This window comes from Loxodonta africana, chromosome 1 (assembly GCF_030014295.1).
Source record: "Loxodonta africana isolate mLoxAfr1 chromosome 1, mLoxAfr1.hap2, whole genome shotgun sequence".
In the NCBI taxonomy this organism is placed as follows: domain Eukaryota; kingdom Metazoa; phylum Chordata; class Mammalia; order Proboscidea; family Elephantidae; genus Loxodonta; species Loxodonta africana.
Genome location: NC_087342.1, coordinates 141,105,206 through 141,177,294, shown reverse-complemented (window position 1 = coordinate 141,177,294; position 72,089 = coordinate 141,105,206). Strand labels below are relative to the sequence as shown.

General features: G+C 36.2%; 1 protein-coding gene and 1 pseudogene across 1 annotated transcript; one reads left to right on the top strand and one right to left on the bottom strand.

Annotated features, from left to right (window-relative positions):
• Nucleotides 1-5,106, bottom strand: part of LOC100659770 (Fanconi anemia core complex-associated protein 24-like) — an 8,068-nt pseudogene extending 2,962 nt beyond the window's left edge.
• A 13,083-nt stretch (nt 5,107-18,189) lies between these two features.
• Nucleotides 18,190-62,467, top strand: LCA5 (lebercilin LCA5). The gene is made up of 8 exons (XM_003404382.4): nt 18,190-18,497; nt 28,331-28,723; nt 35,473-36,002; nt 53,401-53,538; nt 54,620-54,716; nt 55,441-55,583; nt 57,795-57,921; nt 59,813-62,467. Exons 2-8 carry the CDS (start codon nt 28,525-28,527, stop codon nt 60,673-60,675), a joined length of 2,097 nt encoding a protein of 698 aa, XP_003404430.1. The 5' UTR covers nt 18,190-18,497; nt 28,331-28,524; the 3' UTR covers nt 60,676-62,467.
• Nucleotides 62,468-72,089: the final 9,622 nt, after the last annotated feature.

Genomic DNA, 72,089 nt, shown 5'->3' with positions numbered 1-72,089 from the left:
CTCTTATTTCTCTAGGATATATTCCAAGGAGTGGGATTGCTGGATTATATGGTACTTCTATTTCTCGCTTTTTAAGGAAGCGCCAAATTGATTTCCGAAGTGGTTGTACCATTTTACATTCCCACCAGCAGTATATAAGTGTACCAGTCTCTCCACAGCTTTGCCAACATTTATTATTTTGTGTTTTTGAGTTAATGTTAGCCTTGTTGGAGTGAGATGGTATCTCATTGTACTTTTGATTTGCATTTCTCTAATGGCTAATGATTGTGAGCGTTGCTTCATGTATCTGTTAGCTGCCTGAAGGTGTTCTTTGGTGAGGTGCTGTTCATATCCTTTGCCCAGTTTTTAATTGGGTTATTCGTCTTTTTGTGGTCGAAGTTTTGCCGTATCTTATAGATTTTAGAGACTAGACCCTGACGGGGTATGTGATAGCTAAATTTTTTTTTCCCAGTCTGTGGGTTGTCTTTTTACTCTTTTGGTAAAGTCTTTGGATGAGCATAAGTGATTGATCTTTAGGAGCTTCCAGTTATCTAGTTTCTCTTCTGGTGTTTGTGCATTGTTAGTTACATTTTGTATTCTGTTTATGCCCTGTATTAGGACTCCTAGGGTTGTCTCTACTTTTTCTTCCATGATCTTCATTGTTTTAAATTTTGTGTTTAGGTCTTTGATCCATTTTGAGCTAGTTTTTGTGTGTGGTGTGAGGTATGGGTCTTGTTTGATTTGTCAGTGGATATCCAGTTATGACAGTACCATTTGTTAAAGAGACTGTCTTTTCCCCATTTAACAGATTTGGGCCTTTGTCAAATATCAGCTGCTCATAAGTGGATTCTCAACTCTGTTCCATTGGTCTATGTATCTGTTGTTGTACCAGTATCAGGATGTTGACTACCGTGGTGGTATAATAGGTTCTAAAATCAGGTAGCGTAAACCCTCCCACTCCATTCTTCTTCAGTAACGCTTTACTTATCCAGGGCCACTTCCCTTTCTATATGAAGTTGGTGATTTGTTTCTCCATCTCGCTGAAAAATGTCTTTGGAATTTGGATTACATTGCGTTGTATCTGTAGATTGCCCTAGGTAGAATTGACATTTTCACAATGTTGTCTTTCTGTCCATGAGCAAGGTAAGTTTTTCTGCTTATGTAGGTCTCTTTTGGTTTCTTGCAGTAGTGTCTTATAGTTTTCTTTGTATAGGTCTTTTATGTCCCTGGTTAGATTTCTTCCTAAGTATTTTACCTTCTTGGGGGCTATTGTAAATGGTATTGATTTGGTGATTTCCTCTTTGAAGTTCTTTTTGTTGGTGTAGAGGAATCCAACTGATTTTTGTATGTTTATTTTGTATCTTGATACTTTGCTGAAGTCTTCTATTAGTTCCAGTAGTTTTCTTGTGGATTCTTTGGGGTTTTCTGTGTATAAGATCATATCATCTGCAAATAGGGATACTTTTACTTCTTCCTTACTGATTCGGATGCCTTTTATTTTCTTTTTCTAGCCTAGTTTCTCTGGCTGGACCTCCAACACAATGTTGAATAAGAGTGGTGATAAAGGGCATCCTTGTCTGGTTCTCATTCTCAAGGGGAATGCTTTTAGACTCTCTCTCTCAGTTTAGGATGACGTTGGCTATCGGCTTTGTATAAATGCCCTTTATTATTTTGGGGAATTTCCCTTCTATTCCTATTTTTCTGAGAGCTTTTATCATGAAAGTGTGTTGGACTTTGTCAAATACCTTTTCTGCATCAATTGATATGGTCATATGGTTCTTATTTTTTGTTTTATTGATGTGATGGATTACATTGATTGTTTTTCTAATGGTAAACCTACCCTACATACCTGTTATCAATCCCACTTGGTCATGATGCATTATTTTTTTGATATGTTGTTGAATTCTATTGGCTAGAATTTTATTGAGGATTTTTGCATCTAAGCTCAGACAGACATTGGTCTGTAATTTTCTTTTTTTGTGACGTCTTTACCTGGTTTAGGAAACCCTGGCGGTGTAGTGATTAAGTGCTACAGCTGCTAACCAAAAGATCAGCAGTTTGAATCCACCAGGCGCTTCTTGGAAATCTTATGAGGCAGTTCTACTCTGTCCTATAGGGTCGCTATGAGTCGGAATCAACTCGATAGCAATGTTTTTTTTTTTTACTTTGTTTTGGTATCAAGGTTATGCTAGCTTTATAGAGTGAGTTTTTTTTCTGTGCTCTGAAATACCTTTATTAGTAGTGAAAGTTTGGTAGAATTCTTCAGCAAAACTGTCAGGGCCAGGGTTTTTTTTGTTGCTGTTGGGAGATTTTTAAGTACCTTTTCAATCTCTTCTTTTCTTGTAGGTTTATTTAGTTGTTTTACCTCTGTTTGTGTTAGTTTAGGTTTCCAGAAATTTGTCCATTTCCTCCAGGTTTTCAAATTTATTGGAGTATAATTTTTCATAGTATTCTGTTATGATTCTTTTAATTTCAGTTTAGCCTGTTGTGATATTGCCCACCTTATTTCTTATTCAGGTTATTTGCTTCCTCTCCTGTTTTTCTTTTGTCAGTTTGGCCAATGGTTTATTGATTTTGTTGATCTTTTCAAAGAACCAGCTTTTGGTCTTGTTAATTCTTTCAACTGTTTTTCTATTTCATTTAATTCTGCTGTAATTTTTATTATTTGCTCTCTTCTTGTGTCCGAGGGCTCCTTTTGCTGCTCTCTTTCTATTTGTTCGAGTTGTAGGGATAATTCTTTGATTTTTGCCCTCTCTTCTTTTTGGATGTGTGCATTTATTGATATAAATTCACCTCGGAGCACTGCTTTTGCTGTGTCCCAATGGTTCTGGTAGGAAGTGTTTTCATTCTCATTTGATTATGTGAATTTCTTTATTCTGTCCTTAATTTCTTCTATAACCCAGTAGTTTTTGAGCAAGGTGTTGTTCGGTTTCCATATGTTTGGTTTTTTTTTTTTTTTTCTCCCTTGCTTTTTCCATTATTGATGTCTACTTTTATGGCTTTATGGTCAGAAAAGATGCTTTATAATATTTCAAAGTTTTGGATTCTGTTAAGGTTTGCTTTATGGTCTAATATGTGTTCTATTCTGTAGAATAGTCCATGTGCACTGAGAAAAAATGTGTACGTGGCTGCTATTGGATGGAGTGTTCTGTATATACCTATGAGGTCAAGTTGGTTGATTGTGGCATTTAGATCTTCTGTGTCTTTATTGAGGTTCTTTCTGGATATTCTGTTCTTCACCAAGAGTGGTGTGTTGAAGTCTCCTACAATTATTGCAGAGCTGTCTCTCTTTTCAATGCTGTTAGAGTTTGTTTTATGTATTTTGGAGCCCTGCCATTGCGTGTATAAATATTTATTATGGTTATGTCCTCCTGGCGTACCAACCCTTTAATCATGATATAGTGTCTTTCCTTATTTATGGTGGTGGATATTACTTTAAAGTCTATTTTGCCAGAAATTAATATTGCCATTCCTGCTGTTTTTTGAGTGTTGGTTGCTTGATGTATTTTTTCCCATCCTTTGAGTTTTTGTTTGTTTGTGTCTTTAAGTCTAAGGTGTGTCTCTTATAGGCAGCATATAGAGGAATCGTGTTTTTTAATCCATTCTGCCACTCTCTGTCTCTTTATTGGTATGTTTAGTCCAGTTACACTCCAGCATAATTATTGATAGATTAAAAAAAAAAAAAATTTAGTGCTGTCATTTTGGTGTATTTTTGTGTGTGTGTGTGTGTTTGACAGTTTCTTTGTCCCAATTAATTTTCTGTGCTGAGTCATTTTTCTTCATGTATTTTCTTTTACCTTTTTCCTTGTTGTTGATTTTGTATTTGATGAGTCTTTATGTTTTTCTCGTTTTTTATTTTGATGTGGAGGATTGTTAGTTTACTTTGTGGTTACCTTAATATTTACACCTATTTTTCCAAGTTTAAAACAATCTTTTATTTCTTTACATTCCCTTGACTTCCTCTCCATATGAAAGATCTATGTTTACATTTTTTAGTCCTTTTTTGTTTCAATGTTTTCATCTTTTACATACTGATGTCTCTGTTTCCCTATTTTCAGTGTTTTAGCTTTGATTTATTTTTATGACTTCCCTGGGTAGGTATCTGGTTGCTCTGTCCTGTCTTCTAGTCTTGGGTTGTTATCTGATGTTATTGGCTTTCTAACCGGATGACTCCCTTTAGTATTTCCTGTAATTTTGGTTTGGTTTTTACAAATTTTCTAACCTTCTGTTTTTCTGGAAATGCCCTAATTTCTCCATCATATTTGAGAGACAGTATGCTGGATATATATTTTATGCTGGATATATAATTCTTGGCTAGCAATTTTTTTCCTTCTAGGCTTTATACGTGTCATGCCATTGCCTTCTTGCCTAAATGGTTTCTGCTGAGTAGTCCAAGCTTAGTCTTATTGACTCTCCTTTGTAGGTAACTTTTCATTTATCCCTAACCACACTTAAAATTCTCTCTTTATCTTTGGTTTTGGCACATTTGATTATAATATGTCCTGGTGACTTTCTTTTGGGATCTACCTTGTGTGGAGTTAGATGGCCTTCTTGGATAGATATCTTCTCATCTTTCACGATATCAGGGATGTTTTCTGCCAACAAATCTTCAACAATTATCTCTGTATTCTTTGATATTCCCTTCTGTTCTGGTACTTCAATCACTCGTAGGTTATTCCTCTTGATAGAGTCCCACATAATTCTTAGCATTTCTTCATTTTTTTTTTAATTATTTTATCTGAATTTTCCTCAAATAAGTTAGTGTCAAGTGCTTTATCTTCAATGTCACTAATTCTGACTTCCATTGCCTCAATTCTCCTCCTATGACTTTCTATTGACTTGTCTAATTCTGTTATTATTCATTGTTTGGATTTCTGTTTGTTGTCTCTCTATGGATTCTTGCAGCCTGTTAAATTTGTCATTATGCTCTTGAATAACCTTCTTAAGTTCCTTTGTTCCTTTGTCTGTGTGTTCCTTGGCTTGTTCCGCATTTTACCTGATCTCCTTCCTGATTTCTTGAAAAGTTCTGTATATTAGTCTTTCGAATTCTACCTCCAGTAATTCCAAGAAGTCCTCTTCTTCCAGAAGGTTTTTTGATTCTTTGTTTTGGTGGCTTGCTGAAGCCATCATGGTCTGCCTGTTTATGTGATTTGATACTGACTGTTGTCTCTGAGCCACCAATATGTTATTGTATTTATTTATTTTATGTTTGCTTACTGTGTCCAAGCTTCTTGCTTTTGTTTTCTTTTTATGCCCCAATAGGCTGGTCTTGTGAGCTAGTTTGATTATTGGTGTCTTCAAAGCCCTCACATCCTGTCTTTAGGTGGCTAGAGCTATTACTAGATACGTGAGCCAAGGAGTTCTTTCACTTTTCTTGTGTGGATTCAGTTCAGGTATCCAGGTCATTGGCCATCAAGTGTGTGGTGCAGGCTCTCACCTACAGTCCTAGATGGGCAGGGGTAATTGGAGAAGACGCACATATCTGGATGCAGTAAGGAGTTCATGTGCTGATGAAGGCAGGGGGCTGACTGTCGCCCCTGAGTGTCTTGGTGGAAGGCGTGTCCCTGTTCCCTAGAGTGCATGGGTTTTGCAGCCGGACTATGGGCACCCAATGCTGTTGGCTATAAGAACTGGGAGTCACCACTTATTCCTGGACCCCTGTCACAGGTGGCTCGGTGGAGTGAGTGGAGTGACCAGTCCTCAGGCCCCTGATGTGGGTAGGTGAGGTGTCAAATGTCATGAATCTGCCACTCCTCTTTATAGTAGATACAGATGAAAATAGACTTCAGGTATATACCCTGGTGTACTGTGCTAATGAGGGCCTACACTGTTGAAATGGGCCCACATAGGTCTGCACAGGGGTGAAAGGCATTCAAAGTCTGTGGACCCCTTATGCCCGTGCCTAGGAAAATGGCCTGTGTCTGCTCTGAGTTCCCGGCTTAGGGGAGTTGGCAGATTATTTTTTCCCGTTTGTTAATTTGTTCCCTTTCCCAAGCTGAGAGAATGGCTCAGGGAGCGATGGGTCCTACGTCAGGCCCAGGAAGCACAGCAATCTCTGAAGCCAGACCAGACCCAGAGCAGAGTGAGGAGGAAGCATGTAAATGGGAGAGAGTGTTTCTGAAAAGGAGGGTTTTTTTTTTTTGGATCCATACAGTATGTTAGATGCTTTTACTTATCTTTTGCCTATCGAGCAATGTTTCTAGCTGGTTCTGGAGGGTTGAGCAGAGTCTCCGCCACTCAGTCTCTCCCGATGTGGAGAATGTATCCCAAGTGCCACTGCTTGCCTCTCTGCTCATGCCAGCTGATCCATTCTGCAGGGTGCCATTACCAACCAGGTTAGGTTTGGCAACTTCTTACTGCTCCTGAACCATCTCTCCCTCCGCCTGCCACTCAGTCCAGTTTCTCAACTTTGTCTTTGATGTTCAGGGCTCCTAGATTGTCATATATAATTGACTCACTTGTTTTTTCATGTCTTAATTGTAAAGTGGACCACAGGAAGTGTCCGACTACTCCAGCGTCTTGGTCCCACCTCTGGTGTATATCTCTTCATAAATACTATTTTCATTTTTTAAACATATTTTGCCTGTTTATTCCTCTAAATATATTTTAAGATAATTTTGAAAGTTAAAAAAGAGTGGTTTTTGGAATGCCAATAGGCCTATAAATCATTAATTTGGGACGATTTGACATCTTTAAATTATTTAGTTTTCCTCGCCAGGGATGTGGTATATTTTTAGTTTTTTTCTTTATGTAGGTCAGAGGATGTGACTATTGTGAGTGAAATGTCTTGTCTTTTATAAATGTCTTGTTTTTTACATTATCCAGTTATATATTTCTGGATATATAATAATAACATCTGTAATAATAGTATTTATCTGCAACATCTATCTCTTATATTATCTAGCTAGATATTATATATTAAGCATACAATAACAATCCCTACATTCATTGACCTTGGGTTTACTAAGCCATTATCTAATTTAATCTTCAAAGCAACAGGAGGTTGTGGACTTTTTCTCATTTCCATTTTACAAATAAGGAAACTGAGGCTTAGAGAGCTTGAGTAACTTTTCCCTATTTGCAGCTCCCAAGTGAGACCTCTGACTTCAGTCTGTGCCTTTAACCACACCACCCTGGAAAATGAAAGTTATTGAATTTTGTGTTTAACTTATATTCCATACGGGGAAACCATATGGGGCAGTTCTGCTCTGTCCTATAGGGTCGCTATGAGTTGGAATCGACTCAATGGCAGCGGGTTTTTTTTTTTTAACTTATATTCAGATTGACTGAATTTTAGGGTTTATTGAAAAGTTAATTTGAATTACAAATTTCAAGCAGCATTCTTTATTCCCTGTTGCAGACTTCTCAACAAATCCTCTATTGAATTTCAAAGAATACTCCAGAAACAAGAACTCTCAAGTGACTGTCAGCAGAATTTGCCAAAAGAAGATTAGAAAGCCTCTATTAATATTTTTGCATACGTTATACCACTTAGCACAAACTGTGATTTAAAGATCATGCGTCTCAGAATTTCTTATATAAAAAAGTTTCTAGAAATTCCTACTTCATTTTAAAAAATATATTAGACAGATATCAAAATGATATAATATTAATATACTTAATGTAGTCACACCTGGAAAAATAAGAGAAAAAGATGGCTCATTTGCCTCTCCCAAAGCCACTGAGAATTATACTCATGAGCTGGAGTTTCTCAAGAACACAGCTCAGCTGACTATATAATAAAAGAATAATCACTAAAAAATGGATGATGGCATATCAAATAATAGCTTATGAATAATTCTGTAGCATTTCTTCAGAATGAAGAAGAGTCCTTAAGACATGGGACCAGACCATGAAATGTTCTCAGAAAACTACATTATCTGAGATATTTAATTGAAGAAGAAAAATGTCTTCGTCTTACAAAACAATGCCCTAAGTATTGTTTATTTTTAGAAGATCAAATAATTATCCAAACAGGCAAGAATGATCAACTCTGTTAGTTTTTTCTGTACACAAGTCAGGTCAACCCCAAGATATCCAGTGTTCTGCTGGTTTCTTTCCATCATGGCTGCCAGAGTTTCTCTCCTTGTTTTGCTGTATTATGTTTACATGTGTGTGCAAGTGTCAAAAACCAAGAAAAAAAACATAAAAAAAAAAAACAAAAAACACAGAATTTTTGGATCCATGCTTTCACCGGGGCCACAAACATAGATCATTTTAATTGGAATTACGAGCTCTTTCTTCTGTGCTCAGTTCAGCTGGATATGTGTATAATTGGTCTAAAGCTGAGATTTTGCTAAGATTTTGAAAAGGCTTAGTGGTATCCACTTTTGCAAAGTATTTCTATATGTGACAAATACAAATACCATCTCTCTTAACATTCTGCATTTTTTATCAGAATAACACTGGGACTGGCAGATACAAGCTCAGAGGACATGGCAGATGAGATGGTGTGAAACGGGGTTAGAAGTAGTAGTGGTAGCATCTGAACATGTCTAACTTCAGGGGGGATAAAGAGAATCAAGGTCAGCCCAAGGCTGATTCCCATGAGGTAGAGGTCAGACATACCTCCACTCTCCACCTTTTTTTTTTTTTTTTTACCAATTCTGATACCAACCATCTCTCCCATAGCACTTTCTACTTTTCTTCTAGGTTCAATTATCCATTGCAATGGCCACAGAGAACTCATAGGCTGTACTTACAGTTAAGTGGTTTATTAAGGAATAGGGTACAACTAAAGATCAGGATCAACTGGTCACAACTCAGGATCAAGATCAGGAAGTATGTAGGCAAAGTCTCCCTTTCTTCAGTGCAGGACAACTGTCTCAGCTCCTCTGGGTCATGCAGGCCTCCTCTCAGCCCTCTCAGGACAGGCTTCCTCTTGGGCCCTTAAGACAGGCTTCTCTCAGCCCTGCCATCTGTAACCACTAACTCTTCTGCTGGGCCCCTTCCAGGTCTCTCACTGTCTTCAGCGTTATAGCCCTTTACCAGTGTTACAGGTCTTTTAGGAGATTCCTGGCCCCCTCTCTTTTTCCTTCTTCTCTCTCCTCCTTTTTCCTGCTACTTCTCCTCCTGCTTCTTTCTATTTGCTAAACCTCCGGGGTCAGCTGCTTATACATACAACTCCTTGTCAATTTCAAGCGATGCCTCCCGACAACCACCAGTGGGACCATGAACTAACCAAAGACCTCTTGATAGGCCACAGAAAATTCATTTGCATAGAAAGCAATAGTCACCTCGTGTACACAGTCCATAGTGCAGTGGTTAACAGACCGGCTGCTAATGGAAAGGTCAGCATTTCAAATCCACCAGTTGCTCCTCGGATACCCTATGGGGCAGTTCTACTCTGTCCTATAGGGTTGCTATGAGGTGGAATCAACTTGATGGCAATGGATTTGGTTATAGTCACTTTATTTGCATGGTCTATTGACCAATCCTGGCAAGGTGCATATCAATCACTGGGCAGGGTCAGGCAAAAACTATCAAACTATCCTGTTTATAGCTTACCCAGGAAATATAACAAACCCTCTGGGGTAGAAAACTAGGACAAAGATAATGCCCCAGGATTTAGGGGAAAAGTCTCTCAAGCTGTTTTTCCAAAGAACCAAGGCAAAAGGCCATGTAAATGAACTCAAGTCACCACAGATAGCAAGAACTTTGTCCCTTGGCATGCATGGGTGGGTTTCTCTGGGAACTCTCTGGGAGTGGTCATTAGAGTAGTGACTTGTTATAGTACTCTGTCGTTTCTTTCTGCATTTGGTGGTATAGATTATGTAAATGATCCTCATAAGAAAATTCCAGCAATGACTGCAAAGCAACTTCCATACTAAAAATTGAACAGTCTTTGGAGATGGAATCCTCTCTGGTCTACTGTAATCATAGTTAAAATGGTCTGAAACACCAAGGCAATGAAGGGGTTGATTTCAAATTCTAGGGCACAGCACCCAATGCTTAGAGTTACTGCAGTCTGAAATACTGCTTTCTTTATAAGACACATCTAACCTAACTTGAATATCAAATAACCAGTGTAGCATGACCAGAAGTTAGTCTTAAAATACATGAGATATAGAGTTCTGTGTTAACAACTAAAAAGTTCCCCAGAACAACCTTGGATTCTCCTAAGCCAGCGCTTACCAAAGTTCACAGTGCATATTAATCACGGGGACAAACGTTTGCTTTAAGCAGGTCTAGAGTGGTCCTGAGATTCAGGGTGATTTGCAGTGACGCTGATGCTTCTTGTCTCTGGGCTCCACTTTGAGAAGTAAGACCTTGGCCAGAAAGATACCAGATGGCTTTTAGATAGCTCACTGCGAAGTCAGCTATGGCTCCCTTAATGCTGCAATACCTTCTATTGCCCCATTATGTAGGAAAGAATTTGGAGATGAAGCTTTTAAATTCCAAATAATTTATATGTTGTTTAAAATGCCCTTATAGCCTGCAATGGGAAAAGCCCACAAAAGGAACCAGTGAAAAAAGCCTTTCAAAAAGTAACATTCCTTCAAATCTTGGAATCATTGCACAAAAATTCTCAAATGGCCTTGATTCAGGCTCTCTGAAATGGTGGTTATTTCCGAAGGGGTTCTTTCCTTGTGGCCTCTTGAGGTCCAACTAACCCCGCATCCTTGTCCAATGAGTTTTCAAGAAATTCTTTGCTGGATTTTGCATTAAAGAACATGCTCTTGCAGGGCATTGACAGAGAAGGTACGAAAATAAAGGCTCAGAGACAGACACCACGGTTATGACATTGAAGTAAACAAACATAAGACAGGCGACACTAATAGCTGTGCCTGTGCTTTTCTGTCTTTTAAATTATTAGCCAGTGTTACTAAGGGGCTAAAGACTACCACCAGCCTGGGATTTTCTTCTTCCTGAATTCAGAAAGATTAGAAGCCAATGTTATTTTTAATACTGTACCGATAATAAAAAACCAACAAGCAATAGACCACTAAAATAATTTCAAGTGCCACCAGTGGTAAGTGGCCAACATTTTGGGCAACGTTACTTTGTAAATATTTTACTTCTTGTCATGTTTTCCCTTGCGTTGTGTAGAACTTTGCCTGGTGCAGGCTGCTTATGTGCATATAAATGAGAAAGAACTTTAAATAATATCTTTTATAATTTCTTTTCCTTTGAAATCATATTTCTGAAATTATTTTCCTACTGATTCAATTACCAAGAACAATTTCTCAGGTGCTGTTTTAAAGAATATTACTTGAATTTATCAAGGCATATTTACCCAAATCCACTGCCATCGAGTTGATTCCGACTCATAGCAACCCCATAGGGTTTCCAAGACTGTAAGTCTCTATGGAAGCAGACCGCCACATCCTTTTCCCGCAGAGCTGCTGGTGTTTTTGAACCACCGACCTTTCGGTTACCGGTCGATTGCTTTAACCACTGTGCCATCAGGGCTCCTTTATCAACGCATAAGAGGTTAACCAAAAATAGGATAAAGGAAAAAAAAGTAAGCATATTAACTCCTCTTTAATAATTTAAGATTTCAGTGATGTGAAAGTATTCGGGAAAAAAATCCCCCGGGCAATAAAGCATGCATCATTTGAATGGATTAAAGTTCAAATCACTGCAAAGCAGCTTAATTTTTCATCCATCACCATGGATACAAAAGGACAGCTGAAGTGCAAGCATCTGACATCACAGGCATGCCCAAACAGGCCTGGAAGGAGAGCATGCAGTCCCACAAAGGACAAGGAGAAAAGCAGCAAAGGGGAGGAATTGGCAAAGGGAATGGTCATTGTTAAGATGATGAGTCACAAGTTCAGTTGCGGAGGATTAAATACAAGGAGTTATAAGGCCAACTGAGAAGCTTGAAGACTTCCGCAGTTTATTTACATGACCTTTTAATGCCTTCTTATTCAGAAATAGAACTCAGAGGGAGGCTAAGCGAGAAGGTATATCAGATTATCCAATACTCAAAGGATAGTTTCAGTAGCTTCTTCTATTTTCTCCTCAAGCTTGAATTTTAAATAAGGTTTTAAAGTTTTGACTTGCTTGGCTCACCTAATATTAAAAATTAATCCATCCTCAAATTTGCTGAAGACTCCAATCACAATTTGAAAGAATCACAGGAACCAGTATCCCCTAAAAAAAAAAAAAAAAAAACCTAGACAATAGCAAATGGTAAATTTTGAGGAAAAAAAAAATGCTGTTTTAGATATTATTATTCATGCAGAGACACAACTTTTACTCTGGTTTATTTTTAGTTTGTTGTTAAATCAAAATGTTATTTCCTATCAAAAGGCAGTGCCTTTATTCTCAGGTGGCTGTGTAGTGTATAAAGGCCTGGACTTGGGAACATTGAACCGAGCGTGCTGGTGAAGATTTACAACCAACTCTCTCAGGAAAGCCTGGATTTGTAGGGTTTGCTGATTTCCATTGTGTACTCCCCACAATGGAGAATTTCAAGCTACCAGCATGATTTCAACTGGATTACAACATTTCTCGAAATGTAACAATCAGCTCTTATAAACCAGTATGAGTGAGCTGCAGCAGTTACTAACTGGGTTCAATACTAGCCCTGATACCAACTTTTGGTGGAACTTTGAGCACCTCATTAGGCCTTGATTTCCACATCTGATAAAGGGGTGGAAGCTGGCTGAGTATTTGGTTGTTAAAATTGTATATTAGGTTGAGGGGTTGAGAGAAGAGTCTGGGGGGCCACTGGCCAACTGTGGGTATTTGGGAGATGCTGAGCTGTTAGAATTCTCACCTCCGCTTCAACTTTGCGGAGCTGATTTTAACTATTATGGAGCATTTGAGGTCTCTGTGTAAGGTACCACTTGAATAGAAAGGCCTATTACTAGGGGTAAATTGGAAAACCACTTGAATAATCTAGCTTAAAGGCCCCCTTTCATTTATAGAAGTTAATAATCCTATGAAACTAAAAATGTGAATGAAACACCAGTATACTGATATACTGACTGTACTTATAATATTTTTTTCTCTTTTTTGGTGAAATTTTAAACTAGGAACACTGGCTGAAAGTGAAATTGTATCCATAGAAACACAGACTTTTTAAAAATGCTAAAGATCTTAGAAATGATTTACTCCAAGTGTTCATGAGAACCCCCTCAGAGAATGCCTGGGGGTGGGGGGGACCAGTGAGTAAACAGGTTGTAATCCACTGTGTCGCTTCCCTTCTCCACAGAGAAGCAGCTCTGCTTCCAATGTTTTGAACATGCAGCTTCCATATAAGATTTCATTTGAAGAAGGGATTCTGCTGCATTTTTTTTAAATGCTATTTTATTCACACAAATCTTGAAACCAAACTTTAAAGAAAAATATCTAATAGGGCCTCTGTGAGTTGGAATTGACTCAGTGGAATTGGGTTTTTGTTTTTTAATACCACAACCAAGAAGAGGCAGAGTTATATCTGGAATTGGGTCTCTAGATTTCCGACCCACTGTATTTTCCTGTTCAGAAGCTGGTTATCTGGATCCACTACTCCCTGCCATAAGTCTCTGGTAAACGATTTAACCCTGCACTGTCCAATAGGTCAGCCATAAGCCACATGTCACTACTGAGCATTGGAAATGTGGCTGATCTGAACTGAGATGCGTTGTAAGAGTAAAATGTACAGTAGGTTTTAAAATCTTAGTAGAAAAAAAGGAATGTGAAATAGCTCATTGATAATTTTAAAATATTGATTAGATGTTGAAATGATAGCAGTTTGGATATATTGTGGCAAATAAAATGTATTATAAAAATTAATTTCACCTATTTCTTCTTTTTACTTATTTTAACATGGCTTTGAGAAAATTTAAAAGTAAATATGTGGCTCACATTATATTTCTATTGGACACCTCTCACCTAACTTCAGGGTCAGTCTTTCTACTAAAAGTGGAAAAATGTCTACTCTTCCTATTTCTGAGCGTTGTTTTCAAATCAAATGAGGTAATCTTTGCGAAAGTGCTCTGCAAAATGCTACACAAACATAAGATCATATCCAAGACTATTCTGATGCTTGTTTGGTCACCAACTGTATTAGCTGCTCCCTGGAAGGTGGTAAGGGTTTTGTGGAGTTTTTTCTTTTGCTGTTGTTTGTATATTTTTTTGGCGGTGTAACAGTGTAGGGTACAAATATAATAACAAATTCATTTAATCTCCTCATATATATTCTGTGTGTGCCCTGAGTCTACAGTGCATTAGTCTTAGCACTGGGCCATATAGACTGTAGATCCTACTTACATGCAGTGAGGATCTCAGCTTGAACCGTAAACCTGAGGATCCTCCTGGGACAGAACTATTCCAAGGGGAAAGAAGCCAAGCACAGCTATCTTGATCAAGAGCTGTCAGAGAAGGCAGTATCTTTGATTATGCACCATAGTGACTATTGCTCAAATCCATCCCAGGCTGGTCCTCGTGTGACAGAATAGAACTGCTCCATAGGGTTTTCCAGGCTGTAACCTTTAAAGGAACAGATCACCAGGTCCTTCTCCCTCTGAGCCACTGCTGGAGTTTGAACCTACAACCTTTCAGTTAGCAGCCAAGTGCTTAACTGTTACACCATCAGGGCTCCTTATCTGTTTATTATTAGTTTAATGAAATTGTCATAATCTCTGCTGTGGACATCTATGGTTTTGCCCAGTATTCTTTCTTCTATTAAAAACATTCCAGATTCTCTTTGGAGAATCACCTTTCACAGTTCTTGATTGATGAAATTCAGGTAACTTCATCATACCCGACCCAATTCCCTAGTCCAAGCAACCACTTGGCAACAATAGTTGGTTCAGGTTCAAGTATGGGCAACCAAAATCAATACCACGACTTCTGCTGGACCAATCAGAGAATGAGCTGTTCTCTTTCCAACGGGGTTGCTAGGTGAACAGAATCTAAGTTTGGAGCTTTCTGGCTATACCTGGCAGGGTAAGCCTGCTTGAAATAAAACGAGCACACATATTTTTGAATGTGAAACTAATTTGTGCTGTAAACTTTCACCTGAAATACAATGAAACTAAAAACAACAACAAAAAACCAGGACACAAGAAAGAACATTTGAGTTTAAGAGAGGACACATTTTTAACGACCTTGAACGCTGGGATCCAGCCATACCTGGAGCTAGACGTACTTCTAGACTTTTCAATTATATAGGCCAATGCATTCTCTTTTTTGACTAAGCCATTTTTTAATTGAAGTAAAATTCATATATCTTAAGTGTACATTTTAATGCATTTTGATAAAGGTAATAACCTTGTAACTACCACTTCAGTAAAGAGATAGCATACTTACATCAAAAATCCCTCGCATTCCTTTCCTGTCAAACCCTGCCCCCATCCCCATAGTCGACGATGGTTCTGATTTTTGCCATCATAAATTAATTTTGCCTATTTTCGAACTACTCATTAATGGAGACGTACAGAACATGTTCTTTTGTGTCTGGCTTCTTTTGTTCGACATGATGTCTTTGGAATTCATCTATGTTGATCTGTCTATCGGTAGTTCATTCTATTGTTGACTAGCATTACTTCGTAAAGCTATACTAGTGAAACCTGTGAGAGGTGGTACTCAGTGATGGTTTCAGTGAATCAGCGAAGGCAAGTAACAACATCATCTTATATTTAGGTAAAACATACAAAACTGTGACAGAATTGTTTTATTAGGATGGTATTAAATGGACAACTGAACTTTAACTTGTTGTTGATGGGTGCTGCCGAGTTGATTCTGATTCTAAGAGACCCTACAGGACTGGGTAGAACTTGTTCCATAGGGTTTCCTAGGCTGTGATCTTTAGGGCACTAGATCACCAGGTCTTTTTTCCTGCAGAGCAGCTGGTGGGTTCAAATCACATTTCAGTTAGCAGCCAAGCCCTTAACCATTGTGCCAGTAGGGTGTGTCTTCCCAGATAGGATTGTTTATAGTATGACCTCCCCCTTTTAAAATTACGGCTACTGTAATTACTGAACTACTATTACTGTATCTATTAATTTTTATGAAACTTCCAACAAATCATTCAAGCTGTTTACACCAGTAAAGAAAAATGAGAGTAATCCTATTGGTATTTACAGAAAGATTTAAATTAATCTTTAATTTAAATCATCCATCATCCCTACATAGTATTAAACAAGACAACCAAAGTCTTGCAGAAAATCATCAGTTAGCAACACAGCAAATCTAGAGATATTATAACGTCAAAATAAGTTCAAGAATATTAAAAAGTCCCAAAGTGCTTAATGCTTCTTAGTACAGTTTATTTCACAAATATAATCTTTAAAACAATGAGGTCTGAATCTTGTATTTCAAGTGACAGATACATAAAAATGTGGTATTGTTATCTTTGTTTTTTCTGAAAAGCAAAATTTTATGTAGTGTATAATGACATGAAATGGCAAATTGTATAATCTTATAAAATTTTAGTCCTGTCAAAAATGATTATATGAAAACCATGTAAAATTATATAAAAACTTTTGAAATTATCTTATTTTGGGCTTTTAAAAAATTAATTCAATAAACTGATATTTACATCTGTAGGCTTATACGTTCTTTTGGTTTTGTTTTCAAAGTCAAACAAACTGATAATCACTATTATTTGAAAAAAAATTTTTTTTTATTATTTGGAATATGGTATGCACACTTTAGGGATCTTGGAAATGTCAGACACCATTAGACAATTGTTTGAAAAATCCCGACCTTTTAATTATTTTTTTAACCTGTAGGTAAAACACAACGAAAACGTTAAATCTGAAACTTTAATTTGGAGTTTAGCAGACCTATAGGGTCGTTATGAGTTGGAATAGACTGGAAGGCAATGGCTTTTTTTTAAGGCTTGAATCCTAGTGGTACTTTAGTATCTGCTGGTAAATTCTTTAACCTCTCTAAATTTGTTTCCTCAAGTACAAACCATGAATAACAATTCCTTTCTAGGGTCATGAATGAAGATGTAACGCACTCACTACCTTGCTCATTGTGAGGGCTGAAAAAATGTTGATTTCATTCTCAGCTGTCGCTGAGTGCCAGCAAACCTGATTTGACTGCGGAGAGACCTTTGTTTTTCTACGTAAATACAATATGTTTCTTGACCCTTTCTACTTCCTCTAAAAGTAAATTGTTAGCTCTAACGAAGTCAGTAAAAACCATTGAGCTATTTTAACGAAAAATATAAGCATAGACAGATTAATAGGTGAAAAAATATTTTAATGTAGTTTTAGTGGTTACTCATCTTAATTTATTTTCATTAACAGATGACTGCTGTTCTCCACAGCTATATTGTGTATACAGAAAATTACGTTTAATTACAATACTTTTTAGATGGATTAGTCTGACAATTGAAGTATAATACATTGACAGAGTAAAACGAAAACATTCGAAATAGCGCAAAATTGGGAAACCGATGTCAAGCAAGGAAGAGGAATTGTACAGTATTCTACGGTCAGAAACCTGGTTAGCATGATTTGGCTTCAAGAATTGGATTCTCTGCCCAATGGAGTTAAAACGCAGCTTTCTAGAAATTAACAATGGCGAGAACAGCGGAGTACAATGTTAAGCCATTTTGACTATCAGTAGGTTTAGAGACACTTAACCTTCATCCAAGAGAGGATTTTCTTTTTGCCGCACCCGCGCCTGCAATTCATGCAGGTCAATTTTTAAATGAGAAAATAGGTCACACAGCAGCGCTTACTGCGTTACCGACATGCACCACTGGACGTTTTTTCTTAGTGTGAAAATGTCCCATTCCACTCAAAACTCTGGCGATTCAATACCCGTTCCAACACCTAAAAACCACTTTCAAACCAAATTCATGGAGCATTAGTGATTCGCGAACGCTAAGACTAGGATGCAAGCACATTAGCGCACGAATCCACCCCACATTCACCAGAAAATCGGCGATTTCAGTAAGACAGAGAGGTAACGAGCTATTTGTCTAAAACCGATTTATAATTAAAAACCGAACTAAACAATTCCAAAAGGAATTCGAGACAACGAAATTTCAATTATGCTGTCGCCAAATTCTACAATTAATGCCGTTTCGCCTCCGCCCGTATCCCTCGTATCCCTCCTCTCCCTCCACACTAAGGCCGAGGCTGCTCCGCGGTCGCGTATCCCTAAGCGAAGCCCGCAGGCGCCTGGCGAGGTCCGAGGACCTCGTCGCGGACGATTTTCTTTCTCTTGGCCGGCGCTCTCCCTAGAGCAGAGCACCAATGACCACTTTCTCTCGCACTCATCGTCCCGCCTTCTAGTACCAGTGGAACCAATAGAAAGGGCGATCTGGAGACAGAGACCAATGAGAGCTGGGGAGAGACATCGCGGTGGTGCCGCAGAGCAGTCTGGGCCTCCGCCTCCGTTACCCTGGAGCCGAAGCCGCCGCGCCAACGCCTCCTTGGAGCCGCCTCCCCCACCCTTGCTTCTCGTTTAAACTTTCCGAATCCCGGCAACCTCGGCTCCCGCCCCGCAGGATCGCAGCATCCGCAGAAGCACACGGTCTTTGGTTGGCAGACGTCGAGGTCTGGGCGAGGGGTTCGGCCGGATGAGGGACAGGAAGGAGGCGGGACGCCGCGTCGGCTCTGGTGAGGGCCGGGGCGGGTTGGGGGTGGTCTTTGCGGTGGGCGTGGAGACTGAGGGAGAGTTAGGGGTGCTAGGAGAGGCTGAGATCGGAGCGTAGGGGAGCTGCCCATGGGGCGTTCGAGGCTGGGGAGCTTGTGAGTGGAGATGTTAAAGTGGGAGGATGAAAGGATTAGGGATTGGGGACGATTTGAGGACAGGGGAGGAAAGGTGTTGGTGAGACGAGTCCTAGGAAAGTAATTCTAGATCCTAGTTGGGAAGGGGCCGGGAGGAAGGAGGCTGACCGAAGAGAAGGAGCCTGGGGAAGGTTGGTCTTCTGATGGGACCGGGAAGAGAAAGGAGTGCAGTGTAGGCCAACCTAGAGAAGGGATTAGAAGTTATTGAAAAGCTTGGAAGCCTGTGGCGACTGAGGATGGGAAGGGCCAAAGAAGGTGAAGGAGGCTCTGGGATAATAGGCGATTAAGACTGTGATTAGAATGGAAAGGCACATCTGCTCAGGCTGTAAATTTTTTTACACATTCATCAAGGATGGGATAAGAGGAGGAAAAATGGTTGGTAAAAAATGTGGCTTCTTGGCATAGGTGAAGTCGGAGTGTATGCTCAGATACTCGGTGTTTTACCTTGGGAGGCCCAAGGGACAGTGTTTAACAGTGACTAAGAGTACTGGCGGCCCAGTTCATCTAAATTTAAATTCTTTTGTTCACTTTGTGGTCTTGGACAAATTACTGATTTACTTTACCTAGTGTCAGTTTTTATTTTCTTTTGGGAATGGGAATAATAGATTTATTTTTGTGAGGGTTAATTTTATTAATATGTTCCTTTTTTACATATACATATACTAGAAGAGATCAATAAAAATATTGGATGATTTGTTAAAGTGAATGAGGATGTGGTTGCGTGAGCTGTTCATTGGGCTGCGTTGAAGTGGTTTGAATGGGGTTAAAATTAATTGCTGATTTCTTATATTTTAAGTCATAGACTCTGAAAGTGTCAAGAAAGTTTTGGCTTTTCTCTCTAGGAAAGTACGATTAAACACATACATATATTTTTGCCCATCCTTTAACTTTAGGCTAAGAATCTTGGATTATATGTCTCTTTGGGGTAAAAGTCATTTAATGATTCTTCTAGGTAGTGGGGTGGGCTATATGCAGTCTAGAAAAAGGTAAAATTGGAAAAAAGGTTAAGGTTCTGGAGAGTCTTTACATTCTTCTTCTTTTTTTTTCTTTCAGTTTTGTTTTTAAGGAAGCATGGTTGTTACTTTAATCCATATTTTCTCTAGTTATAGTTCTGCATTTAAATTTTATATTACTATTTTAAATATTTCACGTCTGATTTTATTGCATACTGACTGTTAACACCTAATAGGAGATAATAGTTTGTTTTGATTCTCAAAATTGACACAGAGACATTTCAAATATTAAAAGTAATTGATGACCTTGGAAAAGAAATTTTTCTTCTTTTGTTAAAGGCATATCCCTATGTTGAACAAACCATGGAACCAAATTCTGTAAGACATAGTAAAAGCTGGTTATAATACAAATGCTACCCTCTCTCCAAGGAGTCCTGGTTGCAAAGCGGTTAAGAGCTAGGCTGCTAACCAAAAGATTGGCAGTTCCAATCCACCAGGCGCTACTTGGAAACCCTGTGGGCTACTTCTACTGTCTAATGGGGCGCTATGAGTCAGAATTGACTCACCTGCACATAACACAACCTCTCCTGGTTCTTCTGCCTGTCATTCTTCATCTCCTTTTGGAGTCTTCCTCCTCTGTCCACCATTTAATTGTTGCTTCAGTCTTCAGGCTTCTTTTCACTTTATGTTCTTTTCTTGGCTGAGTTCATTCTCTACCATGGCTTCTACCTCATACTTTATTAATCCAAACTCAAGTTTTTATCTCTGTCTTGAAAATCTTGAGTTAGCTCCAAACACATAGATAATTTTTGGTATTTCCTCATGGATTTCCCACAGACATCCCAAACTAGTGTGTCCAATATTATGCCCATTCGCTTTCCCCATTAAGCCTGTCTGGTTGAATAGTACCATATCCACCTGTTGCACAAGCCCAAAACTTTGGAATTAATTCAGGCTCTTCTCTTTCTCTCTTTTTGTTGTACCCCACATTTAATTCATCACCAAGTCCAGTTTATTTTACATTTCTGAAATCAATTCTGAACTGTTTATCTCTAGTTACACTACTTTAGTTCAAACCACTATCATGTCTACCTGATATCAAGACCAGCTGGTTTTCTTTCTTCAGCCCATTGCCCTCCAGTTCTTTGGATTGAAGTTGGATCTTTGTAAATGTCAGATCTGATCATTTTAATCCTGCTGAAGATTCCTTATTTTTTCCCAATCAACTTCTTTGTGTGACATAAAGATTCTTGTAATAATCTCTCCTAGCTGACCCAGCCTCACTTTTTATTACTTCATTACTACCCCCAGCCAGTAATAGTCATTCTCAGCCAGCATTGCCCAACAGAAATATAACGTGAGCCATATACATAGTTTAAAAATTTCCAGTAGCCACATAAAAAATACCAGTAGGTGAAATTAATCTTAATATATTTTATTTAACCGAATATATCCAAAGTTTTATTTCAACATACATTCAGTATAAAAAAATTATTAAAGATATTTTATATTCTTTTCTGCGTACTGAATTTTCGAAATCCCATGTGTATTTTACACTTATGGCATATCTGTATTCTGACTAGCCAAATTTCAAGTGCTCAGCAGTCCCTGTATTGGACAGCAAAGTTATCAACTATTTGTGGTTTGACTAGGTGCCACACTTATCTAATGCCTTTTGCTTTTGTACATTCTGCTTCCTGTTACTGAAATAGGGTCTTCCCTCACCAACTGTCCTCTTACTTACCCCAGCTTACCCCTTACCCTTACCCCTCCCAAAACATACCCCCCCCCCAACACACACAGGCACAATCAAAATAATACTTGTGCCTAATGCCAGCTAATACCTTAAGATTCAGTTTAGGCATTATCTCCTCTGGAAAACCTTCCCAAAATCTGTTCTGTCCTCTAATCTTAGTTCTGAGTTTACTTAGCCTCCTCTACTTCCCTTTATCATTAGTTTTTTTTAAACATTTTGTTGTGTTTTAGGTCAAAGTTTATGCAGCAAATTAGTTTATCTTTCAATAGATCATTAGTTCTTATGCTGTTGCATTCTTTCCCCTTTTAGCTGGGAGCTTCTTAATGGTAGGATCAGTTGTGTTAACTTAATGTTTGTATTTCCAGCTTCATCCATAGTCCAATGCTTGACACTTAGTAGTTGTTCAGTATATGTTTTATGAATGAGTAAATGAACATTTTATGATGTTTCCATTTTGCTGACAAGGTAAACCTTGAAGATACATACTGTAGTTGTTAAGTAGCTTTAATTTGACCCAGTGTTTCAAAATGCTGTTTAAGATAAGCTGGTTATGCTTTTATTTTTAGGTCTGGCATTTACTGTGATTTGACTGAGGGTCTAGGAAACCATAATTAAAATCTAAACATAGTTTAATTTTTAAGCAAGAGCAAACCCTATGGGGCAGTTCTACTCTGTCTTACAGGGTTGCTATGAGTCAGAAGCGACCCAGTGGCAGCGGGTTTGGTTTTTTTGGTTTTAATGCAGGTGTTGTGCAAATAAGTGTAGTAGGGTAAAAAAATTTGTAGGAATGTATGGAATATTCAAGTAGAGGAGGGGAAAAATTTTACTTAATTTTATTTAGTTTTTCTTTATAGGAAAGAAGCAGTTGTAGTTTTAATACAGCTGTTCAGTTTTTACTAAATCTCATCCTTTAGTTTTATCTCATCATTAGTTATTTATCTTCCTTTTTGGGGGGAGAAATCTTAGTCATCTCTCTCTTTTTCTCTTTTAGTTTATTTTCATTATACTCGTCTAGTTGCCTTTTGTTTGAGCTCTTTTGCTAGTAGCAGTGGTAGCCAGGCAGCAATGTTTTATACAAAGAAGCAGAGCGCAGGAAAATGACAGGTAATTAACAGTTCCTTGATGTTTTGGGTTTTCCTTAAAACTAAGAAGCTTTCTTAGAGTCACATGAATCAGATGATCATGATCATTTCTGTACGGTGGGCTGAATAGCTCAGATTTACTTTCTGATTAATTTAAAACTGGATAAAGGAAACATTCTGGTACTGAGAGACCTTTTGGCTAATCTTTTTTTCTGATCTCTTATGTGAGACATATACTGTTTTGGACTTTTTTTTTTTAAAGAAAGGAAGTTTACGTGGGTGACAGATGACAGTTAGATTTGATTTCTAGTATCACCGTAATAGCACTCTTGGTCATTTTTAGGAACAAAAAAAAAACAGTCCTTAGGAATTGTAATTGGGCAAGACTTACAGTTTTTCTTTTGTTGCTTTTTTTATCTAATTCTTAGAGTATCATTGAGTGGACTAATGGAATACACCCCCCCCCCGCCACCTCTTTACGGATGGGAGACACAGATGAACAGATATTAAATGATGTATTCTCAGTCTTGAAGAATTAGTTTGAGTTAGCTGGAATAATATAGTTGAATTAGAACTATACGTGGAATATAAATATTTGGTGTTTTTATCTGTTAACCTAGATAACTTTTTTCTTTTAAGAGAAAAAGAATTTTGTTTTCACTCCTTAGTAATATTGTTATTTTTTATATTAGTCGAACAGATATTATTGGTATAATTGCAATTGAAGCTTATTTTGTCTGAAGACCCATTGGGTTTCTCAGATATTTAAAATTAATGCAGAGAAAGTATTCCAACTTTACCATGGTGATGGTTCTGAGCAAAACTTGGGTTTGGTAACTTTTCCTTGTTCTTAGGAATTTTAGAGACTTGAGTAAGACTTAACTAATTATTTGAAAGAGGGAAGATTTAACATTGCCTTGAGACAGAAAGGCAAATGAGACCAGAAGAACTGGATGATGCCCGGCTACCATTACTGAACATTTTGATCAAAGAACTTATAGAAGAATCTTGATCAAAAAGGGGTGGAAATGTGGAAAAGAATTTTAAAGTCTCATGGAATCTAGACTTTCTGGAGCCATTGAGGCTGGATGAACCCCTGAAAACTGTTGCCCTGAGATGATCTTTAAACATTAAACCAAAAATATCACAGGTAGTCTTCTTTAAACCAAATAATAAGTTAGCTTAATTAGTAAAGAATGTTTGCCTTGAGCATTGTGCAATTTTAAAGAACAGTCTGTATGGGATCAAATTGACATCAACTCTAAAGGTCAGATAGTAAACTTAGGGGGCAGTGAGTTTATGTTAATGGGGGGAGGAACAACTTGAATGTAATCAGTGTCACTAAATTAAACATAAATTTGTTGAATTGGTATATGTTTTGCTGTATGTATTTTCAACAACAATTAAAAAGAGAAGAAAACAGGCAAAATAGAGAAAGGATATGGGAAAAAAGACGGGCTAAAGGCTTTTTTTTTTAAAGGCTTACTTTTTTTTTTATTGATCTTTAAGTGAACGTTTACAAATCAAGTCAGACTGTCACATATAAGTTTACATACATCTTACTCCGTACTCCCACTTGCTCTCCCCCTAATGAGTCAGCCCTTCCAGTCTCTCCTTTCGTGACAATTTTGCCAGCTTCCCACTCTCTATCCTCCCATCCCCCCTCCAGACATGAGATGCCAACACAATCTCAAGTGTCCACCTGATATAATTAGCTCACTCTTCATCAGCATCTCTCTCCCACCCACTGTCCAGTTCCTTTCATGTCTGCTGAGTTGTCTTCGGGAAGGCTTACTTTTTAAAAGGAGCAAAAATGCTGCTTTTGTTTTAGCAGGGGGAAGGCAAAGAGTATGGGATTGATGAAGATGGAGGTGGTTTCAAAAATAGATAGTTCTCATCTGATATTGAAATATTGACTTGGTCACTCAGCTAGGGATCGAAAAACTTGTCTGTTTGAAGTTTAACTAACTAAACTTTGGCCTTAAATAAATAATTTGTGACTTTAGGTAAGTCACGTTTCTGGGCCTTAGTTTCCTTAATCTTTACAAAGAAGGGAGTTGAACTACGAGATCATTCCCTAGGATCCCTTACGATGGTAAATTTTTATGATTTTATAAATTTGTAGTATTTATTTATTTTTGTTTCTTTAAAATTTTTTGTACTTCATAAAAAAATTAAGTTGTTACTTGAATAGTTGTTTACTTCATGTTTATCTGTTTTTTCCTCTTTTTTGGTCTTATTTTTCATACTGTTTTTTTTTCAAATAGTTGAAAACAAGTTAGGAAACTTGTTTTCAATTATTTACCTCTTATTTTAGTTATTATTATTACTTTTTTATTTTATTTTTTTATAGCACTGTTAGCGTTTCTACAAGGACTAATGACAAATTTTTTTTAAATGAATTTTTGCAAATTTCTAAGTTTTCATTTTCTAGGTGAGTTTAAATCTTGGGTTGCTGTATTTCCTCAGGAATACTTGTAAAATGTTACGAGGAATTGTAACATAATGTAAAATAATACACGTTTATTTAGATTAGAATAGCCCTAGTCATCTAATCTACTCTGACTCATAGCAACCCTACGGGACAGAGTAGAACTGTCCCATAGGGTTTCTAAGGAGTGGCTGGCTGGTGGATTCACACTGCTGACCTTTTGATTAGCAGCCGTAGCCCTTAACCAGTGTGCCACCAGAATAGAACCTAAGTAATCAGAACTTTGACAAAGATTAGAAAATGTTCCCTAGCTTCCTGGGGTTGTTGAGTTTGCTGTCACTATTAAGAAAACTTTGACTCATAGGGACCCCATGCGAAAGAGTAGAACTAATCCTATAGGATTCTCTAGGCTTCCTGGGGTTGTTGAGTTTGCTGTTGCTATTAAGAAAACTTTGACTCATAGGGACCCCATGCGAAAGAGTAGAACTAATCCTATAGGATTCTCTAGGCTGTACTCTTTAGAGGACCAAATCTCCAGGTCTTTCTCCTGTGGAGCTGCTGGGTAGGTTCGCACCACCAAAGCTTTTGGTTAGCAGTTGAGCGCTTAACCGTTGCTCCACTAGGGCTTCTTATTAAGGAAATACTTCCCTTAATAATTATAATTTTAGAGGACACATTAAGGCAGCAGAAAAAAAAAAAACTACGGAGATACTTCCTCTGGAAATAAAACCTAAGAAAACATTAGAGAAGTTGCCACGGTGAGCATTTGTGTCTGGATATAAGCGTTCTTCATTCCAGCTTTTAAGGAGTTCCTGTGTAATTAATGGCTGATTCTTTGCTGTTCATCCTAAAGCAAAGCATGCCCATCAGGAAGCCATAATCACATGGACAGAGTTCCTATTCACTCTTCCATTTTCCACTTTCTTAAAAAACCAGAAATTACCTTCAGAGAAATAAATCCAGCCGCATATAAAGAAAAGGCTCAAGATATACAAAAAAAGTGACTCCACGTGAAACAGATAATTCTTATATCAGAAGAGACTTTAAAACAAAGAAGAAGTGTCTAGTGTTCTCAGAGAAATGAAAACATATTGCCTTAGTAAATCAGGAATAGAATAATTATTTAAACTCAGAACATGAAAGTGGTCTTGGAAAAGAAGAATTTATTTATATAAATTCAAACAAAATTGGATGGTTTAGAAGATGAATTTGAGTAAAACTGTTTGAAAATAGAAAAGAAAGATCCGTTTTTTAACCAATAGAAGTTGCAAACAGAAAATAGAGGGGGGACGTTATCAGAAAAGTAGTATAAGAAAGTTTCTAATGCTTAAAGATAAAAGATTATGCAGAGGGGAACAAAAGGGCCCAATACAATAAAAGACTCACACCTGGGGACATCATTGTGAAATTCCAGTATTCACAGAGAAAAATTCTAAATGTTTCTAGGGAGGACAAAGAAAAAAAAAAAAATGCTTCAACCGAATGACATTCAGATGAGCATGACTAGAATGTATGCTTCATGAGAGCAGGGATTTTTCTTTTTCTTTTTTATCTCTTACTGGTACATTGTGGGAGTTCAAAAATATATATGTTGATGAATAGAATGATTATAACAAATGTCTCACCAGAAACACTGATGATTAGAAAACAGTGGAGCAGTATCTTCAGAGTTCTGAGGGAAAATGGCTTAACCTAGAGTTCACAGCCTATGAAAACTATCTAGTGTGAGGACAAAATAAAGATTGTCAGGCATGGAAGAACTTGGCAAAATAGAGACATTCTCAGGCATGCAAGGACTCAGAACATTTACCTTCCGACCCATATACACTTTGTGAAGAGGTTACGTGAAGATACAGACCTGCAAAATGATGATAAAAACTAATAAAGGTGATGACATGTGCTGTAAGAAATAGTGGAACTATCTCAGGAGTCCAATAAAAATAATTCCAGAATGATAGTGATGCAACAGGTCTAAAAAGTAATTGGTTTAAATTAGAATAGGAAATCATTGGTCTCCAAGAAAAGTGTCTTTAAGAATGGAATGGATTGTAGGCCATAGATAGAACGAGTAAAAAGCTGGTAGGTATTAGTGACATGATAAGAAGTGTATGTTTGTTCCTTTCAATAAGGAAAAAAGACAATTAGAAATACTAAAAAAAAAAAAAATCCTCAGAAGCAACATGAGGTTGCACGTTGCAGCCATTTACTATGAGGTGTAAGTTAAGTCCTTGTTTATCATAGTCTAAAATTGCTAATTTAAGGAATAGGAAAGGCATAAAAGCATAAACCATTAAATAATGGTTGTTCCAGGGAGGAGGACTTGAATGATGAGACAGAGAATATTCCCTTTTTTTTTTTTTTTTTTTTACTACTATGTACATATGGTATTTTGATGGTTGGAGAGAATGAGAGCATTGCAGAGGAGGAGTGGCAGGTAATCTTGTTTTGCAGATTCTTCCCTTTGCTGTACAAAGTTGTACCATAACTCTTAGATGGGATAAGTCCTAGGAAGCTACTTCTGATACATGCATATAAACAGAATTAATCCTTGTCAATACTGTATAATCAACTTCTAACTATATTACTGGAATTTAGGCTGAAAGTCTTTGACAAGGTACACTAGTCAGAATTTATTGAGCAACTTTATGTGTCTGAATTCTAAATTGAATTGCTGCTTGTTGTGTGATAGTTATTAAATTATCCTGTTTAATCTTATATAACAGTTCCCTAAGAAAGTTACTACTATTATTCCCAACAAAATTACTCATCTGCTTTATCTCACAATGTGAACTTAACTAGTCTTAAATACCAACAATATGGTTGTGGAAAATATTTTTTTTTAATATCTTTTCATATTTCTGTTTTTTTGTTTTGGGACTCATCATCCATTTTGCTCATTTAACTTTTGACCTCATTTTTCTAATGGGATGGGCATGAGGTATTTGTTCAAAATAAGAATGGTTACTATTTTTCTGTCATGTTTGCAAATATTTTTTCTTTTAATTTACTTGATTATTTTTCGTATACTTGTATATTTTTTATGTAGTCAATCTTAGATATTTTTCTTGGTTCTTATTAGCCAGTTCCCTGCCTCAAAAAAAATTGGAGATTTTATCATTATTACTTGTTGAATATCAGCATTTACTTTTACTATAAATCTTAAGGTTCAAGGAGTCAAATTTGGTTAGCATTTATTGAGAAGCATTTTTATGTCAGGTACTTAGTATGTTATGTTATCTAAATAGGTTATGATCACATCTTTTCTCCAACTATTGTAACTATATGTGAAAGTACAAATAAATAAAATTGTATTATCTTTTAGAAAAACGCAAACAGTATATTTTGCTTTTAGTAAATTCATTGTAATTATCTGTAGGAATCTAAAGGTGGACTATTTCATGACTATATGATGAGTCTCCTTCCCCCTTCCTTAATTGTAGGGGAAAAAAAGTGTATCTTCTGGTTGCTAATATGAATTTGGGACTGCTGGATATATGGAGAAAGCAAATTGTACAGAAATGAGTATTATCGCCAGGTTCTGAAGACTATAAAGATGCTCTTCAGTGTTGTCATGGACTCTTCTGGAGAAAGGAACCTTGTGAAGTTAAGTGAATAGAGGCCATTTTTTAAAACAATGGAGGAAAGAGCAAAAAGTCCAGATACTAATCAAGAAAGAAATTCAGGCAAACACCGTTACTCTTACTGCTCATCTGATTTTGAAACTACACTACAGTCTTCTGGCCAGTCTTCAGTGGCCAACCTCTCGTCACCTACAAGTGTTAAGGAAAAAAATGCTAAAAGATACATTTCAGATAGTCAAGTGCATCACCAAGGTAAGTGTTCTTTAGAAAAGCTCCATGGACCTGGAAGATTCGTTTTGAGTGTTTAAGGAACAATCGTATGAAAAAAGCTCTTTTACTGGTATACATATATCTTTTGAATAGGATATATTTTTATAAGTTTATGTAAATGTTGCTTATGGTACTGTGTATTACCCTTTGTTTTATGTATATATATAGTTTTAGGTGAATTTCTCATTCAAAAATTTATACACATATTTTGTGACATTGGTTGCAGTCTGCAGTGTGACAGCATGTTCCCCCTTTCCACCTCAGGTTCCCTATGTCCATTCATCCAGCTCCTATCCCTTCCTGTCTTCTCATCCGTCTTTTGTACAGGAACTGCCTTTGTTATATTTGAGGTCATACAATATACAGAAAAAGTGATATAGCTAAGGCTTCTCATTTTGTTTTCTTCCTAAACAAATGTTTGTCATGGCGTTTCTGAGGTACTGTAAAGGCAGAAACAAAACAACCCCCCCCCCCAAGAAAAAACAAAAAAGCATTTGTACCTTTCTATATTTTGATTTTTTAAAAGTAGAGAAAGACCCTCCCTCTCTCTCCCTTCCCCCTCCCTCCCCCTCTCTCTTCCTCCCTCTCTCTCTCTCTATGTATATATATGTAAGTGGTTAAGGGACATTTTTATAGATTGAGTAAAATTACTTTGTCTAAGTAACTCAATGCTGACTGTAAAAACTCAAACCTAGGAATGAAATTTGGCACTTGAAGCACCAGTCTAATTTGTTTTTTATTAAACTATGTTAAAGTTAAAATAGGATTGATCGTTAGATTTAATTCTTACTATTAAAATGTTAATATATATTTTTCTAGTCTATAAATCTCTTCCCCGCTTACTAAATAACTGGTCAAGAAAACCCCAGTGTACTTAGAATATCTAAGGACTGCAAGTACATCATAGAAAAAATAACCAAACCCGTTGCCATCGAGTCGATTTCAACTCATAGTGAACCTATAGAACAGAGTAGAACTGCCCCATAGGGTTTCCAAGAAGCATCTGGTGGATTCCAACTGCCGACCTTTCGGTTAGCAGCTAAACTCTTAAACCACTATGCCACCTGGGTTTTTGTAGAAAAATAAGCTAGGATAAACGAGGTAACTATAGTATGCATCAGTAAGTACAGCACAGTTATAACTGCGGCAGCTTAGAATGGCGGGAGTTGCAAGGCAGAATGTGGTAAAATTGGGGGCTGAACAGGAAAACAGGCCAGATCATGAAACACCTCACATCTCATGCCATTCTGTTGCTAGAATTAAAGAAAACCAAGCCCGTTGCTGTCTGGTCGATTCTGACTCATAGAGACCCTATAGGGCAGTAGAACTGCTACATAGGGTTTCCAAGGAGCTGCGGGTTGATTAGAACTGCCAACCTTTTAGTTAGGAGCTCAGTGCTTAACCACTGCACCGCCAGGGCTCCATTCCTAGAAAAGAATATTATTCTATTCCTGTGGGAAATAGCCATTGAAAAGATTTAAGCTGGAGTGTAATTAGATTTTGGAGCCCTGGTGGCCCAATGTGTAAGAGCTCGACTGCTAACCAAAAGGTCAGCAGTTTGACTTCACCAGCTGTACCTTGGCAACCCTATGAGACAGTTCCACTCTGTCTTCTAGGTTCGCTATGAGTCCGAATCAACTTGATGGCAACGTTTTATTTTTTTTTTAAATAGATTTGCTTTAATAAATTTTTACTTTGAAAACTAATATTTGCTTATTAAAAAACTACAAAGAATATGTATACGTTTTGAAGGCAGCCTTTTCCTGGACCCCAGTCTAGCTCCAAGGGATGTCCATACTTCTAATAAGATGATGTCTCTCCTCTTCTTTCTCAAGCCCCTTCTCTTCTCTTCCCCCGTTCCCCCCACCATCTCTTCCCTGTTCTTTTGGAAGTACAAAGCTGCAGATTTTTTGGTCTGCTTTCAAATCTGTCTCATTGAGGGCCCCCTATTCTGATTTTGTGGTTGAGAGCATTATCTGATACTGACTTTTGCTATACAATTAAAAACAAACAAACCATAAGAGTCAAATGGTAGAAAATGCTTATTTATTCCCAAGAAATAATTTACATAATTAGGATAGTGTTATTAGGAATACTTTATTTTTTCTCTCATTCCGCAGAAGCAGCTTAGGAGACCACCCAATTAAAGAGTCAGAACTTCTGAATAAACCTTATTTATTTTAGAAAATATTAAGAAAAAGCTGTGAAAGACAGTTCCACCATCACCCAGAAGAATTTTAGTTATTGTATTCAATCTGACTTGCTGCTTTTTGTTTTGCACTGTCTTCTGAACTAAACTTTGTGTAATTTGTCTGCCTTAGATGAAAAAACAGGGCTGTGTTCATTTCCTAGGGCTGCTGTAACAAAGTACCACAAGCTGGGTGGTTTAGTAAAACAAGAGAAATTTATCCTCTTATGGTTCTGAACGCTAGAAGTCTGAAATCAAGGTGGTGACCAAGAAGGAATCAAAAGTATTGGTTCCTTCTGGAGACTCAGAGAGGATCTGTGCCATGCCTCTCTCGTAGCTCCTGGTAGCTGCTGGCAATCTTTGGCGTTCCTTGTCTTGCATTAACTCCTGTCTCATTATCAGTGGTCACTTGGCCCCTGTACGTCTGTGTCTAAATTTCCCTTATCTTAAAAGAATACCAGTCATTGGATAAGCGCCTACTCTATCCTTTATGACTTCATTTTAACTTGATGATATCTGCAAAGGTCCTATTTCCAAATAAGCTCACATTTACAGGTACCGGGGGTTAGAACTTCAGCCAGTCGTTTTGGACAATGCAACAATACAACCCATAAGAAGGGCCAAAGTGACACCTTTTCTTAAACACTAATTTATCTTGGTTTAAGTTGTAATCAAGTGATACTGTTTCAAGTGTTATTAAAATGGTGATACTAAACAAGTGCTATTAAAATAGTGTTTTGAATTTGAGAATTTGCATGTTTGATGGCAGTCTTCCTTACGCTCCTTTTTAATTTTCAGCGTGTTTTAAAAAGTAAAATTGCTACTCTATTAGAATTTATATATATAATGGTAAAATACAGGCTATACACTTTTATATATTACACACTTAATCCACTTCCTATTTTATGGTAATGTAAACATACCCCATTTTGGGGGTAGATACATAGGTATATTTATTGTGTGCTTTTTTAAATGAGCCATATTTTTTCAACGCCTGAAGGAAGAAAAAGCAGTATTTTTCACCCACATTTTGGTGATGACTTCACAAGGGGGAGAGGAAGAATGGCATACATGACAACCAGTCATCCTTCTTCTCATCACTATTAGTACTATTTTTCATCTTGATAGGGAGCCCTAGTGGCGCAGTGGTTAAAGCGAATCCTCCGTTAACTGAAAGGTTGGTGGTTCGAAACCACCAGAGGCTCCGTAGGAGAAAGGTGTGGCAGTCTGCTTCCGTGTAGAGGTTTACAGCCTTGGAAACCCTGTGGTGTTGCTATGAGTTGGAATCGACTGGACGGCAGTGGGTTTGGTTTTTTGTTTCATCTTGATATTTTTAAAAGGAAAATTAAAAAAAGATAAATGAAAGCTGGGAAACTTTTTTTGAGTTCTAGTTCAATGTACTTTTAATGATCAGTTTGTATTTATAATAATAGGATATGCTTAAAATAAATTTGCAGGTGTTTAGGATGTAAAAAAGTTAGATTATGGAAACCTTTCATATATGAATAAAAATTGAAGTAAGATATTAGTGGAAAATTTTGATTCTGATTTTTATTATTTAGGCTTCAGCTTGTTCAAATAAAACAAGCTGCTGTTAGTATGAAATTTTGTCTTCTGAGCAGTGTCATTTTATACATAAAAATCAGAGACTTGAAGCAGTTAAATTCATTTTTATGTATAATCATTTTTGTGTATAAAGTTTCTGTCATGCCAAGAGCTGAGTACATATTTTACAGTAACATGTGTAACACAACTGTTAATTCAGAATGTGGGAAAAACAGAAAATTGAAATGGTGAACACTGCAAGTTTAAGATTACATTCTAAAAGCACTCTTGTCCAGTAGGACTGTGAGTCACAAATGCAAACTGCGCAATAAAAAAGGTAAAAAAGAAACAGGTGAAATTAATTTTATTTAACTCAACATATCCAAAATACTTTAATTTCTACATACAGTCAGTATAAAACTGTGTGAAATATTTTACATTCTTTTTGGTACTAAATATTCGATATTCAAGTGTGTATTTTACACTTAACAGCACATCTCAGTTTGGACTAGCTACATTTCAAGTTTCTCAGTAGCCATATGTGGCTAGTGGCTACTATACTGGATAGCATAGGTATTCCTCGTTGGTAGTTCAGTGGTAGAATTCTCCTTCCTCTGTGGGAGACTCAGGTTTACTTCCTGGCCCCTGCACCTCCTGCATAGACACCACGCATCTATTAGTGGTGACTTAGGTTTTGCTCTGATGCTCCACAGGCTTCAGTGGAGCTTCCAGACTGAAATGGATTACGAAAAAAGCCCTGGTGACTTACTTTTGAAAATCAGCCAGTGAAAACCCTATGGATCACAACAGACCATTATCCAACCTACAGCCGATCACGGGGATGGCACAGGACTGGGCAGCAAGCATTTTGTTCCATTGTGTGTGGTGGTGCCATGAATCAGGGCAGACTTGATGCAGGCTAACAAGAACTTTTTTACCAGTTCCTTTTGTATATTCAAGCATATATAGCTGGAATCCCAAATCAATACATTTTTAAAACAGCTTCTGTAAAACTTCTGTCTTTTAAATGAAACTTTATCATGTTAAATTGTAAATATTATTTGTTGTTCTGTATAAATTTACATAATGGAATCAGAGTATCCATGGTTGGCAGGTGGGTAGGGAAAGGTTAGATACTCTTGTTTTTCTTCATTTTCTTTACTGTGGATTGATTTTCTCCTTGAAAAAAAGGCAGTCATCTTGGAGATTATTTTCACATGTGGCAGACTTTTAGACGACTCTTTTAAAGGACAGGTGCTTGGTTTAAGATTAGTACTGGTAAATCTCAAACCAAGTAAAATATTACTTAATGTAATATTAAACCAAGTAAAAATAATTTCGTTATTCCAAATTCTTGTGAAATGTGATTTAATGTGTATATTTTCGAGATTTCAGATGCTTGTATTTTTTAGAATGTGAATTTTTGTTTTTGTCCTGTTCTCAAATTGTGTTAAATGTTTTTTTGATTTGAATATTACACAAAAGAAATCCTTGAAGGAAGCATTAGAGTCACATGTGTACTGCTAAGTGTTTCCCATTTTCAGTCACTAATAAATGGGATGTAAGCTCTTATTACTAATATAGAATATTTATATAGCACGTTCAGTTTTACATACATGAACTTAACCTTCACAACAACTTAGTTATGCAAGTAGTGTTATCCTTATTCCATAAATGGGGACAGTAGACTTGGAAAAGTTTAATTGAATTGCCCAAGGAGTTATTGAGTGGTAAATCTGAGTCCCAGAGCTTTTCACTGTACAGTATACTCTCATCTTATTTGCCCAAATAAAGAAAAAAAGTTGTGGTTAATTTAAGAGAAAACATAAAGTTTCATGTTTCAAATAATTCCAGATACCTTGGCACAAATGAATGTCTCAGTGTGTTTATCAGGTGTTTATTATGCATCATGCTGATGCTGATGATGCCCGTGTTTGACTTCTGCCATCCTATATAGAAGGGTGAAAGTGGTTAAAGGCTCATCCTGCCATCCTATATAGAAGGGTAGAAGTGGTTAAAGGTTCATCCTGCCATCCTATATAGAAGGGTAGAAGTGGTTAAAGGTTCATCCTGCCATCCTATATAGAAGGGTAGAAGTGGTTAAAGGTTCATCCTGCCATCCTATATAGAAGGGTAGAAGTGGTTAAAGGTTCATCCTGCCATCCTATATAGAAGGGTGAAAGTGGTTAAAGGCTCATCCTGCCATCCTATATAGAAGGGTAAAAGTGGTTAAAGGCTCATCCTGCCATCCTATATAGAAGGGTGAAAGTGGTTAAAGGCTCGTCCTGCCATCCTATATAGAAGGGTGAAAGTGGTTAAAGGCTCATCCTGCCATCCTATATAGAAGGGTGAAAGTGGTTAAAGGTTCATCCTGCCATCCTATATAGAAGGGTGAAAGTGGTTAAAGGCTCATCCTGCCATCCTATATAGAAGGGTAAAAGTGGTTAAAGGCTCATCCTGCCATCCTATATAGAAGGGTAGAAGTGGTTAAAGGTTCATCCTGCCATCCTATATAGAAGGGTAAAAGTGGTTAAAGGCTCATCCTGCCATCCTATATAGAAGGGTAGAAGTGGTTAAAGGCTCATCCTGCCATCCTATATAGAAGGGTAGAAGTGGTTAAAGGCTCATCCTGCCATCCTATATAGAAGGGTAAAAGTGGTTAAAGGCTCATCCTGCCATCCTATATAGAAGGGTAGAAGTGGTTAAAGGCTCATCCTGCCATCCTATATAGAAGGGTAGAAGTGGTTAAAGGCTCATCCTGCCATCCTATATAGAAGGGTAGAAGTGGTTAAAGGCTCATCCTGCCATCTTTTAAAACAATGCAAAATAATCCCATATAAGCTACTTGTATATCATTTCTGATGGTTTGGAATATTCTTTAAGTATTGTAAAATCCTTTTGTAAAGAAAAAAAAATAATGTTAAGGATTGACTGTGTTGAAATGAATAAATACTACAACATTTGGTACAGCTTTTTTTTACGTTATTTCTTTTTCTAGCCCCTGGAAAATCAAGCCCTAAGAGTCTACCAAACAGAAAGGGAGTCAGAGGCGGATATCGCTCCCAGAGCCTCAATAGGGAAACACTTCGGAAAGATCCTGATCTTGTTACAAAACGGGTTCTTTCTGCAAGACTGCTAAAAATCAATGAGTTGCAAAATGAAGTGACTGAACTTCAGGTCAAGTTAGCTGAGCTGCTAAAAGAAAATAAGGCTTTGAAAAGGCTTCAGTATAGACAGGAGAAAGCCCTGAATAAGTTTGAAGATACAGAAAATGAAATTTCACAACTTATACTTCGACACAACAATGAGATTATAGCACTCAAGGAACGTCTAAGAAAATCTCAAGAGAAAGAACGGGCAACTGAGAAAAGGGTAAAAGATACAGAAGGTGAACTATTTAGGACAAAATTTTCCTTAAAGAAGCTGAAAAAGATCTCTGAAGCTAGACATCTACCTGAACGAGATGATTTGGCAAAGAAACTGGTCTCAGCAGAATTAAAATTAGATGATACTGAGAGAAGAATTAAGGTAAAATTTCTACAATTTCTAATCGTGTTGCCGTGCATTGTTTCTCACTGGGCATTTAGTATGCTTATTTTAAACTGCTTATTGCAGTTTGGCATTTGCTTAGACGTTGCAACTATTTTTAGTGTTATTTTTGTGAGTAAGAAATTAGAAATTTAAGATGTATATTATAGAGCAGGATGTAAAGGACTGCATTACTTCAGTGGGCCACAAGTTAATGAATGGATGTTTAAAAAAAGAAAAAAAAAAAAAACACCCATTGCCATGAAGTCAATTCCGATGCATAGCAACCCTATAGGACAGAGTAGAACTGCCCCATAGGGTTTCCAAGGATCGGCTGGTGGATTTGAATTGCCAGTCCTTTCGTTAGCAGCTTACCACTTATCCACTGTGGGGTTTGATTCCATGGATTTTAGGCATTTTTGAAAAATATTCTATTTGATTATCTGATTGTTTCTCTAAAATTGAAAATGATACTGTAGTCACAGTGTATAAAACTGACATTTTGGGGCCATTGTGTAAGAAATACCACATGAGCAATGTTTTCTGTTTTTATTTCTGTGCGTGTTTTTGAATGATTAAATTAGTTACGGTACATCTTTTGGGGGTGGATGAGAGGATGTTGAGTAAGTAGTTTGAGAATACAGCAGACCTTTAAACAATATTTTTCTCTGGAGATGGAGAGAGGAAGAGTACTGTCCCACAGCTGTTACACAGGGGGTTTGTATTAGTTGCCACCAGCAGCATAGATATCAAACAGAAGCCCTAAGTCAGGGCTAATGCTTAGAATTGATAAGTAGTTTGAAAAGCAAAGGTAGGAAAAATTACAGGAATAATGCCTGATGTGAGAGTTGTCTGAGCAAGAGAAGCTCAGAACTATAAATAAATCCCAGCTTTCTGCAGTGTATTAATTAGGTGTTTTTCATACATGGGATGTTACAGTACTTCTTAGTCTGTAAATATACCATGCCCACTATACCAGTGCTACGTCCAAATGCAGTAGCTTATTAAATATTGTGTACGTCAGTGTCCAGAAAAAGTGCTTAACTGATTCTCCAAAAAAAAATCTGTTTGATTGTCGTGTCTCATTTTGCAAATTAAAACTCAAGAAAGTCCTTAGTATCCCTTGGAATTTCAGAAAAATTTTAGTGATTCCATCTTTAAATTTTGTGCTATTCTTTTCTAAGATGGTTGGCTGTATGGTGTTAGTTTTTTGTTTTTCTTTTGGTGTAGCTTTTTAAGAGTCTCTCCTTAAGCTGGAATTTGTGGCAGGCAGCTTTGTTTGTTTATAGCTTGTCTCATTCCAGAAAGAATTTCAAGGCACAACTCTTACTCGTTAGCTATGTTTTCTTCTTAGGAAAAAAACATGCCTTAAGCTTATCTGTAACTAGTTGAGCTGTAGAAGACTTTCCCTCCCAGTTATCTTAACATCAACCTATAAGTTGGGTCCAGGCTCATTTTGTTAGGTTTTGGACAGAACGTACAGAATCTTAGTTACTTACGAGTACAGTGGTTTAGAAATGGATACATGGTTGGGAAATAAACAGCCGGAAGTGTGAGAGGAGAAAACCCTTTCCTCCCAATCCTCCCACCCTTCTCCACCCTTGTGTCAGTTGTCTTTCCCTCCTAGAAATCAGCCTACCTTGTGCAGCCATATCCCAGGGATAGAGAACCACTTGATGGGGTTAATTTGTTAAGCTGTGCACAAAAGTCCCGTCAGCTAAATCAGACTGCACGTTTACTTCCTTAGAGTTAGCTTTATACCTTTATTTTGGTTTTTACCTTAATAAATTTCTTTGAAAGAGTCCTGTCAAATTAGTAGCCCTATTTTAATATATTTATTTATCTAATTAGTATTAATTAAAAAATTAGCATTTAAATATAACATATGCACAACCCAACTTGTATAGCAGAAAAACATTTTTAGTCTGTCCAGCAATTTTAAGTCCATGTAGTAGTTCTCAAATTTTTTGGTCTTTAGATCCCTTTATAATTCTAAAAATTATTGAGGACCCCCCCAAGAGCTTTTGTTTATGTGGGTATATCTATTGATATTTACCGTATTAGACATGAGAATTGAGAACATTTAAAAATATTTCTTAATTCGCTTAAAAAATAACTCATTATATTTTATCATAAATTTTTAGTGGAAAATAACTTTACCAAAAAAAAAAAGGGCAAAAGTGGCATTGTTCTATGTATTTGCAAACCTCTTAACGCATGACGTAATAGAGAACAGCTGGATCCTCATCTGCTTCTGCATTCAATCTGTTGTAATATGTTTCGGTTGATAAATCTTAAAAAAATTCAGCCTGACAAAGATGTGTACAGTGGTTAGAAAATCGAGGAGTATTTCAATAGCCTTTTCAGGTAACTGGATATTTTTCTGTGGTACTGTACCGAAACTCAGCAAGTGGTGTTTCTTAAATATTATTTTCCATGTGGAATCTGAAACCATATCAGTGAACATTTTGTACTCTGTCACATTAAAATCCCATGTTCTTTCAGGCCCTTTGAATGGATGTTTTACCCATGCTTGATCTTGTAACATTATGCTTTGGTCATTTGGAAAATATTGGTTCATTTAGTTTTGTATATTTTCCAAATGTTGATGCATTTTATTATACAATATACATGTCATGTAGCCTTTGGAAAACTCCACTGTACATATATGAGACAATAAAATGAAAACAGCAAATAATATCTTATTATTATGAAGTAGTTTAGACCTTGTAGAACCCTGAAAAGTACTCAGGGACCTTTAGGGGTCTCCATACTATCCTTTGAGAATCACTGATACAACTTACATAAGCAATTCCTTTATCAGCAACTTCATTAGCAATTCCTCCAACAGGCAGTTTATTTTAGTGACTGCCAAACTGTACCATTGCTTAGTGGGCTTGGGACTAGCCTCTAATAGAGGCTGAAGGTAAAGTTAATGATTCTGTCTGAGCACCTCATAAGACTTACAGCTAGGGTTGCATTCCTAACGCCAGGGCCTCACCAAGGATGTAGTAGCACATTAATCATGGATACAACCAATAGTATGTCATAAAGGAAATTTTAACTATCATAAGACTATAATCATCAAATGGGTAATTATCATCTAAGTCTTAGGAAAAGATTGTAAATGTTGTAGCACATACATGATTATCAAAAGGACTGAGGTAAACTAAAGCACACATGTAGTATATAAAAAAAAAAAGCCAACTTTTTTTTTTTTAACATTGGATTGGCATCGAGTAAATTGCCTTGTCAGAAAAACATAATGAACCTATTTATAAGACTTTCTCTTGCAGCCTTGGAAACCCTGGTGGAATAGTGGTTAAGCGTTGGGCTGCTAACCGAAAGGTCGGTAGTTCGAATTCACCAGGCGTTCATTGGAAACCCTATGGGGCAGTTCTACTCTGCCTTATAAGTTCTCTGTGAGTCGGAATCGACTCAACGGCAGTGGGTTTTTTCCCCGCCCCCCTTGCAGCCTTAGTATCACAAACCTGTCAAAGGAAGGTTGAATAGATTTCTTTTTCTCTTAAAAAAGAAACTGGCATTCAAATTCCCTTGACCCTAGAGCTGCCCTGAAGTAGGTATTTTAAATATTTCTTGTTGATAAAGATATTGCCTCCCACTGTAAACTATTTTCAAAAAGTAAGAATTGATTTAGTATTATCTCCCATTTACCATTCTTTGTTTATTCAGAAGGAGAATTGAATTGTCCTAGTATTGGACCAAGTGACGTGACTAGAAATGAATTAGTGCCAATAGGTTACTTTTCCTTCGACTTTCCCTACCATACCTTACACTAATGGCTAGGTATCTGCTGGAAAAGATTTTCTGTTCTGTCACCCCTCAGAAATCCAAATCCAGAAGCTCTGCCTCTGTCTTGCCTACCTGATCTATACTATTTCCAACAAATGAAGCTAATTAGAATAGAATAGTAGACTCAGACCAGGAGGTCAGCTCAGCTCTTGTCCTTCTCTGACTTTGCGCAGCTCTCTTAACTTCCAGGTTTCAGTTACTTCATCTAAGGAATTATATTGAATGACTTCAGAGGCCCCTTTCAGTTCTGAAATAGAATGAGTCTGAATTCATACTTTGAAGCCTTTTGAATCCACCTGGTGCTCCTTGGAAACTGTATGGGACAGTTCTGCTCTGTCCTATAGGGTCGTTATGAGTCGGAATCTTCTCAACGGCAATGGGTTTGGTTTTTTTTTTTTTTTTGGTTTGGCATGCCAAAAGTATTTTGAACATGTGAAAAAGTATCGTGAAGTACCTTTTATAAAAAGTATTAAAAAGAGAGACTGCTTTTAAAATAGCCTCATACATACGTTTGGATCCTACTAATTTTTATTGTGGAAACTCTGGTGGCATAGTGGTTAAGTGCTATAGTTGCTAACCAAAAGGTTAGCAGTTCGAATCCACCAGGTGCTCCTTGGAAACTCTGTGGGGCAGTTCTCCTCTGTCCTATGGGGTCGCCATGAGTTGGAATTGACTCAGTGGCAACAGGTAGTAATTTTTATTGTATAATAAAGAATTGACTAGATTTTATTTTACACATACACACACATATATTTTATCATTTTTGGAGGGGAAAGATGTATAATGAAATTATGAGATCTGTGATTGAAGTGTAAAATTCAAAACCATTTCGGTTTCAGAATTTTTCATTGTTCATAGAAACTACCCATTTAGATAGAAGCAGTTGTTAAAGCAATTTCTTAGTTAATACTTTAATAATTTTTCTATTGGAAAAGTAACATAAGCACTAAAAAATCTAATACAAAGAGGCCTACAGTGACATATCAGTTTCTCTTCTATGCTGTGCGTTCAGGCCCCATCCCAAGAAACAGCCACTGTGGAGAAATTTTCTCTACGTGCATAATCATGTCTGTCTGTATCTCTTTTCTCAGCCCTCTAACCACAAATGAGAATGTACCAGACACACTGCTCAGTGCCTTGTTTTTTCACTGAGAAATGTATTTTTGCACTTCTTACATATCATTGTGTGTATGTATATATGTATGTATTCACATACACAAAATATTTGTCTCCGTAAAGACTGCATAATATCCCATTCTGTAGGTATAATATGTTGAGCCTTTCCTTTATGTATGTATGGTTTCTTGTTTGGGGGCAGTATACAAATAGAAAATTCCTAGACATGGAAGTCCCTGGATCAATAAAGCATTTAAAAGTCATTTTTGGCTATTAATAGAAGGTTTCTAAACAAATGCTACGGAATAATAATTTGCTTTTCTTGAAAGTAATTAAAGTTAAACCTGTTTTTTAATGATTAAATTGGCCCTCCTTGTGATTAGTATCATTCAGTGAGGTTTTAAAATATTTGCCTTTTTAGGAGAACGTATTTAACATGGAAACATTGATTGGCTTTGCCATTTTACTTGAATCAGAAATTACGGGCTTAGAATTCAGGGCCAAATAAAAATTTGAATTCAATTATTTAATTTATATTTTAATTATACTGTTAATTAACAAATCTACGCCTTAAGCTGTTAAATTCCTAATTAAACTTGGCATTTTACACACGTGCACACACACACACGCACACGCACAATATAAATAAAGGTTCAAATTCTGGTTATACCATGCTAGCTTTATGATGTGGGATACCGCTTAGATTATCTGATCCTCAGTTTCCAGTCTGTAAAGCTTTGCAGATGGTGATAAACAGTTTTGGAGATTAAGTTCATAGTGAGTCTGGCTGGCTCAGTGCCTGGCACTTACCAAGCACCTAATCTTTGATTTAAGAATATAGAAGCGTACTCAAAGAAAAATACATTTTCTGTAAGTAAATAGATAGAGCGTGGTAGAATTCTAGAGTTTGAAAGGACCATAGGAATGGTTTAGTGCAGTAGTTTTCAAATTAAGCTTACGTGGACTTTTGCATTTTTTTTTATTGTTTTAAAATAAGGTTCAATTTTACTGATTTGGTCCGTTGGTTTTTCACATGTTGGCAGTTCTTCACAGGCTACCAGATAAAGGCTGAACTGTTCTGCATTGTGATTGGTGAGTCAGGCTGCAGAGAGGGTTTCAGAGACTCACTTGCCCAGCAACCTAAGCCATCCTCTGAAATACCTTCATGGGAATCCCTTAGTCTTGTCCAGTTCAAGCATTTAACTGGTGAGGAGAATGAGAGAGGTGTTATTTGCCGTGTTCTAGGTCACATAGTGGGACTAGGACCACATGTCTGGGATTAGAACTATAATCTTCTGTCTCCCATTTTGTGCTCTTTTGATTATTGGATTCTCACTTTAATAAAATCCTAGCAATTTCACTACATATTTAAGAACTGAGTGATAGGTTCTTCTTACAGTAGTACATTTTGTGTGTGTGTGTGTGTGTGTTCATAATTTCAAATGATAGATTGAACTGAAACATTAAATTTTGGTTATTTTACTAGTATTTTCTGAAAAAATGATCTACAAACTGTAAAAGAAAACCACATTCTCAAAGTCTGCTAATTCTTTGTATGCAATTTGTTGATTAGAAACCATTTTCGAAATCTTTTTCTTTTTGGTGCTAACTGTAGTAAATACTGTAGAAGAAAATCAAACTGTGTTGGAAGAAAAAAAAACGCAGAGTACAGTTCTGACGAGGAACATGATAGAAGGTTCTGGAAAGAATGGGAGAAAAATACAGAACAAAACTCAAATTCCTAAAAAGGATCAGACTTATTAGACCAATAGAGACTAGAATAAACCCCCGAGACTATTGCTCTAAGATAACTTTTGAACTTGGACTTGAAGCTATTTCTGCAGGTCACCATTCATAGATTGGCTTGTAAAAAAAAACTATCACTTGTAAGTAATGTGCTCCCTTAAACAATTATCTGTATGAGACCAAGTAGTTAACATTTACCCAAAAGCACAAATGAGAAGGCAACGAGGGGAAGGAACAGTAGATCAATAGAAACAGAACAAACAGAATGGGAATAATGAGAATGCTGACTGACACTGTAAAAATTGTAACCAAGACAAGGAACAATTTGTATAAAAAATTGTTGAATGTGGACCTAATTTGCTGTGTGAACATTCACCTAAAACACAATAAAATATTATTAAAAGCCTCAGTAAACAAAAACTTGCAAAAAATTTTAAAGAAAACGGCAGAAGTTTCAATTAGAGCCAGAACAAGAGCTAGTGTAGGCCCACTACTTAGGGCAGACATGTAATGCAGAGAGGGAGTGTGACTATTGGATTCCAAGTTTGTTTTTATCTTGTCCTGCTTAAATCACATGAAGAAATAATAAGAGATATATAAACCAAAAAAAAAAAACAAACCCAGTGCCGTTGATTCCGACTCATAGTGACCCTGTAGGACAGAGTAGGACTGCCCCATATAGGAGCACCTGGCAGATTTGAACTGCCAGCTCTTTGGTTAGCAGTCGTAGCACTTAACCACTAAGCCACGAGGGTTTCCAAGAGATACATAGCTCATTTAAATGAGCTCAGTCTCCACATTTGGATGAATTATTCCCCAGAGGACGGAAGAACCTGTGGGAATGTGACTTCAGAGCCTTTGACAACATACTTTGGGGAGTTATGAAGACTAGGAAAGATAAGAAGAGAAAAAGTAAGTAGCAGTGTTTTCAAAGGTCAGTGGAGGTAGATGTCCGAAATTATCAGTTAGTAAGCGTAATGTTAATCTATACCAAAATTATAATACATTTTGGAAAATATTGTTCATGTAGAACTGTCCTTCCATTTTTTTCCCCTTAGGATTGCTAGATTGGTGCATCAAGAAGCCATAGTATAGTGTAACTTATTATCAGTAAGTCTTTCTTGTTTTTTGTTGGAGAAATGTGGACTGGTTGAAAATAATGCTGGAAAGCTTTGCAATTAGATCAGTAACTACCCAAAGGGTGCTGATAAATAAACCACCGTCAGCTTGGAGAGAGGATCTCTAGATCCTGTCCTTTTCAGCATGTTTATCAGCGAATTTAACTAGGCTCCTAAAGGTTTTATTTGATTTTGTGTTTCTGACATTTGACACACTGCCTGGAATAGAATTAGCATTTCCTAAAAGAATGAATAGATGGATGGATGAAGTAAAATGACATTCTTGACAGGTTCAGAAATAGGAGGGGCAGCTAATTTGATGGATGCTAAGATCAAGATTGAATTTATCTCCCTAGGTGAAAATGTAGCCCAAAATAAGCAAGATAAAATTTAACATGGTTAAGTGTTAAGTACTCATTTTTTTTCCTGTGCGTCTTGACTACCTTTTGGGGAGACTTGGCTTGAGAGTAATTCAGTTAAATAAGTATGGTGTTTTAGTTGATGACCCTATTTTCATAAAGCTGTTTGAAAAGTTAGCAGAAGGAGCAAAAAGTTAACCAAGTATTGTGGTGCCCAGGTCCTAGAAGATAATAACTCTAATTTTACTGGTCAGATAACATCAGTAATAAAAAAAAAAAATTTTTTTTCCTTTTTTTTTATATCAGTAATAGATACTAAATTTTAGGTAACAAACTGGTATGTAGAGCACAAGCAGAATAGCCAGGGGTTCTGAAAACTGGTGTATGTATAAGAAACAGTGGAAGAAACATGGAACCATGGGCTTGGTTAACATTAAGGGGAAAGGTAACTTAATATGTAAAAGGCTGTCCCATGGAAGAGAACTACATTTGTTTTTGGATGTTCCTAAGGGCAATACAAACTTAGTGGATATTAGTGAAAAGCTAGTTTCAGTTCATTCATAAGACAGAGCTTCCTAATAATGAAAATTACTGTGTAATGATATCAGTTTGTACAGAGGTCTTATGACATTTGTAGACCTGTTTTAATAAATGTAATGTGGTTTAAGTTTGTATTGCTTTATTAATAAAAATCAAGTTTTTTTCTTTTAAAAAATCTATTTTTACAAAAGTATCACATGTGCAATGTGAAAAACCGAGAAAAGTAAAAAATAAAATAAAAACTTAATGTTCCTATGACCTGAAGGTCACAACTTTTAACATTTTAATGTGTATCCTTCTGGATCTTTCTTGGTGAGAGAGAGTGTGGGTGTTCTATAGGACAAAATTGCCTTCTGTTACTAACATGCTAGGATTTTTGTTTTAAATCATGGGTAGGTTTTTTTTTTTTTTTTTTAAGTCTTGTGCTTCTTGTTAGCTTCTATTGAAATGATGTTTTTTTCTCATGTAATTTATTAACATGGCCAATTACATTTATATATCTTTCATGTTAAACTGTTGTTTTCTTTATAAACCCTACTTAGGCCTGATGTAGTTTTTATACTTTGCTAGGATTTGTTTGGGATTTTTGCAGTGATATTCATGTGTAAGACTGGCCTATGATTTTATTTTTTTCAAGTCCCCCCCCCCCGACCCCTTTCCAGTTTTGGCATCAAGATTATAAAGTTTCATGGAGAATGATTTGGAGAGTTCTTCCTTCTTTCTGTGTTCTTTTACAGATTGTAAATATGTGCCTCTTCTTTTTCTTGTTAAAGTCTGTCAAAATTTTGTTAGTCTTCTCAAAAACCAGCTTTTGCTTTTGTTGATCTTTGTTTTCTACTTTGTTAATTTCTGTTATTATTTTTTCTCCTTTGTTTGGGTTAACTTTGTTCTTTTTCTAACTAGTTAAGGTTAGCCTAACATTAATTCTTAATCCTTCATGTTTTCTATTTCAGGCTATAAACTAGTACTGTTTCAGTTTACTCTCGAAAGTTTTGAAATTTAGTGCTTTATTACTGTTCAGTTCCAAAAAATTTTAATTCCTGTTACTATTTCTTCTTTATGCGTTACTTAGAATTGTGCTTTTTTATTTCCAAGTGTGTGTTGGTGTGATGATTTGGTGGTTAATGTTTTCTAATTTTCTTGCATGGTAGAAAGAGAACATGAGCAGTATGCTGTTGATTCTTTGATATTTATTGAGACTTCCTTTGAAGCATGGTGTATAAACAGTTTTGTAAAATGTATTACTGCTTAGAAAGAATGTTCTATACTCATGACATGCAAAGTTCTCATTACATCCGTTAGGTATGTTCAAATCTTCTCTAGCCATACTCATTTTATGTTTGCTTTGATCCATCAGTTTCTTAAAGATATGTTATTCTCACAATATTATTGCAGACTTGTTGATTTTGTATAATTCTGTCATTTAGCATATTTAGAAGGTATGTTATTTTTAGGTTCAGAATTGAACCTAAAACACGTTCTGAGTTGATTCTAGTTGGTTTCTAGTGGATTTTTCTTTTTATTATTAAATAATAACTGTTTATTCCTAATAGTGGACTCCTAGGTGGTGTAAATGGTTAACTTGCTCAGCTGCTAACTGTAAGGTTGTAGGTTTGAGTGCCAGAGGTGCCTCGGAAGAAAGCTTTGGCGATCTACTTCTGAAAAATTAGCCGTTGAAAACCCTGTGAAGAACAGTTCTATTCTGACACACGTGGGGTTGCCATGAGTCAGAAGCAGCTCAATGGCAACTAATTTTTATCTCTCATAATGCTTTTGTCTTAAAATCTATTTGGCCTATACCAGTTATCTTTTGGTTGCCATATTTTTACACAAATAATGCACACGTTCTACTTTTTTTGGGGGGCAACTGTGCCCTCCTCCCATGTGGTATTTTTGTAAGTGTGCTATTTTTATTAGCATAGTGAGCTTACAGAAATACCTCGCACAGGGGATGGTGCAGTTGGCAAAAAAAAAAAAAAGGAACACGCGTGTTATTTGCATAAAAATAAAATGATAGTATTTTCACCCAATGTATTTTTTCTTTACTTTCAACCTTTTTTTAGTAATATGTTTTATCTCTGTGCTTGTACAGTATTTGACTAGATTTAAAATAAAAGAATCCAACAGAAAAATATCTCAACAAAGTCATTCATATATTTGTTGTGGTTACTGAGATATTTGAATTTGTGTTACCTTTAAAATCAAAATTGGTACTATATTACCTTCCTAGGACTGCTGTGACAAAGTACCACAAATGGAGTGGCTTAAAACAATAGAAATTTATTCTCTCACAGTTCTGGAGGCTAAGGGTTCGAAATCATGGTATAGACAAGGCCATGCTCTTTCTGAAGGCTTTGGTGGGGGGGATTGTTCCTTGCCTTTTGCTAGCTTCTGGTGATTGACAGTAATCCTTGGCATTCTTTGGCTTTTGGATGCATTATTCCAATCTATACCTCTTTGAGAACATGGCATTCTCCTTGTGCATGTCTGTCTCTCTGTCTTGTCTCTTCCTTTTATAAGGACCCCAACCATATTGGATTAAGGGCCCACCCTACTACTTCTACTATAGTATGATTTCATCTTAATAAATACACGTGCAATGACTTTATTTCCAATAAGGTCACATTCTGAGGTTCTGGGAAGGACGTGAATATTTGGGGGACATTATTCAACCCAGCACAATTATCATCTTTTCTGTCTGCTGCTTTTTTTCTCCTTTCCTGTCTTTTGCCCTTTCCTCTTCTATTGAACTGTCATATTCAGTTTCTAATCTTTTAGAGTTTATCTTTACATTTTTAAAGCATGTACTTACATTAAGGAAATCTAAAGTAAATAATACCTCTGTTCTTCAAACTTTACCAAGATGATGGAACACTTTCTCCAGTATCTTCTCATGCCATCTTTTGTTGCCTAATGTTTTAATTTACCTTATTTTAAAATTCCTCTTAATTTTTTAACAGTACTTACTAGCTTTACCAGTACTTTCTTTGCTTATCATTGCTTATTGTATTTCACCATTTATCATCATTGCTTCCTTCCTTCAGTGTTCAATTTTTACTTTTACTGAGGTATATCCCTTGGCCATTCTTTCTGTGAGGGCTTCTGAGTGGTAAAATTCTTGGTCTTTGTCTACAAATATTTTATTTTGTCCTCACTACTGAATGGTAATTTCACTGGGTCTAGATTATTGTCATTTGGAATTTCATAGTATATTTTATCACTGTAACTTTTAGCATTTTTCTCTTTGGGTTTGATGATTTCCTGTTTTGCCCCCAAATATCTAGGATTAAGGTTTTTATTTTATTTTCTTGTTTTTATTTGGAAATAATTTCAAACCTACAGAGAATTATAAAAATAAATTAGTACAAAGAATACTTACGTACACTTTACGAAGATTACGTATTTTTAACATTTTGCCCCATTCGTATTATCATTTGTGTGTGTGCTGATTCTCTTTTTTTTAATATACACACTTACTAGCTTTACCAGTACTTCTTTATCATGCACACACACATAGTTTTTTTCTGAGCCACTCGATGAGTTACCTACAACATGGCCCTTTATTTCTAAATATAAAAAAACCCATTGCCATCGAGTTGATTCCAACTCATAGCGACCCTGTAGGACAGGGTAGAACTGCCCCATAGAGTTTCCAAGGAGTGCCTTGCATATTTGAACTGCCGACCTTTTGGTTAACAGCCGTAGCACTTAACCACTATGACATCCAGGGTTTCCATTTCTAAATATATCAGTATGTATTTCCTAAGACTGGGCATGTGTTCTTATATAACTATAATACAATTATGGTATAAATTTGCATTGATGTATTTTATCTAATTTACCATCCACACTACAGCTTTTTCAGTTCACTTAATATTGTCCTTTATAGCCCTTTTTCCCCTTCAGTATGGATCCAGTCTAGAGTCAATTATTGTGTTAGTTGTCCATGCCTCTTTAGCCTTCTTTAATCAGGAACATTTCTGCATACTTTGTCTTTTTTTTTTTAATAATCTATTTTATTTTTTGTTTGTTGAGAATATACACAGCCGAACATATTCACCAGTTTCTACATGTGCAATTCAGTAACACTGATTACATTCAAATTGTGCAGTCGTTCTCAACCTCTCTTTCCAAATTTTTCCTTCCCCATTAACATAAACTCACTGCCCCCTAAGTTCCTATTTAATCTTTCCAGTTGATGTCAGTTTGATCCCCATATAGTTCTTAAAAGAGCACAATATTCAAAGCAGCCATACTTTATGAGTTAAGCCAAACTATTGTTTATTTTTAAGGCAACTTTGGGGGATATTTTTGGTTTAGAGTTTAACGTTTAAAGATTATCTCCAGGCAGTAGTTGCAGGGGTACGTTCAGCTTCCGTGGCTCCAGAAAATCTGAATTCCATGAGAATTTTTAAATTCTATTCTACATTTTCTGCCTTTTGATCAGTATTCTTCTTTAGAATCTTTGATCAAAATGTTTAGTATTGGTAGCTGGGCACTATCCAGTTTTTCTGGTCTCATGACAAAGGAAGCAATTGTCCATAGAGGCAGTTAGTTGCTGTCTTTTTTGACATTCACATTTTTGAAGAATATAATCCCTGACCTATTTTCGTTTAATAGCACATTCAAATTTTGTGTTTCTCTGGTGTTTCTTTGTGATTAGACTCAGGATTTACATTCTTGGCCAGAATACTGAATGAGGTCGTTTTAAGTGCCATTAAGTCAATTTCAACTCATATCGACCTCAAGTGATGCAGTCGAACACCCCAATAAGGTTTTCTAGGCTGTAATCTTTATGGGAGCAGATCTCCAGGTGTTTCTCCTGCGGAGCCACTGAGTGGGTCAAACTGCCAACCTTATGGTTAGCAGCCAAGCTCTTTACCATTCCTCCACCAGGCCTCCTGAGAATACTGAATAAATGATTATTATTTCCTTCTCAAGATATCACATCTCTAGGCACTTGATGGAAACGCTGGTGGCATAGTGGTTAAGTGCTACGGCTGCTAACCAAAGGGTCAGCAGTTTGAATCTGCCAGGCACTCCTTGGAAACTCTGTGGGGCAGTTCTGCTCTGTCCTATGGGGTCGCTATGAGTCGGAATCAACCCAGCGGCACTGGGTTTGGTTTTGGTTTGGTTAGGCACATGATGTTCACCTGTCCTTCATTGTTGATGTTAATTTTATCTCCTCGCTGAGGTGTTGCTTGATTTCTCTACCATATATATAATTATTATTATTTTTTCTCCCATGAAACTAATGAATAGTTTCATTTAATGTGTGGAGACATGTTAAGACCATATAAATATGTTACTCCTCATCAAAATTTAGTATCCAGTGATAATTCTTACCTAATGCATTCTTAATCATGATGGTTTTTCCAACTCCATCTCTCTCTCCATATGTTCAGTTCTGGAATATTCTTAGCCTTTTGTTTATTTGCTTTATTTTTTCAATATTGCTTTTCCCCATACTCATTATGTTCTTCTAGATTCCTAATACATCTATGTGGGACATTCTCATTCTGTCCTCCCTGACTTCTTGCATATTTTCCTGTCTTTTTTTCTTCTGACACTTCTGTGTAATTTTCATCAGTGTCTTCTAGTTCAATAATTCCCTCTTCAGCTATGTTTATTCTGCTATTTAATATGTCCATTTCTTTTTTAAAATCAGTGAATGTAAGTTTCATTTTTAGGAATTCTTTTGGATTTTTAAATTAATTTCTTATTTCGTACAGGTAGTGTAAATTCATATATGGCATAGACCTGGAGCTTTCATTTCTTAGAGGTAACTTTTTTCTAATATCTACTGCTCAGGAAAGAAGGCAAACCTCCTTTCTACTTCCTGGCCTGTCATACCTGCAGGTTTATTTTTAGTTCTCTTCTTTCAAATGAGGCTGTAAGTAAGGGGGTTCTAGACCAAGTCTCTCCCATGCCCACCCAGTTTCATCTAAGCCCGGCCCCAGTTCCCTGTTAGAGTTAGAAACCCCGCTTCTAGCACTTGGAGCCTATATTCAGATCATAATTCTGTAGCTTACCACGGTGTCTGCTCTAGTTTGTACTTCTCACTTCCTTTTCTGTCGTAGGAATATTCCAGCCTTTCTTTTGAAACTGGTTATTTTTGTTTGTTTGAATGTTTTTAATTGTATTTTATCTCGCCTTTTTATGTGTTTGTAGTGGGAAGAGACCTGGTCTATATAGGCTCAGTCTGACATGATGCCAGTGTATAAGTGTTGATTTTTTTTTGCTTTGTTTCAATTTCAAAATCATATTTTCATGAGATAATGCTGTGGCGAACATATTAATTCATAACATGTCCCATTAATTAGGGAGTGGAAATATTAGGCAGAGTGTAAAGAGGTATATGTTCAAGACATTTTGTTTGCCTACAGACAATTTCTGGTATTCGTAAGAATCAAATCCCTTGCAGTAATGGTTTATCGTACTCCCCGTTTGGTTTGTAGCCTATAGGTTGGAAATAAGAACATATAAACCCTTTTTTTTTTTCAGTCTCTTGATGTATACCATTAAATTGCTTCCAAACAGGAATGGATAGTTTTTTTTTTTTTTTTTAAACTAGTAGTTTTTGAACACTATTGTCAATACTGGGTATCATTTATTTTTATCATGTGCTAATTTGGTAGGTGATGTTTTGCTTTTCTTATTGTCATTTTAATCTTTTATTTATTTACTTAATGATGCACATTAAGAGTCTTATGACCACAACTGAAAGACAAATGACAAAGTATATGTATGTTGGGGAGTTATATTTGTAATATATATGACCCCCCGCCAGAAACCAAAAAACATTGCTGTTCAGTCGATTCGGACTCATAGCGACCCTATAGGACAGAGTAGAACTGCCCCATAGGGTTTCCAAAGCTGTATATCTTCACTGGAGCAGACTGCCACATCTTTCTCCCGTGGAGCCAGCTGGTAAGTTTGAACTGCTCACCTTCCAGTTAGCAGCTGAACACTTTAACCACTGTGCCACCATGGCTCCAATATATGTGACAGTGAAATAATATCCTTTATATATATATATATATGTAAAAAGAACACTCACAGATCAGTTAGCAAAGAATGAACATACCAATAAAACAAAATGGCAAACACTATGAAAAAGTAATTCAGAAAGAATATGGATGGTCAATAAATACATGAAAAATTAACCTTGCTAGGGTTTTTAGTATTTTTTAGTAATCAAAGAAACACAAATTAAAATAATGATATCCCTTTTTTCTTTTGGCCATTCCGATAGATTAAAGAATTATAATACCCAATTATAGCAAGAATGTGGTGAAATAGAGGCTACTAGCCTTTTGAAGAGAATGTAAATTGTTAAAACTAGAGGACATTTTGGTAATGCTTTTCAAAAGCCTTAAAATTGTACAAATATCTACCAACCCAGGAACATCATTTCTAAATACTAACCCTGAGGAAATAATAAAAGATAAACTTAAAGTCATATATACTAGGGTGTTTACCATAGAAATCATTGGGAACTATCCTAATGTTGTGCAGCAGAGTTTTGGTGAATAAATTATGATACCTCTAGAAAATAGGATACTGTTCCATTAAAAAAAGAAGAAAAGGAGTGTGATATTAGAGTATATATTGACATAGAAAAACAGTTATGATATTATTTAGTGAGAAAAAGGTATAAAAAAGCCTCAAATTGTATATACCAAATGTTGTGAATGATTCTCACAGTGTAACTGCTTTTTATTTTCTATTTTTCTTTATTTGTATTTTTATAAGACTTTAAAATGAATCTTACATTTGTAATAAAAAATTTTTTATATATAAAAAGCATTTTTTTAATCCAGAAATTAGGAATAGTACCTTGACAACCGAAGATATTTTAAAAGAAAGCATTTAAATGTACATTCTTTTATAAACTTCACGGAGTATTTTTGAAGACCATGGAAATGGCTATGGTTTTTTATCTAGAAATGCTTTAGAAATAAATGTATAAAACTCATTGCTGTCAAATCAATTTCGACTCATAGTGACCAAGTAGAACTGCCCTGTAGGGTTTCCAAGGAGTGCCCCGTGGGTTCAACTGCTGACCTTCTGGTTAGCAGCCGTAGCTCTTAACTGCTTCAACACCAGGCGCCTAGAAATGTATGTTGTTGTTAGGTGCTGTTGAGTCAATTCTAACTCACAGCAACCCTGTAGGATAGAGTAGAACTGCCCCATAAGGTTTCTAAGGCTGTAAATGTTTACAGTGGTTAAGAGGTCCCCTGCTAACGAAAAGGTGTGCAGTTCAAATCCGCCAGCTGCTCCTTGGGAAACCTAGAAATGTATATAAAAAAAGAAATGTATAGTACTGTGTAATTTTGGTTGCCTCTAATTATTTAATTATAAAATAATATCTCATTATTTTCTGAAGCAATGATTTTCAAAAGCCTGTGTTTCTCATCACGACTTCTGGGCTGTCTTTTGCTCCCAACTTAAATGATGTTTCAGGCAAATGCTTACGAATTTACTTAGAAATCATTGTGAGAAACAATGAAAAGAATGATAGGCTAGGTCATTTAGTAAATTGTTGGTCAATCTGTTTCCCAGTTTATGCTTATGAAACTTAAGCCCAGCCTGATTTGTATGTCCTGACTGGTATCACTGAAAACATCATTTTGACACTGCTAAGTGCAGTGTTTTACTGTTGAAGTTATTATTATTATTTTTTTAAATCTATTTTACTCATAGGAACTATCAAAAAACCTTGAGCTGAGTACTAACAGTTTCCAACGACAGTTGCTTGCTGAAAGGAAAAGGGCGTATGAGGCTCATGATGAAAATAAAGTTCTTCAGAAGGAGCTACAACGGCTCTATCAGAAATTAAAAGTAAGCATTTTAAGTTGCATTATTTTTCCCTGTAATATTAGATGAAATCCTATAGTTTAAAACACTAACTGCTACTATTCATATTTGTAAGTTGGTACAATATAATTAACAAAATTCTAATACTACCTTTGGCACTTACAAGGAAAGGTTTTATTAATTAATATAACCACTATAACACCAAAAGTGAAATACTTAGTACATTATTTGGAATGATGTAGCTGAAATAAATTGTAAAATCCTGGGAGAAAATTATGGCAACTGGAATTTTTCTGTGTTACATGGTTGAATAATCTAGTGTTTTTTCCCAGATAGCCCCATGATTTTTAAAATTGTTTCAAATAACGCCCTTCATTTTCAGTGTTTAGAGGGGGCATTGGAATTATTTAATTCTGTTAAAGCAGGTGTTTTTAACTCCTGCAAAATTGAATGTTTATACATTATCTTGCCTAGAGTTTTCATTTGTTAATCAAATTCTCAGAGAGACCCATGGCCCCAAAATGATTAAAAACACCCATGTTAAAAGAGGAATTGTCTAATTTTTAGCTCCTCAGTAATTCAGCACCCACGTTAGCACCCACATTTGAGAGATGCTAACTAAATTCTTAGTTTCTGTTGAAAGACAGTGAAGACAATACTAGCTCTATCAGGTAGGAGTGAATAGAAAATAGAGTTTGTCTCATTTGCTTTCATTTTCTTTCCTGCCAGGACATACTATTGTTAGGTCCATCGAGACAGTTCCGACTCATAGTGACCATGTGTACCACAGAATGAAACACTGCCTGGTCCCATGCCATGCTCACAATCATTGTTATGCTTGAGCCCATTGTTGTACCCACTGTTTCAGTCCATCTCGTTGAGGGTCTTCCTCTTCTCCACTGACCCTGTACATACTGGACTTTTAAAATTTCAAACCTAACTGTAGTAGATGCATTCATTTCTACAGTTTGGGAGTTATGAAGGGAAGTCAAGCCAGGTATAATTCAGTTTGGTAAGGAAAATACAGTTGACAAGGTAAGGATTTTTGTTTTATTTTTAAACTATGAATTCATATCCTTGATTAATTGTATTGGGTTATTTTCAGGAAAAGGAGAGAGAGCTGGATATAAAAAACATATACTCTAATCGTCTGCCAAAGTCCTTTCCAAAGAAAGAAAACGAATTTGCACTAAGAAAAAATGGTATAGTAGCTATAATTGTTATAAAAATGGTACTGTAGTTATTATTTATTAATAATAAGATAAATTCATTCTGAATTAGAAGGGAAGGTAAAGAACCTCATTAAATTAAATTGTATTTTTTTATAATTAAAATTCCCTTATAGTTAATTTTCAGAAATCCTATCAACTTTCTCAGTTTTATTCCCCTGAGGAGAGGTGAATAAAGTTATATTTTACATATTTTCTGAAGTTTTCTTATTGTAAATTTATTTAAAAAAATTTATGAAAAATTTTAAACATATTCCAAAGTAGAGAGAAGAATATAATGAATCTTCATGTATGCATCACCTAGCTTTACAGGTATACATTTTGCCAATTTGATCTATTTTCTCCATTTTTTTTTTCTGGAGTATTTTAAAGCAAATTTCAGATATTTCATTTCACTCAGATACTTTGGTATTGTTATGCATATCTTTAGTTTGTTTTAGCAAAAGTTTAACTTCTCTCTTCTGGGAATTGCAAAAGTTTTTAAATACAGATTTTGTAACATAATAGGATTTACAGTCAGAATTGTCCTCGAATCCCATTAATTGCCAGAAACAAAAATAGTAGTAATAAGTATTCATTGAGTTGAGCAAAACATGCGTTATCTCATTTAGATGGTGAATATATACTATTTGAATTCCATATATCTTAGCATTGTTCAATGTGATTAGAAAAAATCCTTTTATAATTTTCATGGTAGCTGCATGCCAGAGTGACTTTACAGACCAGTGTACAAAAGGAGTACAAACCAGTGACGACTTTGAGCTGGAAGAATTTCCTATAACACCACAAACAGTTATGTGTTATGAAAACACATGGGAAGAATCTGAACATCTTACTTTGGTGAGTTTAGCAATGTGATTAGGCACCAAACTCTAGGTTTGAAGTTATTCCTGAAAACACAGTATCAAACATTTTGAAATTCAGCAATGAAAGTAGTGCTGTATCTGTGTGAATATGCAGCTAACCTTTTAAAGAGAGATAACATCTATGTATTTCATTAAAGTCCTTTGGATTGACTCTTTTAGTCCATATTACATCTTTCATATGCCTCAGAAATGTTGATTGTACCTTTTGGATTGGAGGTAGGAGAGGAGAAGAATTTGCCTTCTGAGTTTTTTACTGTTATATCCACAGATAGTCTTGAAAACTGCCCACAGCTTTTACATTTAATAGAAAATTGCAGTAGTTTTGAAATGATTTGTTGTAATTCAACTACATTTAATTTCTTTAGCCTTTTATATATAGAGGAGCTTTACAGATTAGCGCAGTGCTAAAAAGATAATTGGAGTGGTATCTGCTGTCATACTATTCAGATTAGAGTGAGCTCTGTGTTGGACCTTCATTTAAAAGGACTTAACATACTGAGTCACTGGAAGGTCCTTTTTTATTTTTGTTTTTTTCCTAAGAGGATTTTATCTTTACTGTTTACACTTTAAACTCTGAAGACAAGAATACACAGATACGGTATATTTCATGTAATCTTACATTTTTGTGCCTTGTAAGTTTCCTAGTGACCCTGAGATCTCTTCTTATACTACAGACAGAAAGGGTGGACTGATATGGTTCCTCTGTGTACTCTAGTTTTTTGTTTCTTTAATTTGCTTTTGTTTTATAATTTGAAGTTGTTAGCTGTGTCTGCTAAATGTGTATCTTCCAGTATTTGCACTTAGTGAGACCAGATCATGTTGATTTGTCTCTTTGAAAATGGTAAAGTATGGAATAAAAATTGAAGAATAATTCTTGATTTTAAAGGATAAAAGTATTTGATCTTAATATTACAAGATTCAGCAGGAGGGGGCCACAACTTGAAAAGAGCCTTGGAGTAACACTACCTTTTAATTAAACTCTGGTTCTAACATTTTAGTTGTGTAACTTCTTGTAGCCTCAATTTCCTCACCCATAAAATGGGGACGGGACATTGGTTACCTTTCAGAATTGGATAATAACTCATTATCAGATTTATAAACCTCTCAAAACCCAGCCTGCTACTTTAAAGGGCCTCAGAAGATGGTAGCTGTGTTAGGTACAGGCTAAGTTGCAATTACAAAGAGACCCAGAACACCATGGCTCAAGCCACTAGAATCTTTTCTTTCTCTGGTAATAGACTGAAGGTCAGTAGGTTGTCCAGGACAGGTAGACATCTTTGTTCCATGGTTGGCATTCTGTCTTATTGCTCTCTCATCAAAGAGTTTAGTCCTCCTCTCTGTGGTTGGAACAGGCTCACTACTTTCATGGGAAGGCAGAACTGGGAGGTAGATGGCAAAAAGCTTTTGGATTTTTAATAAATGTGAACAGAAGTTGCATACATACGTCCACTCACATCCCCATGTCCCTGTCTAGCTGCAGGAGAGGCTATCAAATGTAGTCTCCATCTGAGCAGCCCTATGTTCTGCTGAAACTCAGAGGATTCTATTACTAAAAGGAAGGAGGGGAAAATGGGTATTAGGTGACAGTTCACAGTCTCTCCGAACAATAACTTCTGTTACTTTACTTTTACTAAGAAAAATTATACAAATGTATCTGAAAGGGGCCATAATAAGTAAGAAATTTGAAGTTGATTGCACTTTTACTTGATTTAAATATTGTAAAAATTATTAATTGGAGGCTTTGGGCATAGTATAAACTTGAATGATTTACTGCAGTTGTTACTGCCTGTGTTCTACTTCAACAACATCTCACTTGGTTACCATAGTTGGTTAACAGCCTTGTCTCATTAACTGAATTAATCAGATTTTGTGAAAATGTACAAAGCAAGGATACTTCTGACACTTGTCTCCTCAGAATTTTATGTAGGATATTGACTTCTATTATATTGATTCTGGTATGTCTTATAAATGCTCTTTTAAAATTTTAGCAGAAAAAGGACATTCTTTGTGTATCCTGTGTGTTTTTGAAGCATCTTTCAAAGGTGGTAATTTGTGCCTTAGTGGTTCATTAATTGAGAATTTGCTTTAATTTCAAAATTAGTTGGAAATTATGTGTAATGGAAGATAAATCTATGATATTTTAATTGTTTTTCCCCTTTGAAACATTTTTTTTAATTTATAATAGGATCTGGAATCCCAAGAGAGAGGTGAGCACGAAGAAGCAGAGATTCTAAATACAGTTGTGGAAGGGGAAGAAGAATCCATAAAAGAACTCGATACTATAAAACAGGAGGTTGAGAAGCTGGAGAACGGTAAGAAAAAGAGTTTGTTTAAGCAAGTGATGAGTCAGTATTCCTTGAGAAAGAGTTCACTTCCCCTAATATCTTTTCTGACCTTAATGAATTATATAAAACAAGGAAAGGTTGGTACAGTGGTAGGGGACATATATCAGGAATCACAAAATTTTTAATGAATTTATTAAGGAAAAGAAAAGTTAAATACTTTATATCAGTTGCTGTTTGGATTTAGGGAATAAGGACAAGTTACCTTTAGAAAATTCGGGTAAGGTAGAATTCAAATGAAGGAAAAAAAACATCCTTTGTGTATTAACTAAAAGTTGATGAAGAGATATCAGAAAGATAACTCACTTTATTGACTTGGCATTGAGACTCTCCAGTCCATACGCTAGCTTATACATAAAATCAGTGAATTGTGAGGTTCTGAACATATTCCTATAATTCTTCTTTGGTTTTTACATGTAAATTAAATCTTGTAGTATGTTCAATCATTAGCTTGGAGGTTTGGTGAACCAAGTCACATAGTTTTAGATACTGGAAATGAGGTTCAGGAATAACTTTCCATCTAGATAAAATGTCTTAAAGTTGTGGGGGAAAGGGATCCCAAGCTCTAATCTACTGTGCTTGTTCTATTAGTTATATAGTAAGGGCTTACAGAGAAATCCTTTTTTCTCTCCTTGAGCTGTTAAAATGAAACATAAATTTATGACCCAGTTGTTGCTTAATGTATATTTATTATATATTTAACAACATAACTGTTGAAATCAAAGCTGTGTTTATATCACTGTTGGCTAATGCACAAAGTGAAATGCTTTCACATGTTGAACTACAGAATGGCAAATTAGATATTATGGTCAATTCTCAGTACGAAGAAAAGGAATAAAGTATCAGAAGACTGCCACTTTTTTGATCTCTTTTTAATGATTTGTTTTTCCTGGAGTCTATATGGAATTATCTATGATGTCAATGAGAATGTATGCCATTGACCAAGTTAACAAACTTGTAGTGTTCTTGCATTAATGTTTTTTTAATTTTTCATTTGGAAATAACTTCAAAATCATAGAAAAGTAGCAAGAATAGCTAAAGAACCATTTAAGAGTAAGTGGTATACCTTATGATGCCTCATACCCTTAAGTACTTCCATGTGTATTTCCCCAAAACAAGGGCATTCTCATAACCCTAATATAGTTCTCATCTTCAGGAAATTTAACTTTGATACAATACATTTATCTTATCTCCCATCCATATTACATTTTTCTCAGTTGACAGAATTATGTCCTTTATAGCATTTTTCCCCTCAGAGACATGATCCTGAATTGAATTTAGTTGTCATGTCTCCTTAGTCTCCTTTAATGTGGAACAACTTCTTGGCCTTTATATTCTGTGAAATCAACATTTTTGATGGATACAGGCTAATTATTAAACATTAATAGAATGTTCCTCATACTGGGTTTGTCTGAAGTTTTCTCTTAATAAGGTTATGCATCTTCTGTCAGAATAGTATATAACTGATGCTGTGTCCTTCTCAGGATATGACATCTAGAGTTTTAATTTATTTTTTATTGTAAAGGTCTTTGTTCCATCTATTCATCTGTCTGCACATCCATCCCATCATCCACCATTTAATATATAGTACTATATTAAGTATAGGCAGAGAACCTTCTTCCCCACCCATATCTTGACAAATAATTTTTTTTAATGTGAATGTTAAATGCAATATGCATTACATATATTCTATTTGAATCCCATAATATCAAATATAGAAATGAAATTTATGGTTCACCCACAGTGTACTTACCTTACTCAAATTAGATAAGTACTGTTTTGTAAAAGATGGTAGTTGAGTTTCCTATTTAAAAATATTGAGTGCTATAAAATCCCATTTTTAAAATTTAATTTCATACAGAATGGGAAAGAGAAGAACTTGATAAAAAGCAAAGAGAAAATACATTTTTACTGAAAAGAGAAGAAAAGCCAGAGCTGGAAACTGGAAGATACCAAATGGGAATGAACCAATTCCAAGATATTGATAAATTGGAAGAAGAGGAAGAAGACAGACTGAAGAGAGAAATGCTACTTGCTAAACTGAATGAGATTAACCGAGAACTTGAAGATTCTCAGAACCTAAAATATCCTCGTCTGCCATTGCTACCTGATTTTAAATCTAAGTTAGACTCCCCAGAGAAAAGCAGCAAAACATATATGTTCTCTGGACTGTCAGAGAGATCATTTAATGGGCACCATTTGCAAGACATCAGTTTTTTAACTACAAAAGGAGAGGGCCAGAATTTAGGAGATACTAGAATCCCAGCCTCTCCCAATGAGTTTGCATTTGGTAGCTATGTGCCTTCATTTGCAAAAACATTAGGGAAGTCAAATTTATTTAGTCAAAAAAGTGGCCTTTTGGAGTTCCAAAGTAACACTACAGAAAAACTTAATAAAGACAGCATAGATTTAATTGCAAGAAAAGAAAAAAAAGCCAATCTGATGGAACAGCTATTTGGTGCCAGTGGCAGCAGCACGATTTCCTCTAAAAGCAGTGACCCAAATACTCTGTCTGTCAGCAGAGGAGACTTTGACCCTCTAAATTTTCCCTCTGGGGATAAAAGCAGCAGGGGCAGAGAACAAGGTGAAGATGATGACTTTTTCCTCAGCGAAGGAAGAAGTTTTAATCCAAATAGAAACAGATTAAAACATGCAAACAATAGACCAACAGTAAAAGCAGTTGATTCTGTAGAAGATGAAATTGAAGAAGTAGCACTGAGATGATTGGCTGGATTATATTTTTTTTCTATTGTAAATATTAAGGTATTTTAATACAGTATTTATTATAAACATTTATACTTGTTAATGCTAAGAAGTCCTTATTAGAGAATGATTTTTAATAGTTAAATACAATGCAAATTTTGAAAGTAGATCGTATCCATACCACATAGTTTGCCAAGAATGAAGGAGGCTCTTTTGAGTGAAACCAAAAATAGATGTATCTTACTTTTTATTTACAAATCAGTTTTACTTCTTAAGCCAGCTCTATGGGAAGTTTTCCGCCACTGGAGGTGATATTCATTTCCTCCTTTTATCTTTATTTTTTTTGGGTCATATCTCATTAAATCACTTACCTACAACTGTGGTAACATATTAAGTTGAATTCAGAAGACTTTTCTGTATGCTTGGACAGCTCCCCCTCTGTCATGGCTCCCTGAGGCTTGGGTACAGTGTAATCAGTAAAGTCTGTCCTTGTTCTCCTACACGCTTTATGTCTTAGTGACTAGGTGTGAGATTTCGTACCAAATACAAGGAATAGAAGAAATTTCATTGCAGCGTAGAAGATTTTCAACTCAATTATGTTTCCAGAGTAATGCAATTGGGAAATTTTAATATGTACTTTTAATATTTGAACTTACCTTTAAACCAAGCAGACAATAGTAGCATAGTACTATTGAACTTACAGGACTGATTTTAAAGCAATCTTGGATAAAAAGTCTTTTAGAGTTGTGGGGCATCAAATCAGCCTTAATGAGTAGAATGGATGGTTTTCTGTTGAAATGCATTGGTCTTTTTTTTTGGCTATTTGTAGTTCACTTCAGCTTGGATTATGCTGGGTATGATTGGATGATTGGTCCTTAAGAAGCACTGACCAAGGAGAAAACACTGATAAAATGAAGACTGGTGAAAATAGTATGTCAGGGGAAGAATAAAAATTTATATTAGCACTTAATCTAGAGTGAGCTCCTTTTTCAGATTTTTTTTTTAACTACATATTTGCCCATAATTTGATTTCTCATGCCAAGCATACATACTAATGAGAGGACTAGAGATGTTGTTTTATCTTGAATTCTTACAAATGCTTATTATTGAATACCGTTTCATTAACCGCTTGACAGGATTTACCTGGTTAGGTTGCTAATTAAAAGGTGTTCCACCTATGATCTTCTATGTTCCTGTCATTTGTTGGGAACAGAATCCCCCACAAGTGCTGAACTATATTAAAAAGTTTCCTTAATAGAGAGATTTTATGTCTGATATACATAAACATTTAGTAATTTGCACCTCATTCCAGTATATGTAAAACAATATTGTAATGCAGTTCTTGATGCAATGTAATTATTATGTAATGTTAATTTTGTTCATAGCTGTTAATTTTTCTGCCAAAAGTGTTCTATTTTTGAGGTTGTTTTGAAGTTTATTTTTTAAGCCTTTAAATAGTAAAATTTTGTATTCAGGTCATTTTAAGCGGTCTCTTTCCTACCTGATGTTTTCTAAAAATCTCTTTCACCAGCTGTAGCAAGACAGAATTATTAAAATCAAACCCAAAGTTGAGTTATGGGCAGAAGCGCATTATGGTGTTAAGCATTAAAATTAGAGATTAAAATGTATATAACAGGTTTTTCTTTATGAACAAACCCTGCAGAGTAAATAATCTTTTCTAAATGTCAAGTTAAATTTGTTATTTGTACTCAGAACTGTTATTAATAAAAATGAAAAACACTACGACTCTGCATTTGAATGATGCCTTAGGTTACTTGGAAAAGATGTAGTAGAAACAGGAACTACAGGGTTAATTTTTATTTCACTATTTACCTTTCTTCTTTTTGCCTGTCCGGTATATTTTTAGTTCAAGTAGATGAATTTGCCCTAAAACAGGTTAGACAGTTTGCTACTGTTATCAGATAATGATAGTTTTAATTAGTCCTTTCATCCTTAATAGCTATCTACATGGCACATATTGCTCATAATTTTAAAAACGGTGGGGTAAGGAGGATTAAATTGAATGACCAGATAAAAACAAGCTTATTTCATGGCCGATTCGCTGTTTTTCTGATGTGCTCTCCATCTCGTTTTCAGACATACTAAGAAGTTGGTTTCCCCAATTGGGTGTTAGTTGGATGGAGCATACAGATCTGTCTGATGAAAAGGGGAAGAGAAATTGGTATTATGGTGACAGTATGTGTTTGTAGGAATAAAGAAAATACCACAGATTGTGAAGAAAAAATCTGCCTTTAAAAGCTTTTTCCTTTCTACATGGTAAATAACCCTTGCACATTAAAGTCTCCTTTTATATCATTTGAAAGAGCTTTTTTATTAAAAAGCCTTTAATTATTCATTAAATATTTATTGAGTGCCTTCTGGGTACCTTGTACCAATTTAGGTGCTAGGAAAATCCAAGACGGACCAGGTCCCTGCCCTCAGGGCGGCAGCATCACAAAGTGGATGGAGAGCAGCGTTGGGTCAGATTGCACGTGCCTCATACCAGCCTTCCCACGCTCTCCTTGTATACCTTGGACTGTAGCTTCCTCAGCTGTTTGTACGTCTTGTAGTTTTTCTTAACGTTGTTATGAGAAGTAAATTAAATACTTACGTTAATGCTGGCACATTATAAGCACTCAGTAAAAAATAGCTGTTATCATAGCTAATTATAACTTTGTTTTAGGGAATAATTGAAAAAAACAGAGCGTAGGTATGTATATACATTAACATTATACTTTGCACAAGCTATAAGCAGAAAAAGCTTCTAAAACTGAATTAACTACTACAAGACACCTGCAGTGAATACATTGTGCCTCTGGGGTCCACACTTAGAAGATTCCTTACTTTATTCACCATTAAATGTGCAATAAGCTTGATGAGCTTATTTCCTCGTTTACAGAAGAATAGAAAAACTAAACTTTGGAATGATCTTCTGAAGACCAGCTCAGTGACATCAGGAGAGGTAAGAGTTGATGGCCTCACAACAAAGAAAACAAAATCCAAGATTGTATAATATTACAGCTTTCATCGAAAATAAGACCCAGCTCTCCCACAATATCCATGTGTAAATTACAAAACCTCTGCACCTCAGTTTCCTCCCTTATAAGATGGGGCTAATGATAGCACTTCCCTCATGGTGATTGAATATATTAAATGAATTAATATGAGAAGCACTTAGAGCTGGAAGCACTCAAATGTTAGCTGCCGCTCCTGTTGTTTTGGAAAGGTAATTGAGAAAAGGAGATAGAGAAATGATATTTGTTGAATGCCAGGCATCGTACTTGTTTTTTGTTTTTGTTTCTATGTATTTTTGCTCATCGAATCCTCGCAAAACTTTCTAAGTAGGTATTTTATTATTACTCCCATTTTACAGTTGAGGCTAATAGATTATACACAGGTGATAGATTACAGAGAGATTACACAGACTGTATTCAGTAGTCTTAATTTAAGAAGTCTACAGAAATAAAATATTTTAGAAAGAGTTTTGCATTAGCCCGCCTATTGCCATCAAGTTGATTCCGACTCATAGTGACCCTGTAGGGCACAGTAGAACTGCCCCATAGGGTTTACAAGGAGCAGCTGGTGGATTTGAACTGCAGACCTTTTGGTTAGCAGCTGAAGTCTTAAACACAGCACCACCAGGGCTCTTTAATTTGTAAGGGACAGAAACCCAAATCAAACTAGCTTAAAGAAAATAAGAAAATAATTTTTGACTCAAATCTGGAAAGCTCAAGAAAGTGTGGTTTGATCTGGAGGTTCAGAAAACATGGGAATTGCTTAATCTGTCCTCTTAGCCCTGCTGGATTATATTTTCAGATAAAACTTATATTTGTTAAAAATATTGTAATTGACATCTCAAACCCACATCATCCCTTCAACTGGAAATCCCCCCCCGCCCAAAAGAGAAATCCTTTCCTATAAGTCTGGCAGAAGCCTGATTGGCCTAATTTGTGTTATGTACCCTCCTTTTTTTTTTTTAAGGGGGTGGCATTGTGCGGGGGAAGGCCGAACTCCCTACTGTTAGTTCACTCCATGGAATAATATTTCCATGAAATAGAGGAGGTGTGGGTCCCCTGATGAAGAAATTTAGATACAAGAAAACATTTATTATATATTCAACTGAAAAAAATTGTTTTGAAAGGCTCATTCAACACCCCTTATTTCCTGGAGCAAATAAGCCATTTCTTTAATAAGATAGGATTACACCCATTCAGGTTGAACTCTGAAGCACGTTTGTTACTATAGGGTGAGCTGTTTCAGCGGTAGGTAGGATGAGTACGTAAGATGTTAAAACTACACTTCTGAGTTCGTAGAAAAGGCTAAGAGACCCAGATACTTCTTTTCCCATACTAAATGCCCCACTTGTATGTATCCACATATTATATAAGTGAACATATTCTATCTCATTCTAAAAAATTAAAAATGGTCAGCCAGGGTGGAGTAGAAAGAGCACTGACCTTGGCGTTGAGGAGATGGGTTGGAGTTTTTGCCACTGAATAATTACAACTTTAGTCAAATAATTTAACTTATTAAGGCTCCTAAGATATAAAACGGGGCTGATCATGTCTTACGGATTGTGAAGATTAAATGAGATGATGTATTTTTGAGATAATATGGTGACACATGTCAGCATAGGAAGACCATAACATATTCAGCATTTTTTTTTGTTATGTGATTTTTGTATTAAAGCCCCAGATATTTTTTTAACAACAGAAGCTTGTCAGTGTGGAATTTAAAAAACTAAGAATGTGTTGTCTTACCCTGTAATTTGCCATCCTTTATTGAAATGATTCTTGCCTTTATAGGCTCAGGTAAACGTTACAGCTTCCAGAGAAGACATTTTGCTGCTTTGTGAACAAGTAGCCTGTGGGAGAAGTAGTTTTACATACATAGTTTTGCTTCACTGGCTGTTTCCATGGAAGAGTAATAGATACAAATCAGGAGCCCATACTGTGATTGGAAGGCAGGACATGAGAATTCAGGATGAAGCCCCCAGGCTAGTAAAGCCAGGGGGATGCTCCGGATAGCATGTCTTTTCTTCTCTTTTTGACCTGAATGTCGGATTTCAAAATTGCTGCTTCTGTTGATATTAATCCTGGTTAGGAATACTTTTCACACAGTCTTTAACAGTGCATCAGATTTCAGATATTCTTTTTTACTCTGATATAAAGAACCCAGGAGTTACTATGCATAGTCAGGTAATCATGGATACTAAAAAAGTTCTAGGTATACCTCATAACAAGGGTTTATTGAAGGCTGTTTTCTTCTATAAGAATGTCCCCCCAATTTTTAGCTTCAGTATTTGCTTCTAATCTATGGCACGTAGTTACTTCTGCAACAATCAACACAAGTGTGTACGCTCTTTATCTTCAATCTTTTTCACCAGAGAAATTCAACCAATTGAACCAAAGAACGAAGGCCAGGAATATCTGTTAATGTTATTGCCTCAAACAGGACCATCAGAATCCAGAATATAGAACAATGGGGCCTACAACTCTGAAGCCCAGTTTTACAATAAATATGTACTTCCTGGTCCTAGACAGGAAATAGTGGCTTTTCCCTGGACAATAACCACAGTTTTTCTTTTGGCGAATAGATTCAGCATCATTTATACAGATAATTTTGCTTTATATCCTAGGCGGTAGTTGTCAAAATGTGTCCCCCGCCCCAGAGCCACAGCAACAATGTCTCCTGAGAATTCATTAGAAATGCACATTTTCAGGTCCTGTCCCGGACCAACTAAATCAGAAACTCTGGGGGTGGGGCCCAGCAATCTGTATTTCAACAAGTCCTCCAGGAGATTCAGATGCAGCTCAAGTTTGATAACCAAAGCTCTAACTAAGGTAACTAACACCAATGAGGAAGTGTGAGTGTGTGTATGGCGGGGGAGCAGAGTGGGGGGGCCTTTACATACAGAAAACACTACCAGCAGGGTTTTGCATATTCAAATATAGCGCTAGGGCCTGAGGTCACGTGTGCAGGTGAAGTATTTGGGCCTCCCTTTGCCTCCCCACCCTGAAGACTGTCTGAACCAGAAATAAATCACGGTCTTTTTTTATGGCTACAACGGGTTATGGGCTGCAACTGTCAGTTCTCTGTGGTTAGTATGGCAGAAGATTTGGACTAGTCAGGAAAGAGAAATGCTGTTGAAACAACCAACATCAACAGGATCAAGTATCATCCCTCCATCATAGTTTTAATCCCCAGACTTTCAGAAAAACCTTCAAAATGTCCTTAGAGTATTCCCTCAAGAAAAACGATTCAATGTAGTTTAAATTTCATGTTTTTGTAAGCATACGTTTTATTATAGCAGCATGTTAACACTGCTAAAATGACAAGTAAATTAAACATTTCAGCTTTTTGAAAGTTTGAGAACAGTGTGTTATGTATGTATGTGTGTACACTTAATTGTTCAGACAGGTAGTTTCTATGCTTGGTTTGAGAAATACTAAAATTATCTAAAAGGAATTAGCTTTTAAGGGAGTATTTTTAATAAAAGACAAAAGTAAGACAGAATTATATATTCATCTTTATTAATTTCTCCTGTGTCCACTCCTTAGCATCTGTAAAGACAGATGTATGTACGCAGGAATTGCTGTACACATCCAGGGGGAGTGTTTGTTTACAGACAAAGAGTAGGCCATGTTTCCATGAGTCTGGATTTTGTTTGCTATACTAAGTTTCCATATGTTCTCTGGCTTTCTTGATTTACATGTCTGTTACCAAAAAAAAAAAAAAAGCTCTTCTAGGACAGACCATTGCCTGACCAAGTATCAGGCAATGTAAAACAGTGGTGGTGATGATGGGGTGGGAGGAGTGGTGGTTGGTGGAGTTGGTGGTGATGAAAATAGGTGTATTTCCGAAAGTGTACTGAAGAGAAGCTTATTTCTCCAGGGCTCAGATCCCATCGAGTACATCACCACTGGCAAATGTTTATTTGGATGGGTCAATAAAAATTTAGTGGGCCTGCAAGTTTTGAATATATCTATAAAAAAACTTTTTTTTTTTTTTTTTTAAGCTGTGATTATCACAATGTAATTTTGACCCTGGGACTAGCAGTCTTTTAGAATAATTAATACATAGATTCTGACATTCCCACTGGAATCATAACTGTACTAAATTTCTTGCTATTCTGCTCATCAATAAACATGTTTCAGACTAGCGAGTTCTCATTTTAGTTATGAAACTTCTCTTATTCCTCGTCACCAACTGAACTCATTTTCAGCTGTGGCTTAATTTCTGTTTCTGTTTTAAGTATCTTTTTGATTAACTGCTAAGTTTGATGGAGACCAGCAGCATAATTAAATCGGTGTACATTGTCAGTTGGGTCTTTCCTTAGCTACTCAGAGGTTGCTAGGATACTCTTTTAAAGATACAATTCTCTTGATTAACTGCAAAGACCAGATTGCCCAAGTAACATTTTTATTAATTCATAAAAATACAGGTTAGGATTGCATTTAAATTTATAGCAAGATGAGTGCTATATATCTTTGGATGTTTTTAGCAGTACAGAAATACGTTTAGGCACACTTACAAAGAATGTGCGTTGAATAACAATTTAGTGGATGAGAACTAGTCTTTTTTTTTTTTTTTTTAGGGAGAGCATTCTTTTGTGTTGCTCAATGTATATGGATTTGAAGCTGAAAGAATTCTGAATTTTAGATTACCACTAGGAAACACATCTCCGTTGTGTCTGCAGCCCTGCAGAAATCCTTTTGTGGTTATTATGATTATTTATGGGTGTATTCAATTCCAGAGTTTCATATAAAATGCTGTCATTGTCTCTGATTTTGAAATCCCAAGTCGGAAAGCTGATCATTTGCCATTTTTTATATAAGAAATGTGTCAATGTATATCATTTTGAGGTATAAGGTTTGTGATGTTATATCTTCACATATGCTAGAGCTCGAACCTGTTTGGCAATACTGTTTTAGAGAACAAAACTAAAAAAATATATAAATGTGGCATCAGATACTATTTTATGTGTTATTTTAACAAGGGTCCTTGAAGGAAGCTTAGCAATATTTTAATAAAATTAAATCAAGAAGCCTAAAAAGACAAACAACTTTATCTCTTTTGATGTGATGTGGACAATTGTTTCAGAGGTTAAGAACTGGCAAATGGCTTTAACAGGATGACATTTCTTCTAACAATTGTTTTATGGCTAATAGTCTCAAAATAACGTCCTGAATCTACTCAGTGCCCATCAAGCAGCCGTCCATTTATTCATTCATTTAACAAGCGTTTATTGAGCTCCTGTTGTATATAATGCAATTTACTAGAAGTCATAAATGGATTTTTAGATGGCAATATGACATAAGATTTTCATTTTGGAGCAGTCACTATTATGCTAATGTGGAAGATGGATTGGACTGTTTAGGAATTACAGATAAGAAATAATGAGAGTCGGTGGGAGTATACTCTGGATGAGTCGTAGAGTTATTTATGAGAGCATTGACAGCACTTGGTAGTCAATTGGATGTGGGGAGAGAGGGAGGGAGAAAAGACCCCCAGCAAGAGAGGAGATAACAGTGACACTGAGATGGGGACTGTGAGAAGCAGATTTGGGAGGGCGGGATGGGGTAAGTAGTTATATTTTAACCATGTTGAGTTTGCTGTGGGATGTCCATAAGGACATGTCCAGCAGACAGAAGAAAGATCTATACAAGTGATACCGATTTAGGATTCAGTCACACATGTGGAATTTGTAGCCATGGGTCTGTACCAGGTTACTTGGTGTGTAAAAAGTGTGAATAGAAATGAGTCAATAGTACTGAAGAAATGGTCATGTCAGCTTTTACTTTAGAAATGGAGCTTCCCTAAAGATCATTTCTCACTTCTGATTTTGAATCTTATAAATGCTTGAGCTATACAATTAATGAAGTTAATTAAACATGGGTCTTTCGCTATGTTTTCCTCTCTTCAAATCCTTTCAGGTAAGAAATGTATCCTTTTTTTTTTTTTTTAAGTAGGAGAGACTATCAGTTTTTAAACAGTTTTAGGAAGAAAGGGAACTCCGATTCTTAAAAGGCTTTGATCTTCAATAATTTGCCTCTGCTAAACTTCCAAAAGGGATTAAAGACATTTTAAGATAGTTTTCTGTTGCTGCACAGAAACAGATTCACTGAGGAAATAGACAAAACAGATAAGCAAAAGAACATAAGGCCCATTTATAGTTTCACCACTCATTTGAAATGACATTGTATTATTTATAGTTGTGTCTATTTCTGGACTTTATACCCCATTCATATGCCTTTTCCCACACAAGTACCACACATCTGATTGTTGCATCTTTTTTTTTTTATTAACTTTTATTGAGCTTCAAGTGAACGTTTACAAATCAAGTCAGACTGTCACATATAAGTTTATATACACCTTACTCCGTACTCCCACTTGCTCTCCCCCTAATGAGTCAGCCCTTCCAGTCTCTCCTTTCGTGACAATTTTGCCAGCTTCCAACTCTCTCTATCCTCCCATCCCCCCTCCAGACAGGAGATGCCAACACAGTCTCAAGTGACCACTTGATATAATTAGCTCACTCCTCATCAGCATCTCTCACCTACCCACTGTCCAGTCCCTTTCACGTCTGATGAGTTGTCTTCGGGGATGGTTCCTGTCCTGTGCCAACAGAAGGTTTGGGGACCATGACCGCCGGGATTCCTCTAGTCTCAGTCAGACCATTAAGTATGGTCTTTTTATGCGAATTTGGGGTCTGCATCCCACTGATCTCCTGCTCCCTCAGGGGTTCTCTCTTGCGCTCCCTGTCAGGGCAGTCGTGGATTGTGGCCGGGCACCAACTAGTTCTTCTGGTTTCAGGATGATGTAGGTCTCTGGTTCATGTGGCCCTTTCTGTTTCTTGGGCTCTTAGTTGTCGTGTGACCTTGGTGTTCTTCATTCTCCTTTGCTCCAGGTGGGTTGAGACCAATTGATGCATCTTAGATGGCCGCTTGTTAGCATTTAAGACCCCAGACGCCACATTTCAAAGTGGGATGTTGCATCTTTTTTAATTAAACATTTTGCCTCATTGATACTTTCCATCATTCAAAATAAAAATAATATAACAAAGAATATAGTGAATTTTTGCTCCTACCCTTGTTGCTAATCTAAGCAGTTACACATGCACACATATAACTAACCTTTTTTATTGGTTTCTGGAGAATCCTAGAATTACGCAAAAAAGCAATATGGATTCTTATTCTTTTATATACCATGATGGACCCTGATTTTTCCCCCCACTTAGCATATTTCTTGGTGATCTTTTCATACCATTGCATACCAAGCATCCTCATTTTTTCTTACAGCTGCAAGGTATGCCGTTGTTACAGACATAGAGGGTAAATTTACTAATGCTCTATTAATGGGCATTTGTTTAGCTTGCAGTCTTGTGCTATTACAAACAATACTTCACTGAATGACTTTGTACATATAATTGCACATGTGTGTAAGTATATTTACAGGACAAATTCCTAGAAGTGCAATTGATGGGTCAAAGAATATATCATTTGCTATTTTAACAGGTACTACCAAATTATACTTCATAGTTTTAACCAATTTAATCACTTAATAGAAGTACCTATTTTGCCTAACTAACAGACATCTCAGTGTAGTTTTGACTTGCGTTTCCCCTAAGTCTGAGATTCACTTTAAGACCCAATTGAATCTCTGAGTGATCTGTTCATACTCTTTCCACATTTGTCTACTATTCGGTTATTTTTATTTCTAGGATTGCTTTTTTGAAGAGAAAGATTAGCCTTTTATTGGTGATTTTTTTTTTTTCCCGTTGCCATTGAGTCAATTCCGACTCATAGCGACCCTATAGGTCAGAGTAGAACTGCCCCATACAGTTTCCAAGGAGTGGTTGCTACATTCGAACTGTCTGCATTTTGGTTAGTAGCCGTAGCACTTAACCACTACACCACCAGGGTTTCCTTTATCTGTGATATGATTTCAACCCCCCCCCACAGAATTTGTCCTTTGTTTTTTATTTTGCTTTTTTTCTTTTCACTATGCATAGTTTTTTTATTCTTATGTAAGATTTATCAATCATTTCTTTTGAATCATGATTAGAGAAGTCTTCCTCATTCTAGAGTTATAAAGGAATTCTTCCTTATTTTCACTCTATAATTTGTTTTTTTAACATTTTATTGTGCTTTAGGTGGATGTTTACATAGCAGATTAGTTTTCCTATCAATATTTTATACACAAATTGTTCCATGACATTGGTTACAGTCCCTTCAATGTATCAGCATTCTCCCCATTTCCTCTTTGGGTTCCCTGTTTCCGTTCGTCTGGTTTCCCAGCCCCTCCCTGCCTTCTCATTTTTGTTTTTGGGTAAATGCTGCTCTTTTGGTCCTGTACAGTTGATTATTCTAAGGACCACATTCCCAATGGGTGTTATTGTTTATTTTATAGGCCAGACTGCTATTTGGCTGAGA

What these genes read in the sequence shown, in the direction of transcription:
- LCA5 (XM_003404382.4), top strand. Translation starts at nt 28,525, where the DNA reads ATGGAGGAAAGAGCAAAAAGTCCAGATACTAATCAAGAAAGAAATTCA. An exon ending in ATACTGAGAGAAGAATTAAG is followed by an intron (nt 36,003 to 53,400) that starts GTAAAATTTCTA and finishes TTTTACTCATAG; the next exon opens with GAACTATCAAAAAACCTTGA. An exon ending in ATTTGCACTAAGAAAAAATG is followed by an intron (nt 54,717 to 55,440) that starts GTATAGTAGCTA and finishes TTTTCATGGTAG; the next exon opens with CTGCATGCCAGAGTGACTTT.